This window comes from Benincasa hispida, chromosome 1 (genome assembly GCF_027475165.1).
Source record: "Benincasa hispida cultivar pf3 chromosome 1, pf3_genome.v1.1, whole genome shotgun sequence".
NCBI classification, from domain to species: Eukaryota; Viridiplantae; Streptophyta; class Magnoliopsida; order Cucurbitales; family Cucurbitaceae; genus Benincasa; species Benincasa hispida.
The window spans coordinates 20,152,121-20,224,209 of NC_143478.1; the positions used below are offsets into that span (position 1 = coordinate 20,152,121).

General features: G+C 34.8%; 3 protein-coding genes, 1 long non-coding RNA gene and 1 pseudogene across 11 annotated transcripts; 2 read left to right on the forward strand and 3 right to left on the reverse strand.

The window, feature by feature from the left end:
- The first annotated feature begins 6,844 nt into the window (after positions 1-6,844).
- Positions 6,845-19,547, forward strand: NSH3 (inosine-uridine preferring nucleoside hydrolase family protein). Of its 8 annotated transcripts, none has more exons than XR_005479838.2 (16): positions 6,845-7,015; positions 7,119-7,328; positions 8,907-9,086; positions 9,329-9,439; positions 10,037-10,372; positions 10,453-10,629; positions 10,785-11,069; positions 11,177-11,299; positions 11,448-11,645; positions 12,040-12,293; positions 12,517-12,721; positions 13,150-13,455; positions 13,648-13,913; positions 16,520-16,793; positions 16,878-17,021; positions 17,840-19,547. XR_005479838.2 is itself a non-coding variant. In XM_039022177.2 (15 exons), the coding sequence occupies exons 2-15, from the start codon at positions 7,149-7,151 to the stop codon at positions 16,920-16,922; spliced, it is 2,940 nt and encodes a 979-aa protein (XP_038878105.1). In that variant the 5' UTR covers positions 6,845-7,015; positions 7,119-7,148; the 3' UTR covers positions 16,923-17,378. The 8 variants fall into 8 exon arrangements, 4 of the variants coding, with proteins under 4 accessions (XP_038878105.1, XP_038878106.1, XP_090168285.1 ...); XR_005479841.2 differs by lacking the exon at positions 17,840-19,547 and adding an exon at positions 14,907-15,001 and having other exon boundaries at positions 16,509-16,793; positions 16,878-17,378; XR_016528564.1 differs by lacking the exon at positions 17,840-19,547 and adding an exon at positions 14,907-15,001 and having other exon boundaries at positions 16,878-17,378.
- Positions 12,810-15,020, reverse strand: LOC120070280 (uncharacterized). The gene is made up of 4 exons (XR_005479843.2): positions 14,883-15,020; positions 14,681-14,752; positions 14,437-14,563; positions 12,810-12,922 (listed from the first exon to the last, which is right to left on the reverse strand). It is a non-coding gene; the product is annotated as an uncharacterized LOC120070280 (long non-coding RNA).
- Positions 15,595-16,390, forward strand: LOC150038312 (nucleoside hydrolase 3 pseudogene; annotated as a pseudogene).
- Positions 19,548-20,526: 979 nt separating the features above from the next.
- LOC120070278 (histidine-containing phosphotransfer protein 1-like) lies at positions 20,527-22,557 on the reverse strand. Its single transcript, XM_039022194.2, has 6 exons — positions 22,161-22,557; positions 21,859-21,989; positions 21,646-21,714; positions 21,092-21,163; positions 20,893-20,965; positions 20,527-20,775 (listed from the first exon to the last, which is right to left on the reverse strand). The coding sequence occupies exons 1-6, from the start codon at positions 22,218-22,220 to the stop codon at positions 20,719-20,721; spliced, it is 462 nt and encodes a 153-aa protein (XP_038878122.1). The 5' UTR covers positions 22,221-22,557; the 3' UTR covers positions 20,527-20,718.
- A 3,702-nt stretch (positions 22,558-26,259) lies between these two features.
- LOC120089738 (putative prolyl 4-hydroxylase 4) lies at positions 26,260-29,507 on the reverse strand. The gene is made up of 7 exons (XM_039047155.2): positions 29,194-29,507; positions 29,022-29,079; positions 28,835-28,939; positions 28,133-28,190; positions 27,287-27,462; positions 26,903-26,972; positions 26,260-26,789 (listed from the first exon to the last, which is right to left on the reverse strand). The coding sequence occupies exons 1-7, from the start codon at positions 29,337-29,339 to the stop codon at positions 26,491-26,493; spliced, it is 912 nt and encodes a 303-aa protein (XP_038903083.1). The 5' UTR covers positions 29,340-29,507; the 3' UTR covers positions 26,260-26,490.
- Positions 29,508-72,089: the final 42,582 nt, after the last annotated feature.

Here is a 72,089-nt window from a genome sequence, read left to right on the forward strand (position 1 = left end):
TGTATCAATCTTCATGTTGTCCATGTTTCTTGTAGTTATTCATGTTTGGTATCCATATAAGACCACACCCTACTTGTCACTTTGTCTATAAATAGTGACATTTGGTCGATCTTAAAATCATACACATTGGTGAGAAATTCACTTCAAATTTCCACTAAATTTTCATATTATTAAATTTTTCATAATTTTAATTATTTTATTTTATTATGATATTATATTTATTTATTTATTTATTATTATATTTATATTTTATTATAATTTATTTTCTTCATATCCGCACAACATATAAATATTTTAAAAATAAATGAGGAAGTTTAGGAATTTACTATTATTATTATTTTGAAGGGAAATTTTCGTATAAGACATGTCTGCCCATTGTTCACATTTGTTGGTCACAGATTCGATTGTCCAAAAGGACGATTCCTTGCCACGTGGGCGAGTTGTCCTCTGTCTTCTCATTTGTCCCACTCATGTTTTTAGTTTTTCCATTTCTTCCCTCCCTTTTCTTACTAATTAACTTTTTTAGCTTTTCTTTTTGGTAAAAAAATTCTTAAAAATCTCAATTAACACTAATAAACTTTTAATTTCCAAATAATGTTTTAGAACTATTCTTTCATATTATATTAAATTGATATGTGTTAGATGATATATAATTAAATTTTCATTCATTCACTAATTTAAACTTTTTGGTCAATTGGTGATTTAAAAATATATCAAGAAAAAAATAACTATCATTTTCAAAAACAAAAACAAAAAAGAAAAAAAAAAAAAGAAAGAAAACTACAAACAAGGTTAAAATGTTGATGTTGATGTCGATGGAAATTGAGGTAAGAAATATCATCAAAATGTCAATTTCGATAGATATTTATGGAAAAATTATAAAAAAATTTCAAAAAATAAATATAATTTAGCAAATAAAAATTTTATAAGTTTTAAACAAGTTGATAGGTATATCATTTATATTATATTTACATTAGTAACATTTTGTTGTTTAATTTTTATGTTTCACGGTCTTTTATAGGATATAATAGAAATATCGATTTACCCCTCAAGTCAATATTGAACCTATAGAAATGTGAAAATATCGACATGTCGACGAAAATTTAATACTACAAATACAATTACCTATTAAAAAATTTTCAAGATACAAATGACACATTAAAATTAGTAAAAAAAATTTAGACGTATATTTCTAAATGAGTAATAAACACATATTATAAAATTTAACTAACTAACTTTTGCATTTTCTTTGTATAGTTAGGAATTTCATATAATCATAATGATTATTGAATAGATAAAATCAAAGTCAAAAGTAAAAGTCTAGGAGAAAGATCAATACACATTCATTAATGTCTCCATGTTCATAATGTTAAAATGGAGATGGTGAGGGAATTTCAGACTCTAAATAGCTAACGTATGATTCAAATAACTCCTATTTATCTTATTTTCCATTATTTTAACTTTTAAGTATTCTAATTCGATATTTTCCTCCTCAAATTTATATTGTAATCCTAAAAATGTAATTTTGATAAGAGCAATAATCAGATATAGTCATGTGTTCTCCTCCATTTTACCATACAAACAAAAATTTAAAAAAATAAAATTTAATTATTACATGATAATTTTTATTGGGTACAATTTAGACTATATAGAAGATAGTGCAGGCTAAAATTTTCCCTTTTGATAATTTGACAGCATGATTTGCCAAAAAAGAAAAATAATAATAAAAATAATGATCTTGTTTTTCCTTTTGAGGGAATAAAAATCTTGTTATAAGCTATAATGGATAAGTAGTGTCTTTTTGTGGCCACACATTTGTTAAATTCGAAGAGATAATCATTAGAGAGAATTTAAAAATTTGATCCAAAATACAAAACAATGATAATGTTTTTATTCTTATTTTTTCTCTTTTGGGTAATGAAATAAAAGTACAAAACAAAACAAAATAAATTCACAGCCAACAATCTCAAAATCTCAAACATGAGAGAGAGAAACAAAAAGCATCTGCCTTTTCAAAGTGCATTATAAAATTTTAAAACCAAAATAATTTTTTTTTATAAGCATTTGAATTTTAGTTTTTTAATTTTTAGAAATTAAATGCATTAAGATGCCAAATTGTAACTTATGCTCTAAGATATGAAATTATATTCTAGAAACGTTAGGGATGGTTTTTTTAATGATATATCTTCAGTTAATTATTGAGTTAGATAGTGAAAGAGTCATTCGATTAATGAATAAAAAGGACGAGAATCTATTGTTCATAAAATCCAGAAGGAGCAAAGTTTTCTATTGGCATTCCTTGTGAATATTCTATGCTTCATGTATACCAAACGTTTGCATAATGACGTTAATGCTTTAACAAATTGGGTGTTTCTGGAGTTTAGAATCTACATTTGGATTTTTCTAACTTTTGATTTGGTTAATGGCTCTAGTGGGTTAGGATAAACATTCTTGATTCGTTTTCCTAAGTTCATATCTCTTACAAAAAGAGAAGAAAGTGAAAATTATGATGAGAAAACTGGGAGGAAATAACAAAGATAAATTTAAAAAATATAATAGAAACAAAATTATTATCAAACAAGACATATGGTTATGAACTTTTAGTTTGTCTACTACTTTAAGCGTTTCAATTTTGGAAATCTATCTTTCGATTTTCTTCTTCTCTATTGACTTGAATCACTTTCGTTGTTTTAATGATTTATAGTACAGTTCAAATATGTACCTTTTGTAAAAAAAAATACTTTTTAAATAAAAATAATTTTTCTATAAGCTTTTTTTTTTTTTTTTTTTAAGTGCATCAATATAGCTTAGATAGTAATTTTAGATTATCTTAAAAAAACTTAATAAATAAAAAGTGCTTCAAAAAAATTGGATATTAATTTAAATTTTTTATTTTTTTAAAAAACACATGAGAATGGATTATTCAAAATTAATGTCAAACTGATTAACATAATAAATCCTCCAAATTTTGTGGTATGAAATAAGAAACAACAATAAATTATAGAACCAACTTTTGGAAGATAGTGCATCCAAACAGAATTTATTATTTAAAATACTTTAGAAAAATATTTATATCAATTCAAAATAAATATTTTTTTCAAAGCAATCATAATTCACTGACATATCAAATATGTTAACGACAAGAGCTTTACAGTTCACATCCTCCACCCTTATCATACTTAAAAGGTATTTTTTAAAAATTATTTAAAATATAAAATATTCTAAATGAACCTTTCAATTATTTATTTCTTGATGGTAGGACGTATTATCCATCACAAAGAAAAATGGTTTAAAATAGAAAATATTCTAAATGAACCCTTAAATTATCCCTTCTCGATGCTAGAAAATATTAGCCATCACAAAGGAACTTGTTCTCTCTAGTCTACTATAAGGTATATGGTGTAAGATATAATGTATGAATATATTTTAGTAGACCATTTCAATAAAAATTGTTCATATATTATATAAAGCTAGAATTTATATTTTTAAAATATTTTGAACAAAATTGAAAAAATGACGATCAAAACGAGTATAGTTCAACTAACATATAACATGCATATAGATTATTGGTCAAGTAAGTAATGGTTCAATATAACTTAACTGTCATAATATTTGTATTATTAATCTTGAAGTTAAAGATTTGATTCTTTCACCCGTTAAAAAAAAATAGTTAAATTACATAAATGGGAAAAAAATTGGATTCTAATTTCTAAATTATGAAAAAGAATTAATACTTCAAGGAAGAAAAGCAAAATTTTGATGTGGCAAGTGGCAAGTCAAACCATTCCCCATATTCTCTTCTTCCTCTTTTTGCTAGCCTTTGCAAGTGGGCATTTGTACCCACTTCTTTTTCCTTCTTATTTTCCTAAGGACAAAAGAAAGAAAGAAAGATCAATTAAAAATTGATGTTTAAATTGTGCAAAATATAAACTTAGAAAATGAAAAGCAAAATGTAGTGTCACAATTTGAAAACATGAAGGCATGGATGGAGCTTACAATAATGCTTTATTAAGAATCTAAGATAGCTCTCTAAAAAGTATTAGTAAGGTTAATTATATGTGTTTGCTTCTTTTTCCTCTCAATTTAATCGCTCTTGTTTTATAAATTTCAATTTAATCTTTCATATTTTAACAATTGAACTCTTTTGATGGTGATGAATAAATAAATTTATCTTCAAATTTGAGGATTAATGAAATATAGTTAAAAGATACTTAAACATAAGGAACTAAATTTAATAGTTTAAACCATAGGGAATAAGTTGATTCTTTTAAGGTTAAAATAGGAAAATTATCATAAATAATACCATCAAATTTTCACTTTTCAAAACTAACACACTTTTTAAAAATTAGTTAAATTAGTTTTTTTCGGTCCATCTCAGACAAGATCGAACATCGAAATTTAGTTAAAAAATTAACTTTTCCTAACTTATTGAATGTTTTAGGTCTTCTTGGCGAAATCTTGGGCACTGATATTCTACTAATTTTACCATATATTATATAATCTTTCTAAATCTTATAACAAATTTTTACATAATTTTTCAACTCTTTACCTTAATTTTTGTTTATGCACTTATATGAATTTCCAAATTTACAAATGAATTTACTAATTATGATTTTTTTAGATGGATCTAAGTGCATTGTGATTTTTAATTTTGGTAAATGATCAAATTTGGCAAATAAAAAATTAAGATTTAGAAAAATATAAAGAATCTCTCGATTAATTTGTCCTGAGATTTCAGTGAGTCCAAATATAGTGAATCTCGGTGTTAGTTTTGCATGAGATACATCAAGATTCTTTATATCTCCATAATCTTACTTAGTTTTTTTTAGCAAAATTTGATCTTTTGGCTAAAAGATTTGAAAAATTAGGTAAGATTTGATATAAAATTGGAAATGTTACTTAATATTTAGAAAAATTGATAAAATCTCAGTGTTAATCGTTTGATATTTGACTGAGAAAGCCCAAAACAATTGTTAAATTAGAAAAAAAAGAATTAAATTTTTAGGTAAATCTCAATGGTCGATAAATGGACCGAGAAAAACTATTGTAACAAAATCTTAAAAAAAGAATGTTATTTTGAAAGATGAAAACTTGAGGAGGTTATTTTTGTCAATTTTTCGTTAATATTATTTTGACCCCTATACTTTTAAGTTTGTTTAATTTAGTCCTTATACTTTCAAATGTCCAATTTTATTTACTTTAAATAAATCTTAATTTTAGTGCCCATTATTTGTTTATTGTTAATTTTTTTAAAACTTTTTTTTTGTTATCTACTAGGTTTTTTATTATAAATTTTGAAAACATAATCACATATCATATTTTCTTGTATAAAAGTTATTAATATTATGGTTGATTTTCAAAAATAGAAAAATAAAGTAAACTATTTACACAAAATAACAAAATTTTAATCTTCTTAGATAGAGGTTAATAGATGTTGATAGAAGTCTATCGATATCTAACCGTGATAGAAAAAGTCTATTAGTGCTATTTCTAAAAATAGTTTAACATTTTCTCTATCTTCTAATATTATTTAGTCAATTTCGATAAAAAATAATAATAATTTTGAGAGGGTAAATTTAAAATTTATTGAAAGCATAAGAAATAAAATTGAACAAACTTCGCAATACAATAATCAAAATGATATTTTTAACTTTTTATTTTTTATTTTATATTTATTAAACTATAGCTCAATTCGTCAATGAATAAATTGATTTTCTGAGTTCATATCTCCCCTGTTTTTTTCCTTTTTTTCCTTTTTTTTTTTTTTTTTTTTTTCTTTTTTTCTTTGTGCATCTTGAAGTTGTTGAACTTAAAACAAAAGGTGAAAAAAAGAGAGTTGATAATTGATATTTGATATAAAGTGGACATTGAATTAAAAAAAATGGAATCAATCTTGTCGTTTACTCCCTGTCTCTATTCACAGCAGTAATTTTCTTAAGAAAAAAAAATCCATAAATTCCCTTTTATTTATTTAGATTAAAATATCATTTTAATTCCTATATTTTAAATTTAATTTCACTTTGATTTTTGTACATTCAAATATCTAATTTTAATCTTGTATTTTCGATAAATCTTAAAAGTTGTTTATTGAATTAGTTTCTACTCTCTACGAATATCTTCTTTATTAAATGTGAAAATATATTTACATTGTATCTTGTATTACATGAAAATTATTATTATTATTTAATTAGTTTTGATTAGAAAAAGGTTTAAAGATCATACTCTACTTTCAATGATACAATTTTAGTCTCTAAAATTTTAATAAATCTTAAATTTAATTCTTCAATAGATTAAATAATAAGTATAATTTTCAGGTAAGAAAAAAACATAATATGAATATCCTTTCACTTCCTTTAAAATGTTAATGGAGACTACAAATTTTTTTAGAGAAATCTACCATAAACTAACTACACTGAATTTAAGATTAATCGAAAAAATAAAGATTAAAATTAAAAATATCTTTAAAAATACATAACCAAAATAGAATATACAATCCAATGCACAAAATTAAAATGAGATTAATTTGAGATTTATTAAAAATAAATAGATTAAAATAAAATCAAGATCATATATATCTATGGATACATTTTTTAGAGATAATAATTGAATATAACAACATTTAAAAAAAATTACAAATATAACAAAATCTGTTAGTGGGGACTAAATAACTTGGTCTATACTAATAGACTTCAAAATAAAATATAAATTTTATTATACCTATAAATTCTTTTATATTGCCCTATATCTTTCAATATTTTAGATTTCACTATTATATATGTAATTATTTTTTTAGTTGAAATTAAAATGATATTTTAAGCTTTATTTATTTATTCTTTTGCGAATATCTCTCTCCAATGCTTTCCGAAATTCAGTTTCTTTCTCTTTCATCACAGCGATTTCTTACAGTTGCATCCCAGAAAGGAAACCGCCATTCACTCAACTCCACCGCCGCTTTCATTTCATTTCTTCCGCTTGTTTTCTTTTTGATCGTTGTTTTGTAGCTTCATAACCAAAGGTTTGGTTTCGTTTTTGGGTTTCTTCTAATGTCCCCCTTCTTTTGTAGCTTCAAACTTCGCAAGTAATTTCAGGGAGCGAACAATTCGTATTTTCTTCTGTAGATTTTTTGAGGTGTGACGAAAGCAGAGGACATGTTGCTGCGGAGGAATTTCTGGGTTGTTTTAATGTTGATTGCAGTGGTTTTCGGAGCCAATTTGATGGTTGTTAAGGCATTGCCACGACGAATTCTCTTGGATACAGATGTGGATACAGATGATTTATTTGCTCTTTTGTACCTCTTGAAGCTTAATCGGTCAGAATTTGAGTTGGAGGTAATCATTTAGATCTCTTTGTTAGTTCGTTGTTTCAAGTTGTTGTGAGTTTAACTGATTGGGAGTTTATTATATCCTTCATTTTGTTCTGGTTTTAAATCTGTATGCATTTTAAAATGTTACCTAATGTTGCTGTTTTTAAACGAATTAAGTAATTCTATAAGACAAGATTTTGAAGGCTCTTCCATCCTCCTGCACAAACCTACACAAAAGTGGCAGTAGGATTGATTGACCCTTTTTGCTTTGAAGCTTTTAATTGAAGTTAATGTTAATGGAGCTAAACCAAATGGGGCTTTCCACGCTGAAAGACAAACTCCAGTGTTGGAATGTTCATTTGTACGAACTTAATTTTAATCTTCAGATCAATGTGGAATAATTCAATGATCTACCTCTCACACACTGGTCCTTGGGATGGATTTCACCAGCAATTCAATCTTGTGTACTGTTGCAGAATTATCTTAAGCTCAGGCTTTGCATTAAAATGGACATTTTCACCGTAGAAGCTAGCTTGAGAAGTGAGGTTTTCTTTGTACGTTTGAACAAATGCTTAACCCCTTAACATTAGTTCAGAATTCCTCTGGTCCTTCTAGACAAAGTAAAATAACCTCAACTAGTTATTTGATTGTTTTATTATCACTTAATTTCTTCAACGCGTCATTGCTGAAGCAAATTCATGAAACAACTGTTGTTACATGATGTAGTAGTCGAATGTCCAAAACCTGTGCGTGTGTGGGTTTTTAGGGAGGATCGTAATTCCAAGATGTTGGTACGGGATTTTGAGGAATAGCGATTTTCAAGAGAAACCCATAAGTCATGAGCAGTGGAAATAGAGGTAACATGGGAAATGGCCAAGGGAGATAGAGTAGCGTTTGTGGGGGTGATGATAATTTGGTCACAGTAAGTCCACTGTGGATATTCAGGATTAACTTCTATTGGTTGGTTAGTTGAGGAAGAGGCAGTGGGTGTTTGAGTTTCAGGGGTAGGTTGAAGGTATTGGCTTGGTTGGGGAATGGTTTTGTCGATATAGCCAAAGAGGGCATGAACTTTCAGAGTGGTGGAAACTCGAACTTTCCACTGGACATAATTGGAGGAATGAAGCCTAACTGGGACAAGGTTGCATATATTGGAAAGAAGATATTGAGGTGTGGAGGCTGCAGTGGTTAAGGGTGAGGTTGAAGAAGAAGATCCAGCCATTGAGAAAGGACAAGAAAAAATGTGAGCCAAAAAACCTGCTCTGATACCAAGATGAAGATTGAGAAATTCTATTGATTCACTGTATATTTTCTGAAATACAAAGAGCCTATTTATAACAAGGCTAAGTAGTTGCAAGAGAGATTTAAGGAGAAAGGTTACAACAACTAAACTACACTTCACAAGAGAGATTCATGGAAAGTGTTACAACAAATTGAATTGACTAAATCCTAACATCTTTTAGCTGTGTCGTTATTAAGTATACCTTCACCTCTAGTTTGATGGAACCTGTCACCAACGCTATGATTCAGAAATAGGAAACACATGTATATAGTTTGTAGGCCGGTTGCTATTATTGTCTTCAGGATCTCTATTACATTGCTACAGGCAGTCACTATTAGCACAAATGCTTGGACGAGTGCTGGACATGCAGTGAACCAAATTTATGACATTCTTTACATGATGGGCCGCGACGATATTGCTGTTGGAGTTGGAGGAGAAGGTGGAATACTCGATGATGGAACAATTCAACCTAACGTTGGTGGATATCTTCCCATAATTGAGCAGGTTAGATTGTTAGAATACATTTCAATTCTTTCATTTGAACAAGGTATTGCCTTTGTTTACTGATGTTTACTGACATAAATGACTGCTAGGCTCATTGGTAAGAACTGTGCTATCATGTCTTATGACAGTTAAATATAAGTTTTTTATGAACAATAAATCGGCAGATTCAGCAAAGTCTTATTACATACACAAAATATATAGTCCATATGTTGCAGGAGAAAAGTGAATGTTTATGATATCAGGGATTGACGACTACAGGTGGATGCAGATATAGACAAGCCATTCCTGTTGGTATTAGAGGGCAATTAGATGCTGATACCAACTATGGGCTTCGCAAAGCATTCCTCCCTCAGGTATGTCATAGAATCCAGTCTATTAATTCATAATCAGAATGATACAAGCTAAAGAAGTGTTCAAAGCTCCCATTTCTTCCAAAACCAAGCTAAAAAATAAGACAAAAGATAGCTCCCCGTTGTCATTCACTAGGATATATACTTCTATTCCCCTACTGCCAATGCTTTTTACACCAACTAACCCACATGCACATCACATAAGAGACAGACTCGCATGTAGACATAGTTTTACTCATCTATTTCATCCCTTACATCCACTTCCTACAGTTAAACATTTATACTAGGGGCCTACAGTGATTATAATCAATCTTTGATTCCAACCTTCACAGAGAGTGTTTGTTGTTCTTGATATGGCACTGATGACATGTACTTTCACAATATACATTTTCCTAGCAAGTATACTTTACCAAAGCCAGCTGAATTCAAATCTGTTTCTTGTATCTTTAGCTTGACTTTCATAGTAATCTTCTCGATGTTCAAGATATGCAAATGCTGTTATAGTTGGGCTCATACTTTTTGGTTTGACCTTTAGATTTCATTGTTCAAGTTATGCAAATGCTGTTATAGTTGAGCTCATACTTTTTGCTATTAACTTAGGGAAGCCGGAAGTATAATCCTTTGCAACAATCAACAGCACAGCAGGTGATGATAGACAAAATATCCGAAGGCCCCATTAATATATTCCTTATAGGACCACACACAAATTTTGCTATTTTCCTTATGAGTAATCCACACCTAAAGAAGAATGTTGAGCATATTTATGTAATGGGTGGTGGTATAAGATCAGAGAACCCAACTGACTGCTGTCCAAAAAATGCCAGCCAATCTTGCACTCCTCAACAATGTGGTGATCCTGGTAACATATTCACAGATTACTCTAGTAATCCTTATGCAGAATTCAATATCTTCGGAGATCCTTTCGCAGCATACCAGGTGCTGCAGTCTGCTGGGTTGTCCAATTTAACACTCCCACCTGAATGTGAATTACCATAGGATTGATATGTTGGCTGCAGGTGATTCATTCTGGAATTCCACTCACCATTGTTCCACTGGATGCTACAAACACCATTCCCGTAACTAAGAATTTTTTTGAAGCATTTGAGCAGAATCATGATACAGTTGAGGCACAATATGCATTCCAATCATTAAAAATAGCTCGTGATTTTCGACTTGGCAAGCAATTCTATACAGTAATTTCTGAAATGCACTTCTCTCTCCAATGCCCTATATGGAATTTTAGGATTTTTCATTTTTAAAAAAGATCAAATGCTGTTAGTTATTATTGCTTGATTTTGATGTGAAGGGAGATAAATAAAAGATCACAAAAGAGCTGAAGTTTTTGCAGAATTATTTCATGTGGGATTCTTTCGCATCTGGTGTGGCAACATCTATCATGCTTAACTCGCATAATGATGATGGTCAAAATGATTTTGCTATCATGCAGTACATGAATATAACTGTAGTAACTTCAAATAAACCATATGGTATATCTGATGGATCAAATCCATTCTTTTATGGACGTCAAATTCCAAAATTTAGTCTTGAAAAAGGTGGGGTGCACAGTGGCCATGTTCAAACAGGTCTTCGAGACCCCTTTTGCATTGTGGATAATGGAGAAGGCAAATGTCAGGTAAATTTTTTCCCTAATACTTCTTAAGTGTCTTTTGTTTTTCTTCTCTCATCCTCTTCAACCTTCTACAATGTAAATGTACACCTTTACCAAATGCTATCCATCAGGATGGTTATACAGCAGAGGTAATGGGTCCAGAGGGAGTGCAAGTTTTGGTTGCTACAAGAGCAAAGCCCAACCGGAACATCACCAGTCCTCTTGACAGAGAATTTTACATAGGCTTCTTAGATGTGAGTCTCTCATCTGTTTTACGGTTTGACATCACAGTCACACTCTTTTTAAAAGTTTCAATTACCTCATGATTGATTGCTACATTCAATGAAAGCTTAACATTCAATGGAAGCTTAGATAACAATATGTTTTTCCTGCTGATTACAGGTTATTAACAGTCCTATAAACACAGGAAGGTTCAATTTTACCACACAATTCCCATATTACGAGCAAGTTATGTACATACCAGATTTAAAAAACATTAAACGAGGGAAACCTGTTGTGATTGATATGGATATGAGTGTTGGAGATTTTCTAGCATTGTTCTATCTTTTGAAAGTACCTGTGGAAGTTATTGACATTAAGGTAGAGGTTTTCTTCTGCCTTTCTCCTTTCACCTTTTAGATACTACTGCATTGTTTGACAGCCATTCTAAGATTCCAATTATGCCATTATAAAATTTTGAGGCATGGCTGCCATTCATGACTCAAATTTATCCTTTTATATTCCGAGTGGGGAAAAAAGTTGAGAGAGAGAGAGTTCTTTTAGGAGTTTCTTGGTTGAAAGTTGTACCTTTACCTACCTATAAGACTCTACCTCTTTAATCAACAACCTTCATTATTTTGATTGTATGATAAAGAGAATTTTAGCCTAGGGCATCTTGAACGCTCCATTGCTTTACTTTCTCAAAAGTGGCTCATGGTTGACCTTCCCTCTTTAGTTTCTCTAGACAATTTATATCGTCTCTACTTTTTTGCAGGCAATAATAGCTAGTCCAACAGGATGGGCAAATGCTGCAACAATAGATGTTATCTATGACCTACTGCATATGATGGGTCGAGATGACATACCAGTAGGTCTTGGAGATTTTTTTGCGGTAAACCAATCAGATTCAATTTTGCCTATTGTTGGGGACTGTAAGTATGCTAAAGCCATTCCAAATGGGTGTGGTGGATATTTAGACTCTGACACTCTCTATGGTCTTGCTCGTAATTTGCCCAGAAGCCCAAGAAGGTACTCAAAGTTACCTGTTTAGTCTCTCTTAGAGTTTCCATATTGAATCTGACTTTATCTGTACATATCAGAGAATTCTCCAATCCACATGTTGCATAATGAAACCAACTGTTTGTAACTCTGAATCTGAAGTGTGAACCAACATGGCGCTTTGGCTTACATAATCTTACTCATCCTCTTTGGCCTTTAAATTGATTGGCACCTATCTCGATCACGTTTCCAGGTACACAGTAGAACACCCAGTAAGACATGAAGCTCCTCACAACTCTCAGCATCCTGAACTGAGACAACCTCTAGCCATGGAAATTTGGGAATCCATATTGACAACATTGGAACCAGGATCCCAGATTTCAGTGCTTACCAATGGACCATTGACTAATTTAGCAAAGCTTATAACATCAAACAAAAACGCAAGTTCCCTTATACAGGTTTGTGGATTTGGGTAGTCTTGCCAGTATCTTATCTAAAACACGTGCTACAGATACTCAAAAAGCTAGAGAACAACGTGCATGATAATCTCTATGAGAATTGTTGTTTTCCTTGAGAGGTTAAAATAGTTTGCTATTTAACTCATGAATGTTTCAGCTAGTTCTCTTTGTGGCCTGGAAGGTTTACTTCTTGTGGTCCTCCTGCAAATCAAAGGAAAGTTGTTTATATTGATGGCTCTAATACAACATAAAATAGAGAACAAAAACCTCGGAATCTCTAATGTACATACATTATCGCAAAAAGAAGAGTTTATAAGCTAATGAACTTGAATTACATGCAACATTTGTTGGACTTTCATATTGGTAGAAAGCAGGCTCTTGGATATGCTACATATATTACATACTTCTGAAGTGCTGACTCACTGCAGGAAGTTTATATAGTTGGGGGACACATCAAGGATGATGATATGGATAAAGGAAATGTCTTCACTGTTCCTTCAAATATATATGCAGAATTCAATTTTTTTCTTGATCCATTAGGAGCAAAGATTGTGTTCGAGTCGACAGTTAATATCAAGTTAGTTCCCCTCGGCATCCAGCGATATGTCAGCTCATTTGAAAATGTATTAGAAATTCTCCGCAAAAAAAAGAGGACGCCCGAGCTACTCTTTGCTAATCGTTTGTTGTCAAGACTCTTCAGCTTGAAGCAATCAGACATCTGTTATAAGCATGTGGTAAGAAATTGCCTAACTTGAATTCTCACCTATTCTTAATAACTCATGGCTTTAGTGAAGTATAAAACTGTACACATTATAATATACCGGTTCAAATTCTTGTATCTAGGTTTCTATTGGCTCAGAACCTTCGGAATTCTTATGAAAGTCGACGTTTATTTGCTGTAATAACAGCTTATTGTTCGGTTGTAGGAAACTTTCTTGGGTGAAATTCTTGGCGCTGTAGTTCTGGCTGAAGATCTTGTCAAACCAGTTTTTCAATTCAAGCCTGTAAAAATCTTGGCAGATGGTGTTGAATCTCAAGATGGCCAAACAATCATCTATGAGAAGGGTGGGAAATTAATCCAAATACTGCAGAATTTGAACCAAACAGCCTACTTTGATCTATTTGCAAACCGGCTAAGTGATAAGAAACAATCTGCGGTGATCAAAAGCTTTAACGACCAGAAAAGAATGTGGTATATACTGCACAACTGCACCTGTAATTATTGTCATGGTTCATGTGTGAACTGATATTCAACAAAGATGAAAACTATAGGGGCATTTGTATTAGAAAAGTGACCATTTCATGGTACGTAGAAAGCAACAAACAATAGATTGGAACTATCCCTGTATCAATTTATCTCATCATCTAAGCTTCATGTTGTTCTTAATCCATTGCACTGCCTACTCTGTCCATTGGTTGCATTTGCTTGTTCCAAATAGAGTGAAAATCCAAGATAAGTTCAAATTAAACCCACAATGTTATCAGGCATGATTTGATTAGCAGAATACGAAGGGAACAAAGATATATAAGAGAGTATTTGCTTCTTTGAAAGCACCCAGAAAATCTTCTAGGACTCCATGCAATACAAACAGTTAGGCTTAAACAGACACGAAGAATCGAAAGTCGAAATCAGCTGTAGAAAACAATGACATTCTGAGTGAAAAGGGAAAAGGTTTTGAATTTGTACAAGCACAAGTAACAGTCAATTTACGAACCTAGAGAACAAGTGAAAGGAGACTCCACAAGAACGAATGGAAAATCTTGGTTTCCATGGATTCTGTCAGTTTAGAAGCCCAAGTCGACAGGAATGGATCCACCAGCATTCAAAATCCGTTTTTCCAGCTATAATAAACAATGTTTCAAGTCAATTTATCCATTTTTGTCACAAACATCGAAGAGAGTAAATATGAGATGACAAGAAGAAAAACCCTTAAGTAGCAGATATATAGCTCTACTCACTGCATATAATAACTGAGTTTCTCCTTCACACCCTAAAATTCTTGCTTTACTTGTTGCAGGAATCGTGAATACCTGAAAACAATAGTTTACTTACTAAACACTTGGCTCATGTCACTTACTACTTAGTTCTTTCTCAAAGCTGACTGCTGATTGAGAAGAGAAATTTTAAAAGATTAATCAAATAATGAACAAAAAAACTCACCAGTCAGGACTCTGTTGCTCGCAGGCTCTCCAGAAGTTAAGGCAGGCATTTTTCACTCTTAGTGCACCTATGCTGCATTGCTCACAGAGGAGTCAAAACAACAATCAAAACAACACAAGGTCAGCGTTCTCTCCATGACTTTTAGATTTTGAGATGGATCATAAATATCCTGACCGTTGATTAACATGGTTAAAATCCTCTCCCCTCCCACCCTCCCTTCCCTTGTTTGCTCCCATTTCAAAATTCAAATGATTAGTTCACATCAGTCGAGCACCTCATCCTCGAGAGTTTATTCAAGTTCAACATCATCTGGAGGTGGAGAGATTTCAACCTTTGACCTATACACGAATGGTATATCCCTTAATCATATCCTCAGGTAAGCAGTCCCAAAAGTTTTTCAAAACACAGTGTGTTAAGTTTGAACTCTGTGTAATAGAGGGAAGGGCAAACTTAAATAAGTTGTTTCTATCCCATCTTAAGGCTTAAAACCTAAAGCTCTCAAAGGCCTCTCTCTCCTCCCATATCCATTCATATATAAAGATGAAAATTTGTATCTGGAGGCTGGAACTACTACCCTTCAGTGTGTGTACATGATCATCAATCTTTTTAAAGTCCACAGATGGCTGTGATCTAACAAAGACAAAGCAAAAACAAAGACAAATATAAAACAATTTGTCCAAGAAAAACATGCCATCAGAAAGGATCTGTACTAATGGATGATGAAGTTGGTATTGATGAGTTGAGACAGAGAGCGTGAGTCCTTACATAGCAATTCTCAGTTTATTGAGAAGCTCCACGGTATCTTCAAAGAAAAGATATGCAAATGCTGTTATAGCTGAGCTCAAACTTTTTGCTATGAACTTAGGGAAGTAGGAAATATAATACTTTGCAACAATCAACTGCTCAGCAGGTGATGATAGACAAAATATCTTAAGGCCCCATTAATGAATTCCTTATAGAGTTATAGGATCACACACAAATTTTGCTATTTTCCTCATGAGTAATCGAAACCTAAAGAAGAATGTTGAACATATTTATGTAATTAGTGGCTGTATAAGATCAGAGAACCCAACTGGCTGCTGTCCAGAAAATTCCGGCTGATCTTCCACTCCTTGACATTGTGGTGATTCGGGTAACATATTCACAGATAACACTAGTAATCCTTATGCAGAGTTCAATATCTTCGGAGATTCTTTTGCAGTATGTCAGGTACTGCAGTCTGCTGGACTTTCCAACTTAACATAGTCACACCTGAATGTAAATATCATAGGATTGATATGTTAGCTGTAGGTGGTTCATTCTGGAATTCCACTCACGATTGTTCCACTGGATGCTACATGCACCATTCCCCTAAGTAAGAATTTCTGCGAAGTATTTGAGCAGGATAATGATACATTTATGGCACAATATGTGTGTTCCAATCCTTGAAAATAGCTCGTGATTCTCGGCTTTGGCAAGCAATTGTATACAGTAATTTCTTAAATTCACTACTCTCTCTAATTCCCTGAATGGAATTTTAGATTATTTCTTTATTTTTAGAAAAAGATCAAAACGCTGTTAGTTATTATTACTTGATTTTAATGTGAATGGAGATAAAAGATCACAAAAGAACTGAAGTTTTTGCAGAACTATTTCAGGTGGGATTCCTTCGCATCTGGTATGGCAACGTCTATCATGGTTAACTCACATAACGATGATGATCACAATGATTTTGCTATGATGGAGTACATGAATATAACTGTAGTTACTTCAAATAAACCTTATGGTATATCTGATGGGTCAAATCCATTTTTTTATGGACATCGAATTCCAAAATTTGGTCTAAAAAAAGGTGGGGTGCACAGTGGCCATGTTCAAACAAGACTTCGAGATCCCTTTTGCATTGTGAATAATGGACAAGGGAAATGTCAGGTAAAATTTTTCCCACTTATTTTTTAAGTGCCTTTTGTTTTGCTTCTCTCATCCTCTTCATGCCTCTATAATATAAATGTGCAGATTCACAAAATGTTATCCATCAGGATGGTTATACCGCAGAGGTAATGGGTCTAGAGAGAGTGCACATCTTGGTTGTTACAAGAGCAAAGACCGATCAGAACATCACTTCCTCTTGACAGAGAATTTTACATAGGCTTCTTAGATGTGAGTCTCATCTGCTTTACATTTCGACATCACAGTCAAACTCTTTCTAAAAGTTTCAACTACCTCGTGATTGATTGCTACATTCAATGAAAGCTTGGATAACAATATGTTTTTCCTGTTGATTACATATTATTAATAGTCCTATAAACACAGGAAGATTCAATTTTACTACACAATTCCCATCTTACAAGCAAGTTATGTACATAGCAGATTTCAAAATTATGGAACTGGGGAAACCTGTTGTGAATGACATGGATATGAGCGCTGTAGTTTTTCTAGCTTTGTTATTTCTTTTCAAAGTACCTGTGGAAGATATTGACATTAAGGTGAAGTTTTTCTTTTGCCTTTCCCCTTTTAGATTCTACTGTATTGTTTGACAGTCATTCTAAGATTCCAGCTTGATGCCATTATAAAAGGCTTGGCTGCCATTCAGTATTTGGAATGAATCCTACATCATAACTTATCCTTGTGGCACTTGTTAAGTGTGAGATATTTGAAATGTTAGCAACTAAGAGACTCAATTTGTTGATCTGAATAACTTTTGTATTACAAGTGAGGAAAAAAGTTAAGAGAGGGAGCTCTTTGGGAGTTTCTTAGTTGAAAGGAGTAGCCTTACCTACTTTAAGGTTCTACCTCTTTAATCAACAACCTTCATTATTTTGATTGTATGCTAATGAGAATTTTAGCCCAGGGCATATTTAACGTACCATTGCTTTACTTTCTCAAAAGTGGCCCATGACTGACCTTCACACTTTACTTTCTCCAGACGATATATATTGCCTCTACTTTTTTGCATGCACTAATAGCCAGTGCAACAGGATGGGCAAATGCTGCAACGATATACGTTAACTATGACCTACTGCATATGATGGGTCGAGATGACATACCCGTAGTTCTTGGAGACATATTTGCAGTAAACTAATCAGATTAATTTTGCCTATTATTGGAGACTGTAAGTATTCTAAATCCATTCCAAATGGGTGTGGTGGATATTTCGACTCTGACACTCTCTATGATCTTGCTCGTAATTTTCCCAGGAGCCCAAGAAGGTACTGAATTACCTGTTTAGTCTCTCAGAGATTCCATATTAAATCTATCTTTATCTGTACATTTCAGAGAATTATCCAATCCACATATTACAAAATGAAACCAATTAAATATAACTTGAATCTGAAGTGTGAACCAACATAGCACTTTAGATTATGTAATTTTATTCATCCTCTTTGGCCTTTAAATTGATTGGCACCCATCTCGATTATGTTTCTAGTTACACAGTAGAACACCCAGTAAAACATGAAGCTCCTCAGAACTTTCAGCTTCCTAAAATGAGACAACCTCTAGCCATGGAAATTTGGGAATCCATATTGACAACATTGGAACCGGGATCCAAGATCTCAGTGCTTAACCAATGGACCATTGACTAATTTAGCAAATCTTATAACATCAAACAAAAACGCAAGTTCCCTTATTCAGGTTTGTGGATTTGGATAGTCTTGCCATTATCTTATCTAAAACATGTGTTGCAGATACTCAAAAAGCTAGAGTACAAAATGCCATGATAATCTCTATAAGAATTGTTGCTTTCCATGAGAGGTTATCTCTTGGACGTTTCAGCTAGTTCTCTTTGTGGTCTAGAAGGTTTACTTTCTTGTGGGGGCTTTTGCAAATGGGAGAAAAGTTGTTTATATTATTGGCTCGCATATAACACATAAACACTATGAAATAAGGAACAAAGATCTTGGAATCTCTTATGTGCCTACATTATTACAAAAAGAAGAGTTTCTTAAGCTGGTGAACTTGAATTACAAGCAACATTTGTTAAGACTTTCATATTAGCAGAAACCGGGCTTTGATGTGCTGCATATGTTACATAGTTCTGACAATATAGCAAGTGTTGACTCACTGCAGGAAGTTTATATAGTCAGGGGCACATCAAGGATGATGATACGGATAAAGGAAATGTCTTCACTATTCCTTAAAATACGTATGCAGAATTCAATATTTTTCTTGACCCCTAGGTGCAAAGACTATGTTGGAGTCGACAGTTAATATCACATTAGTTCCCATTGGCACCCAACGATCTGTCAGCTCGTTTGAAAACGTATTAGAAACTCTCCGGAAGAAAAAGAGGACACCGGAGCGTCTCTTTACCAATGGTTTGATGTCAAGACTCTTTCGCTTTAAGCAATAAGACGTCTGTTATAAGCAAGTGGTAAGAAATTGCCTCACTTCAATTCCCACCTGTCCTAGTTAATTTTTGTATGGTTAATTTCTCTCATAGCTTTAATGAAGTATAAAATTGTACACTATATTATACCGGTTCAATTTCTTGTATCTATGTTTTTATTGACTTGGAATCTTTGGAATTCTTATGAAGGGTTTAGTCCATAATTTGTTTCTTCCCAACAACGAACTTCTTCCTCAGACTATCGATGATTATATGTTTCACAATTGTGGCAGGGGAACATGTCTTCCCAAGTTCACTAACTTATACGGAAGTTGGAATAAAATTCTGTTGATAGAATTATACCATCGCCTGGAGAAAATGAGAACTAGAACTTATCTGACGCACAACATTTCATTATCTGTCTTTTTCCATATTAGAGTTCAATATAATTAGCCTAAGATATCTCTTTATGGCTTCAGTCGCAAGAATAGATAGAACCTTGAGAGTCCAAAATTCAGAATTCAACTGCAAAAGCCTATATCCGGTTAAAATCCAGAGTTGTCATAAGAAAGATCTCAAGTTCATACTCAGTTGTCAGTTGATTCAATCTTTAGTTTACGAAAGCAGTTTGCAATCTAGGATAAGTTGCTAAAGACTATGGGATTTGACAAGAAAATTTTGTGTGCTTCTGCTAGTGGTATTATATCTTTTGGCATAAATGTCCATGTTGCAATTTTGTCTTCTATACCAGATACAATAGGATCCTACATCAGATATAGAATAATAAGTTTACACCGAGGGAGATAGAGAGTGCCTCATCAGGTTAGATGTTTATAAGTTAAATTGGCTCCCTATCTACACTCAGAAAGATCAATGATAGCATTAACATTGTCCAGCTACAATAGTCAACTATGCCGGGAAAATTTGAAATTTCAATCAGCTAAGGCTGCTAAACACATCCTTCAGAGATTTGTCATTCAAGATACCAATCATCCAAACTAGTGCAGAATGAAGCAGTAATAACAGCTGTTTCTTTCAAATCAACGAATAGATTCACTGATGAAAGTTACTTCGAACTCAATGGGTCAAACTTTTTCTTAGGCTTCCAATATCTCAGAATCTAAATTACAGCATCATCACAAACTCATCACTCATTTCATTTGAAGATAGACTCCATAAATCAAACCAATATTCAATAGATGGATATATGAACATGAACCAAACTAATGTTTGAACCCATGAGGAAATCTCAAAAATGTATCCAACAAATACATTTCAAGAGAAGAGTTCAAGAATTAGATTTGATGGTGATTCAAGCTAAAAGTTGAAGCAGAAATATATCATAATCAAACCACAACGGTTCTCTATTGAAATCAGCTGTAGAAAACACTGACGTTCTGAGTGAAAAGGGCAAAGGTTTTGAATTTGTACAAGCACAAGTAACAATCTATTTAAGAACCTAGAGAACAAGACGGAGGAGACTCCACAGGAACAAATGGAAAAACCTTGGTTTCCATGGATTCTGTCAGTTTAGAAACCCAAGTCCTCAGGAATTGATCCACCAGCATTCAAAATTCGTTTTTCCAGCTGCAGTAAACAATGTTTCAAATCAATTTATCCGTTTTTGTCATAGATACTGAACAGTGTAAATATGATATGACAAGAAGAGAAACCCATAACTAGCAGACAAACAACTCTACTCACTGCATATAGATAACTGAGCTTCTCCTTCACACCATAGAATTCTTGCTCTACTTGTTGCAGGCATCTTGAACACCTGAAGACAATAGTTTACTTACTAAACACTTGATTCATGTCACTTACTACTTGGTTCTTTCTTAGGGCTGACTATTGGTTGAGAAGAGAACTTTTGAAAGATCAATCAACTAAAAAAAAAACTCACCAGTCAGGACTCTGTTGCTCGCAGGCACTCCGGAAGTCAATGCATGCATTTTTCACTCTAAGTGCACCTATGCTGCATTTCCAACAAAGGAGTCAAAACAAAAATCGAAACAACACAAGGGAAGCATTTTCTCCACTTTTAGATTTGAGACGCATCATGAATATCCTGACCATTGATTTACATTGTTAAAAATCTCTCCTCTTCCACCCTCCCATCCCTTTATTGCTCCAATTTCAAAATTCTAATGATTGATTTACATCATCAGTTGAGCACCTCAGCCTCAAAAGTTTATTCAATTTTGACATCATGGGGGGGAGAGATTTGAACTTCTAACCTATAGATCAATGTATACCCCTTAGCATTATCCTCAGATAAGCAGTCCCAAAAGTTTTTCAAAACAGTATGATAAGTTTGAACACTGTGTAATAGAGTGAAGAACAAACTGACATAACTTGTTTCTGTCACATCTCAAGGCTTAGAACCTAAAGTTCTCAAAGCCCTCTCTCTCTCCCTCTCGCATATCCATCCATAGAGAGTGACTTGAAAATTTGTACCTGGAACTGCTGCCCTTCAGCTGGTGTACATGATCATCAATCTTTTTGAAGTCCACAGATGGCTGTGATCTAACAAAGACAAAGCAAAAACACAGAGAAATATAAAACGATTTTGTACAAGAAAAACATGCCATCATCAGAAAGGATCTGTAACTAATGGATGATTGATGAAATTGGTATTGATGAGTTGAGACAGAGAGCATGAGTCCTTACATAGCGATTCTCAGTTTATTGAGAAGCTCCTCAGTATCTTCAAAGAAAAGAGTCACCACTTCAGAAACAAAAGTTGGATTACTCTCATCTTGAAGTTGCAAAAGCTGCAAATACTGACTATCTAGAGAACCCTTCTCTCATAAAAACAAAAAACAAATAGATCCACGGAAACCAAAACCCACAAAAACAGAAACAAAGATAAGATTCACAATCATCACAAAAAGAAAACATGTATCATCAGAGAGGAAAGAAACAGATCAGGACAAAAGAAAGCAAAACCCACTTCAGATTTGAAGTTTTACCTCACCAATTAAGCCTTTAATATACTGAACCCACTGTCTCTGCATCAATACCACCTCCATTTTTAGAAGCAAACTAGAGATAGGGATTTGTGAAGAATGGAATTGAGAAAGAGGGTTTTGAAGGGATTTGTGAATAATGGAGAAATTAGAATGGCCGAGCGCCTGCAGAGGAGGCGAAGTGGAAGCAGAGTGGATTGGATTTGAGGATCTTCTTGTTCTTACAGGATTATCAAAGCCTCCACCTTCTTGTCGTTTTTTCTTTTAGTTGATTTGCATTCTGTAACTATACTTGTTTTATATTGTCCAAAAAACTTCATTGGTCATCTTCTTTTTCCTTTTTTTTTTCTTTTCCTTTTTTAGAATTTTCATTGGCCACCCTTTAAATTATGTTATCAATGTTTTTTTTTATTATTATTTTTTTGGCATATATTGATTTTTGAAAAACCTTGTAGAAGCTCGTGGGAATTGGGAAAGTAATAATAAAAATATTAAATTATAAATATTTGGTATTTAAATTTTCATAACTAAAAATTTAGTCCTTGAACTTCTTTAATGTTAAAAATTTATTGATCTAGTAAACACGAAGTTGAATGTTTAGGGTTACAGTAGACCTAAAATAACCCTAAACGTTCAAATTTATATCTTATTGATCAATAAATTTTTAAAAATTTTGAATTTGTCAAAAACTTATTAGACATGAAATTAAAAATTTAAGCATTAGAAGACAAACTTCAAAGTAAAAAAATAAATAAAAATCAAAGATTGTTTGTAGCATCATTTTTCAAATTTTTTTTTTTTTTTTTTTTAAAGTAGTAAAATTTAGAGGTTCAACTCATACAAAAGAAGACAAAAATTCAATATAAATTTAATGAACATGAAGACAAAACAATGATGTATTTTATGTGTAAATGATATACTTGACTAGTTATACCATTGATATTTCTGATTTGAAATACCATAGATACATGATTCGATATACACATACTACTGACATACCTAATTATGGGTGTTAATATATGAATGATATAGTTTAGACGAGTTTTGATATTCCTTGTATTCAGTTTCTTTTATTTAATTGAGTTATTTTTTTATAAATTTAGATAAAATGTATGTCTTTTATAACCTAAATGTCTATATTGTATACCTAACATGAATGCTAATATACCATTTGTATACATAATTTGTTTTATTACTAAAAGAAAGTTAGCATTAATACATCTGATTATAAGTGTCGATATATCAACTATATATCCAATATGAATGTCGTATGAGAATGATATATATGATTTGATATACCATTTTCATAACTTCAACATTCTTAAACCCTCTTTTTATTTTTAAAGAAAAAAAACTTAGACATTCTTAATTACCCTTATATAAGGTAAGTTCGAATATTGATGATTGTACTTGGTGATGATTCCTTCTTTTATAAAATGCTTTTGGAATACTTTCCCTTTTTTTTAAAAAAAATAGAAAAAGAAAAAAAAAACTTAGGCCAATAATAATAATCTAAGTGCTTTCCACATAGTACTAATTTTTCTAAATTCTAACACCTGTCTTTTCAAAAAATATGTATTCTTGTCCCTTATAACTTTTAACATCGTTCCACTCCAATCTCTAAATTTTCAAAATATTTAATTTACTCTTTGAATATTTAAAGTTAACTATTCAATGGTAAACAGTAATAGCAGTAATATTTTATTATATTTAAAAATATTTCACGTATTTTGCCATTTAAAACAACCATCCTTATTGTTATAGTATATATATCTGTCTTTGACAAAATCCATCTTTAGTGTTTTTGAGATTTGAGTTTGATGTTTATTTCAATATTTTGTTTTTAAAGTTTTAAAAATAACATTTTAGTCCCCTAAATTTGAAAAATATTTAAAAATGATTCCTTGGTTAATTTGACCATAAATGATATGTCATATTGAGGTGCTAAATTTTAAATGATCCAACCCATTTAAAACTTTAATATATATATTTATTTATAATTACATGGCATTTCTATTTTTATACTTTTTTTCTTCTCTTCCTCAAATCTTTCTCTCTCTTCCCAAAATCCACATTTTTATTTTTTTTTTTTTTCCATCTCCAATCCCCGACACAAATCTTCATTGAGCCTTGGCACTTGAATTCATCCATAGTCTCTAAGGTGCATTCTAGACTACATTTATATTTTACATCTCATTTAGTTGTTCAGTTATAATTTGTAACGTGTCAAACTCTTTTAATTTTTTTTTCAAATTTTTTTTTTTTATATGAGTAAGAGGAAGATATATATATTTTAGAATGCACTAAAATATTACTCTTTGATAAAAGGAAAAAAAGGAAAAGGATGAGAGAAAGGAAAAGATTACTAAGGAGAAAATGGAAATATCATCTAATTAAAAAGAAACAATATTAAAATTATTAAATTGGTCATCTCATTTAAATTTTAACACCTTAACATGACATCTCATTTTTTCAATAATTACATGACGGTCAAATTAATTTGAAAATTATTTAAAATTAATTTTCAAATGGTCACTTTTGAAACTTATTTTATCCTAAAGAAAAAAAAAAGGAGTTGACTGCTACTGCTCTGTGTATTTTGTTTTTCTTCAACAAAATCTCTAATTTGAGACAAAACAGCAACCATTTTCCGACCGTCTGATCTGTGGGATACTTCTTTCCTATGATTTGATTTGTTAATTGATAGAAAATTATTTGATATTGAAAAATGGTACAACAAATCCTACAGCTGTTTTCTTTTTAATTTAATAGAGTGGAACAGTTGGAAATAACATGCTTTGTGAGAAAATCAAAATGCAAGAGAGAATCAGAATCCCTTTTTTCATGTATTTATTTCCTTAATTTAATGTTGTATTTGATTGGTTCATAATTTTACAAATTTTTTAATGTTGCGTTTGGTTGAAATCTTTCTCACTTGTTTAATCTTCTTCGTTTGGTCGAAAATTCTCTCATTTCAAACTTCATCAACTTTTTCTCTCCAAAATAATAATATTAAGTTTTGAACTTTCTTAATTACTTGATTTATTGATTGTGGAGGTTTCAGTTCTATTCGAATAAATTGAGTTTTTGTTTGTTGATGATTTGGTTTGGTTCAAAAAAATATAAACAAAACTTTTTTGCTGTCATTACTTTTATTTTGAATTTATTTATATTTTTTTATTGAGGAGTTTTCTTTGGAGTGAGAGGTCGTATATATAATATAATATAGTTTTTATTTTTTTAAAAAATTAAACGTATAAATAATACTTTCATCTATAAGGTTTTTTTTTTGTCTCGTTATCCACTTTCTACTGATATTTTAAAGAACAAAGCCATGTTTTAAGAAGTGAGATGTTTCTTTAACAAATGTGAAACCATAATGAGAACATTACTAGATAAGAATCATAAATTTCAAAAACATAAAACTAAAAACAATATTGTTATCAAATAGCAAGACCTATAATTCTTTTTCATAAGTATTTGTTTCTTTTCAAAAGTTTTTAATACTTTGTCTAATTAATGAATAGTCTGAGGATAAATAAATGGAGGAGATAATGACAATGTTCAATGTTCAAGTGAAAAACGACAATGTCATTTCGAGTCTGTGTTCAATAATTATTAGGGAGCATTCAGACTCAAATCTTCATCCAATAGTTATTGGTAAATGGTTGTTAAAGTGTCCTCATTGGTTAAATCAAATAGTGAGTACTTGAAGTATTTTTTTAAGTATCTTATTGTTTCTAATTATTGTTATTTTTCACCTTTTTTTTCTTTCCATGGATGAAGATTCAAAATTATAATAGATATATCAACCTTTAATCAACTTTAGCTCCTCCTCACATTAGTGAGTCTCTAAATAATCCATTTATGTTTGAGTTCAATAGACCCAATTGTTATATTTTGTAAAAGTAATAGTTGCATGCTACATTTAGAGTACGTTTATGTCACTTTTTTAAGTGCTTAAAAAGCGTGTCTAAATATATATATTGCACTTAAAGTCAATCAAAGTGGGTTATAATTTTGTGTTGACTTATGACATTGCAAATAATCATATACCTAAACCATATGCCCACATTTTATAATCATCTTTCCAAAAGATGTATGAACTCAAAAACAATCGGATGATCTATAAAAACCAAAATAACTTTCCAAACTACATTATTGTTCAAATAATGTTACATGATTGAGTAATCAATACACATGCTAACTTTCACAAAACGTTGCAATGAAAATGCTCTCGAAAAACTATCATTTGTGTTTCTGGATAAATTCTGCAAAATATTGAGAACAGGTACAAAAAGGCATGGAGTACGCACAAAGAATGGACCCAAGTTTATGCACACGCCTTGCAACTTTTCCTGCAGTAGCCAGGAAGCTCGGGAGATCCGACCATATACTCCGGGTTATTCGTGCACTCGCTGAGTTCAGCCCATCTCTCGCAACTTGGATTTTCATCAGCGCAGTCCGTATGGTCTCTTATGATCTTGTCGAAAGAATCGACATGAATCCACTTCGTTGCTGACCATTTCTCACCTTCAATCACAGGGCACCCACCATGTAGACTACTTATGTCTGGAATAGCATTTGGATGGAGACTGAAGAAGAGAAGAGCGTCGCCTTTTCGTGGTTTTACTGAATATTTTAAACATGGAGATTAAAGAGAGGAATCTTGACAAGTTCGGACGATAGTCACAAATAGGACAGGAGTTAGAAAACTGATTTCTACTATTGGTTAAAACACTAACCTGCTATCCCTTTCTTTGCACAGTCTGAGAGATCATCGTTTGTTTCAGAAGCCTGGCGTCTTTGAGACTCCTGAACTCATATGGATGAACAAAAATACTCAATATTGAAATTTTGATTAAAAACATCATCAATTACTGACAGCACACGTTACCAAGGCAGGAAACTTTTACGATTCCAATTAGTTTTTAAAAAACAAGTGTATTTGATGAAGTAAGTCAACAAGTAGAAACTGATATATCTTCCTGCAGTAGGTAACTTGAGAGAAATAGTTTGCAAAGAATATTGTACTATGAAAAGGTACTTGAATATGGCCACAGTAGTTTAAAAAAAATAAAGAAAAGAAGTTGCAATTAATTGGATTGAAGGGAAATGTAAGGATGGACCTCTGCAGAAGGAAACACAGTTTCACCGCCTTTTTCCACGTCGGAAAGATACATGAGAACGGTTGCCATTCTATGTCCACCTCGGGCAATATTAACCTTGTCAGCAAAGTAATCGAAGTGTGCATCATACTTCTGCCCATATTCATATCTCAACACTTGAATGTCTTCTCCATTTTCTGAAACCAAGCAGATTCAAGTTCCCATTTACCAGTAATATCAATACACAAACAAGCTATCAATGCATGAGTCAAATGTTCCACACCTTATATAAATAGAGTTTCACATTCATAGTTTTTTTAAAAAAGAAAAACAAAAAACAAAAGAGAAGGGCTTAGTCCAAACTCTGTTTGATTCCAGCTGCAAAATTCTTGCACAGACTATTGATCGATTATTTATTTCACAATTATGACAGGGATCATGTGTTCCTAAGTTCACTAGTTTATATTGAAATTGCAAAAAAATCGGCACATGGAACTATACCATTGCATGGAGAAAATAAGAACTAGAACTTGTCCGACACACAGCATTTCATTATCCCTTTTTTTTTTTTTTTTTTTTTTTTTCCATATTAGAGTTCAATATAACTAGCCCAATATTTCTCTTTATGGTTTCACTCATAAGCATAGATAGAACTTGAGAACCCAACATTCAGAATTCAATTGCACAAGCCCATATCCTGTTAAAATCCATAGTTGTCATAATAAAGATCTTACAATTCACACTCAATTGTCAGTCAATTCAATCTTTAGTTTACGATAACGGAGAGCAGTTTGTAATCTAGGATAAATTGCTATAGATTATGGGATTTGACAAGAAATTTGCGTGCTTCTACTAATGGTATTATACCTTTTGGCAGAAATGTCCATGCTGCAATTTTGTCTTCAATACCAGAAACAATAGGATCCTACATCAGATGTAGAACAATAAGTACACAGAGGGAGATAGAGACTGCCTCATCAGGTTTGGTGTTTATAAGAAAAACGGGCTCCCTATCTATATACTCGATCAAGGATAGCATTAATGTTTTCCAGCTACAATAGTCAACTAAGACAGGAAAATTTGAACTTTCAATCAGCTAAGGCTGCTAGATACATCCTTCAAAAAGTTGTCATTCAAGATACCAATGTTCTAAACAGCCGTCCCTTTGATGAACAGATTAACTAATAAAAGTTGCTCCAACCCAACAGTTCAAACTTCTTTTTTCTTTTGCTTTTCACAAATGGTGATTTATACCAGTATCTTGGAATGGATGATCTCAAGATCAAATTACTGCAATGTCATATACTCATCACTCATTTCATTGATGATAGAGTTCATAAATCAGACCAATATTCAATAGATGGATCTCATGAACATGAACCAAACTAATCTTTGAACCCATGAGGAAATCTCAAAAGTATATCCAACCAATACATATCAAGCTAAGAGTTTAAGATTTAGGTTTGATGGTGATTCAAACTAAAAGTTGAAGCATAATATATCAAAATCAAACCACTATACTTCTCAATGGGAAAGTTAAGAATTATAATTAGCAAACTCTGCACAAACCTTGGCTTTATGAATAAACGCCCCAGAGCTAGTTCGGACCTCGCTGACTTTGCTCTCTCCGGACAAATTATCCGCAACGGAAGATCTCTTCAACTCCGCTTTAGCCTAATTTAAACAAGACAAAAATTAAACAAAACAAAAATCGCGTATCAGAAAAGGAAAATGAATCGATTCTAATTCGACTCACGAGGGAGATGAGATGATCGCATTCTAAGTCCGTGAGAAAACCTTCATACACAAAAGCCCTGTAGAATCATTCAAATTGAAACAGGAACATCGGACCGTGAACAAATCGATTATCAAAACTTTGAAACTACCACAACAAGAAGAGGGAGCAGAAGGGTGAGAAATTTAAGTACCGAGGATTCCATGAAATTTGTTTGACTTTCGCAGGATTGACGATTGAGCTAGCGGAACCTGCATAGGAACTTGAAGCTCGCCGAAGAAGACATGAGATCGATAATGAGAAGAAAAACAGTAGATTGAAACAGTAAAATTTCGCCATGAACTGAATCGGATCACTGGAGAAAGAGAACGAAGAAGAAGAAGAAAATAGCAAAAAAATTTCCTGTTCTCAAAATTTTCAGATTTCCAGTTCTCCGAGCTGTTTAACTGCCAAACATTCTAAGGCTGCTCACGCACTTGGCACGTGGTGAGAAATTAAAATTTCCTCAAGCAAATAATTGTTTTTGGTTATTTTTTTAAATGACTTTTAAAAATAAATATAGATTTTTGGCTTATAAACGATAATTGTTTTAAATAAAAAAAATTGCTCAATTTTTCTCCACGTATAGCAAAATGTCATTATAATAAACAGTAAGGCACTAATATATATCTATTAATATCTACTACGGATAAACAGTAATATTTTGTTATATTTGTAAATAAGTTAACTCATATTTTTATATTTCAAAAGAGTCTTTTTATATTCAACTTTAATTTATTTTGATCAATGTACTTTCAAATTTTGTCTTTATATGTTAAAAATGTACATTTTAGACTTAGTTCGTGTACTTCTAAAAAATATCAATTTTGGTCCCTTGATTTTCACTTTTACTTTTATTTTTAATAAATCAAAATGGTCACTTTTAAAAGTATAAGGACCAAAATGAATTAAAGATGAAATTATAATGAACAAAATGAATATTTTGAAAGTACAGATACCAAAATAAACAAAATTTGAAAGCACAATGACCAAAATAAAAAGAAAATCAAAAGTACATGAATCAAAATAGTATCTAAATCTAGATTTTTTTTAAGAAAAAAATATAAAGTTTCAACTTTGTATTAATATGTACCCTAAACTTTTAATTTATGTGCTACAAAAGTTGATACCAATAAGTTTCAAAAGAAAAGCCACACTATAGTTGTGTTGTTTTTTTCTCTCATAAAATCTGTCAGTTTGGGTTAATTATTCAAAGCTTGGTTTTATTTGAAATTAATAAAAATTTTGAGATTTTTATATCATTTTTAAAAAATTGAATAGAGGTTAAATTTTGCAATAGTCGAATTTTAGGATTCAGTTTGAGATATTAAAAAATTAGGGTGAAATTTTGAAGGTAAGAATTGATTTGTTTAAAAAAAATCTTTACTGAATTAATTAGATAAATTGTTGTTTAGAGAGAGAATTTTTAAATAGAAGAGGACTAATTAAAGAAATTATTTCACCAAGCTGACCTGAGACAACATGAGGTCTAAATTTTTTTTTTTAACATTTAACATTGTCATTTTCATTTTTTTTAATAAAATTTTAAAAAAAATGAAAATAATATAGCAAAATGGTTATTGAATGAAAAATTTCGATTAATCACAAATTGTCATGTCATCAAGGAAAACCCGGGCCTATTGTGAAAATAATAAGTTGGATCGAGCTAAGTAATTAAAGTCACTCAGGCCCAACCCAATTCAAGTCCATGTGAAATTTTGGACCAAATTAAAGATTTGGCTCAAGCCTAATATTTGGGTCCAACAACAAATGAGTTTAAGCCAACTTAAAGTCCGTGGAAATCCTCTATAAATAGAGATCTTGCCCTTTCATTTGAGAGGGAGGTTGGAAGCATTGACAATGAAGTGATAAAACTTTGAAGACTTGAAGCTCTGAAAATTTCAAGACTCTAAAGCTCAAATCGACCTCAAGATTATAACCTTCTAAAGATTGAAGACTTGGAAGAATAAATTTTTCTTGAATTCCAGAAAATTAAAACTCCTATCGAACTCATGTTTACAACTTTCTGGAGGTTGGAAGAACTAAAAGTCAAAACTCTCTAAAGATTTGAAGTACCAAATACTGAAGTTCTAAAGACTTGAAGGATATAACTCCTTCAAGCTATGAAGATCTAAAAGAATATAACTCATCTCAAGTTCTGAAGACTGAAGCCATGAAGCTCTCAAATTTTGAAGGCGAAAACTCTCAAGCTTAAAGACTAGAAGTTTGAAGCTCCAAAGGCTGATCTAAGATGATCAATAAGCTAGAAGCTAATACAAGTTGATCAACAAGTCAACTCTAGGAATATCATCGAGCCACAAGCCCAATCATCTAAGAAAATCAACAAGCTTGAAGATTAAAGTTTATTTTTTTAGAGAAAGCATTAAAGGATCATATATTAGAGATTGTACTCGCTATATTGAAGAAATTAATACAAATACAAAGTTCAAATTTCATGAATCAAATTTCTCCAAAAATCTCATTGAAATAGGACTAACATTAAAATTTGTGAGCATGTAATAGGACTAATTATAAAAATTTGTAATAGTTATGAAAATTTAATGATTAGCAACCATTAACATATAACAAAGAGTTGCATGCAAATATAGGATCTTAGGAAAAATATATTAATTTTAAATTATTTAAAATTAATTAGAAAAATCACATTTCTAATTAGATTATAATAATTACTTAGTTTCTTTTAAAATAGGTTTAAAATTGACTAAGTAGGACAAATAGGATTAAGGTTATAAAAGAACTCAACCTATACAGTTCTATTGAAGGTATTTAAGTTGACGGTTTACGTAACACCTCCTAACTGAGAACTGGATCGGAACCTGAGTTGAATTAACCAAGATCCTATTAGCATGCAATATCATTAGGTAAATTAAATGGTTTAATACACCTAGAATTTTAGTATAAAGATCTTATTATAAAAGTTATAATAGGCATAAACTTAGATAGATTCATTAGTCGAAATTTAGCTAAGTATAACAAAATCCTAAAATAATTAGAACAATTTAGTGGGAGAAAAATGGTATATAATATATACCATTTTTACGCTCTCACATCCCTAAGAGTTCATACCGTGAGATCTTTGCTCGACTTCGTGTTGCCCTGGGTGCAGCCTCCCTTCGGAAAGTTTTTGCATGGGTCAATATCAAGGTGAATATAGGAAATGTTCAGAGTAAGTGGGAGAAGGTCACGTGTCAACATATCCTACAGTCTCCTTCATTAGGTTGTACCATGATATTCTTATGATCTGCCTGCGTGTCGTCCTAGAGCAACCATCCCTTCGAAGAGCCTAATCATAGGTTTTGGAACAATGCAAACTCCAGAAATGGATAGGATTCCTTAGGTTAATTTTCAACAGTTGTCTTTTCTAACAGTAGCTTGTTGAAGCATACCTCTTAAAATCGAAAATGAAAGAGTCACATTTACAGGATGAATTAAACGAGTTAATGAATCCTTGACCAAATTAATGGTAGCTAAGATCTATTGAAAAAAAAGTTATTATGAAATTAGTAATTAGCTGAGATAGTCTCAATTTGGGAAGAGGGGGTGGGGGGGGGGGGGGGGGGGGAATAGTTGATCACTCTTCGGTGGTTGTTGTTTCAAACCTCTGAAGTATCGTTGCAAAATCAAATCAATAGTTTATTTAGGGTTCTATGATTGTTTGGTTTTGCTAAATTGATTGGATATTTTGTGTGATGAGTTAAGGCAAACATAACGAAAACAACCATTTGTTTGTTTGTTTTTTAGCATGTCTTCCTCAATTATCGCTTTACTTAAAAAAGAGAAATTAACCGACGAAACTTATGTGATGTAGAAATCGAACTTAAATATGATTTTTGTTATCGATGATCAACGGTTTGTCTTAACTGAGGAGTGTCCTCAGGTCCCCACTCGAAATGCACCCTTAAATGTTAGGGATGCATATGATCGTTGGACAAAGACCAATGAAAAGGCCCGAGTCTATATCTTGGTGAGTCTATCTGATGTACTAAAAAAGAAGCATAAGGCCATGCGCACTGCGCGTGAGATCATGGAGTCTCTTCAGGGTATGTTTGGGCGTCTATTTAGATCCGGCACAAGGCCCTCAAATACGTTTATAATGCACGAATGAAAGAAGGCCAATCAGTTAGAGAAAATGTTCTCAACCTGATGGTCCAGTTCAACGTGGCTAAAATGAATGAAGCAGTCATTGACGAGCAAAGTCAGGTGTCTTTTATTCTAGAATCTCTTTTGAAGAGCTTTCTTCAATTCCGCAGCAACGCGGTTATGAATAAAATCCAGTACATCATAACGACTCTCCTGAATGAGTTGCAGACCAGTCACTTATGAAAGGTAAGGGACCAGTAGAAGGAGAGGAAAATGTTGCCCATTCCAGAAAGTTCCATAAGGGTTTATCCTCAGGAACTAAACATATAACCTCACCTTCTGGTCTTAAGAAGGTATAAAAGAAGAAAGGAGGAAAGGGAAAGGCTCCCTCTGCTGGAAAGAGTAAGGGAAAGGCCAAGGTGGCCGAAAAGGACAAGTGCTTCCATGGCAATGTGGAAGGTCACTGGAAGTGAAACTGCCCAAACTTCCTTGCTGAGGAAAAGAAGGAAAAGGAAGGTAAATGTGATTTACTTATTTTAGAAACATGTTTAGTGGAAAATGACCACAATACCTAGATACTTGATTCAAAAGCCACTGATCATGTTTGTTCTTCTTTACAGGGAACTAGTTCCTTCCAGCAGCTTGTTGAGGGTGAAATGATGCTCAAGGTTGGAACTGGAGACGCCATTTCAGCTCATGTAGTGGGAGTTGCAAAGTTATTTTTTGGAAATAGATTTATTTTCGTAGAAAGTCTGTATATTGTTCCTAAAATGAAAAGGAACTTAGTATCTATTTCCTGCTTAATCGAACATATGTATTCAATATGTTTTACAAGTAATGAAATGTCCATTTCAAAAAATGGGGTATATATTTGTTCGGCAAAATTAGAAAACAACTTGTTGTGTTAAGATCAACCGAAACAAAAGCACTTATAAATTATGAGATGTTTAAAACTGCTAATACTCAAACTAAATGGCAAATAATTTCTCCAAGAAACTACAATACTTATCTTTGGCATTTAAGATTAGGTCACATTAATCTTGATAGGATCGAGAGATTGGTAAAGAATGGACTTCTAAGTGAGTTAAAAGATAATTCTTTACCTCCATGTGAATATTGCTTTGAGGGTAAAATGACTAAAAGAAATTTTAGTGGAAAAAATTATGAAGCCAAAGGGCCCTTAGAGCTCATACATTCGAATCTTTGTGGTCCAATGAATGTAAAAGCTCGAGGAGAGTATGATTACTTCATCTCTTTTATAAATGATTATTCGAGGTATGGTTACTTATACCTAATGGAACATAAGTTTGAAGTCCTTGAAAAGTTCAAGGAGTATAAGACAGAAATTGAAAATTTGTTAGGTAAGACTATTAAAACACTTTGATCTGATCGAGGTGGAGAGTATATAGATTTAAGATTCCAAGACTATATGATAGTGTTGGGGTTGATGCCCTAAATCTCATAGGGTCCTATAGTTTGTAAACTTTGTATGAACAAACTTTTCTGTGATTAATAAAATATATGATATTTTATTCACTTTGTCTATAAAATATGTGATATTTTAGTTGCATTAACCATAAACCAAGAAACTAACATCCAAGATTGTCGTTGTAACTTAAACATGTATGTGGAGACATACAGGTGGATCATGTTTAAGTGATAACCTAAATAGTCTATAGTAGATGGATAAGGCTGGGTACCCTATCCTGGTGACACTACGAGTATGACCTGCTTTGTAGGTGTTACAATTGTTTTAAAGTGTTACAAATGATCTGATCCTGATCATTCACGTATTAGACATATGAGCGGGGATATTATATATAAAGGAATTTGTATAAGACTAGACCACGAAATGTGTAGTCTCATTATATAACACCGTTCATAATAAAGACTTTCATTTCACCAGGATGACCATAGGTAATATGACCTTAATTCTGAGTGAGTTGTGAACTCCTACGAGGGCGGTCCTTTGACTTGTATGGATGAGAGTGGCTAGATCACCTACTCAACAAGCCTACCATTTTGAAGATTCGTCTGATTGTGGAGCTGGGAACACAGCTACACAAGATGGAATCCATTCCTTCCCCGAAGCAAGGGTAAGTAGATAAATTGCTCCCTTAAGAGCTAGGTATAGGTCTTGAACAATGTGGCACCACATCCTCTCCTGGCCCGAGAGGAGTTTAGTCATAGTGGGACTATGATTTATTGTTCATTAGAAGGACCAGTGGTACTTAAGGAGTTAGATGTAACTACAGGGGCAAAACGGTAATTTGGCCTAGCTGTACTTACGAGCAATTTGTGAAGGGTCATCATACTGTTTATTGGTTATATCCAATGGACACGAAAATATATCTGTAGTGCAAAGAGTGTAGCTGCCGATCTTTAGTGAAATGCCCAACAGTTAACGAACGCCTAAAAGGCAACAATAAAAACGGACAACACCAAGAGCTCTTCCCTATTATTCTCAAGATAGAGAATCGTTGAGAGTATGTGGGCTTCAAAAGATTAATTTTAAATGAGGGAGAAGTTTGATTTTTTAGAGTAAACGATCACAAAAAAACTTCTCTTTTTTCTTTTCTTTTTACAGGCCTTAAAGAATGTAGGGAGAAGAAGAAAAGTAAAATATCTTTTTATACGTTAAACCAATTTCACATTGGTTATTAGAGAGAGTGAGTTGAGGGAGTTACAATAATTCCCTCCCCAATTATTTGAATTTCAAAAAATTCAAAAAGGAATTTTAATTTCAAATTAAAAATTTTTGAATTTTAATTAATACTTAATATATATTATATAGGGGTCTTTTTAAATATAAAAAAAAATATTTAGAAATATTTACATTTTTTCTATAAAGTGTAAATATTTTTTGGAATTTTCTATTTATAAGAATTTTCTATATATATATATATATATGTTATATCTAATATAACACATAAACTATAGTTTATATTATATCATATATAATATAACCTATAATTTATTATTCTCTCATTTAACCTATAGTATTTAATATGAATCATATTCATATTAATTTTAACCTATAGTATGTATATGAATCTCATCTATATAATTAATATTTGAATCATATTCAAATATTTAGTTCTCTCAAATAGAACTTTATATTATAATGCACCACAAACATTATATTAATTATATTTTATATACTTAATTCCCTTTATTAATTTGAAGAATTCAAATTAATGAAAAATTAATTTGATTCTCATTAATCCCAATTGAGCTAATGAGGGACCTTATGGACCTATAAATTGTAGCTTCAATGGTATTTGATTAATTAATTAAACTCTTTAACTAAATTAATCAACTTTCATTAACTGTTAATCACTCTACTAAAGGTCGACAGCTGCACTATTCGTACTATAGATATATTTCTATGTCCATTAGATATAACCAATTAACAGCACGTTGACCATTCACAAATTGTTCATAAGTACAGCTAGGTCAAAATTACCATTTTACCCCTATAGTTACATCTAACTTCTTAAGTATCATTGATCCCTCTAATGAATTATTAGTTATAGCTCAATTATAACCGAACCCCTCTTGGGCCAGGAGAGGGTGTGGCGCCACATTGTTTAAGCCTCGAAGTTAGCCCTTAAGGGAGAAATTTATCTATTTACCCGAACAGTAGGGAAAGAGTGAGTTCCTTCTTATGTTACTATGTTCCCAATTCCCCAATCAGACGAATCCCTAAAATGGTAGGCATATTGAGTCGACAAAATATGCCACTCTCACCCATGCAGATCAAAGGATAGCCTTCATAGGCAAGAGTTCACAACTCACTCAGGATTCATGTCAAGTCACTTATGGTCATCCATGTGAAATGTAAGTCGCTTCTAGCAACAGTGTTATATAAAGAGACAATTCATTTCGTGGTTCGATCTTATACGAACTCTTTGTATAGAATACTCCCGCTCACATGTCTTCTCATGAATGATCAGGATCAAATCATTTTTAGCACTTTTAACAGTTGTAACAACTACAAAGCGGATTGTATTTGTAGTGCCACCAGGATAAAGTACCCAGCATCATCCATCTACTACAAATTATAGATTAAAACAATTGAAAATGAAACTACTCATAATTCACAAGCAAGGATTCCTCTTTCTCCAAGCCTCCTTAGCTTTCTAGTCTCTTCTTGGATTCCTAATTTCCTCCAAACACCAACTTTCCCAACACCAAGAAAACATTAATTATACTTAGCCCTTAGGGATTGATAGCTTGTAGAAATACAATTTATTGTAGCCTTTTACTTAGAATTATGAGGGTTGTTGAGCAGAATATGCATTGATGTTGATAAGAATTCATGTGGAAAAGTGAGCTTGCGTCGATCAGCACTGAAAATCCCTGCTAACCCTATATCATCCGTTATTTTGCGTCAGTCTATTTTTGTAGTTATCGCAGGAATCGATCGCATGCGTTGATCCCAGGCCATCACAAAGTTGATCGCATGTGTTGAACTTCATGAAGACCAGTTCGTCGCATGAAATGCTACAGCCACAGAGTGATAACCGTGATAGAAGGTCGATCACAAAGTAGGTGGAATGCATTGGTACTTCAGAACAAACAATCATGAACGCATACCTTGGGAGTATCAAAGAGATATGATGATGTTGACATTTCACCTACCGCATCAGAAATGGAAATGATTTAGAATGGGACTACCAATGTTGTCGGCATTTGAGCTTTATAAATAGAGCCTTGGAGCCCAAATTCAAAGTATCTGAGTCTCGACCTTAGGCAGATTCTTGTGATCATAGATGAGAGCGTGAGCAAACAAACTTTGAGAGTTTTTCATTCTCACAACCCTTTCCGAGTGACGACTGGAGCTTCGTCGAAGATAGAGATCGAGAAAGACTACTCCATCATTCATCCATGGTACCACCGACAACCTTGACATACTTCTGATGGAAGCAAGAGATTACCTACATCTAGCCCTCCACCTCTCGTCTTACCTCTGTATTATATTACATTTTGGCTTAAGACATTAACACATTTTGTAATCAATGCATCTCTTTAGTTTCTTCAACGCCATTTTCATTATCTTCTTATTCTTTATCATCTTTTACTTTCATCGCAATGAGTTAAGTGTAGTTTGTAAGAGCTATCGCATACTCAATCTTGCGGATCGAGAGGTGTGCATTGCGCGAGTATAATGAGTCAATACTCTTTGCTTAGTGTGAGGCTATCGCAATGCTTGTCTAAGAGCTGAGTAGCTATAACCAACTGCCCGAGAGGGTAAGTGGAACTCACTAAGAAAAGTAAGCAGTGTTCTTAGAGATAGGAATAATCTTATGTTCAACGCAACCATGCGTTATAGAGATATAAGCATGTGGTTGGCCACCGAGAGGTGTGCGATGCATTAGTGTGGCGAGCTGGGATTACCCTTGCGACCAAACTTAATGACTCGGTGAATTTCTCTCCTCCATAACTCTACTTCTCCATGCATCTTATTATGCGTTAACAGTTGCCGCATTTCTACCAATTCTCGTAGTCAAACTTCCATTGCACAGTCTGTTTAGCTAGAAGTAGGAGTAGCGCATAGCAATTAACTTCTTTCTTTTTATTCTTATTACTCGCCGCAAACACATTACTTTACAAACATCATTTAGTTACAAGTCCCTGTGTTCAACCTCGAATCATCTCGAGAAACTTGTATTCTCGTTATACTTGGCAAGAGAGCAAGAAAACTTATGACATGAACACATGGTCATCGCATACACGATTAACGAATATTGAATATTCTTCAGTTTAACGCATGACCATAATGCATAGAAATCAACCCATATCAAGAGATTGCATTTTCCTCTCACCAAGTTTTTGGCGCCATTGCCGGGGACTAAGCAGCTAATAGTTTACTTAAGTTGTGTGTTTTCGCAAGCATCCTTTTTGTTTTAGGCGTATTGTGGCTTGTGCGACCAAGTTGCAAATGATATTTGAGTGAAGGTGATGTGCCAGAATTCAATATTGACCCTGAGATTGAAAGATTAATTGTCGCATGAGCTAAAAGCAGTCTTAGTAGCATGGTAACCGTCATGCGACCAATAAATGCTGGAAGCTTTGGTGGTCGGGACAATGAGTTCCCTGACCCAAGCAGGCGAGTTCGATCCCCTGCATGGAAGAGTCCTTGCGGTGACTTCACTCCAATTTCTCCAGGGACGTCTTCAACTCTATCTTTACTTTGCTTTCCTAGTTAACTTATTTAGTTTATTCATTTGATTGATATTGTTTTAGATTTGCAATTGCCTTTCTTAGATGTGCTGTTGCATTTGCTCCTCTTGGGTGCGATAATAATTTCCTTTTTGGTGTGTTGTTTCGAAAGAAGAATTCTCTCATTCAACGCATGACTATTTCTTCTGCATGCACGCCAAATTATTAACGCAATCGATATTCTGCTCGCATCTTTCTTTTCTTGTTATTTTTCATACGTTATTCTTTTAAAATCCCTTTTTTCTTGCTTGCCTTCTTTTGCGTTGTCAAATTAACATCATCATGATACTTATGTAAATTCACTTCATCCACTACTAAATGTCGCATGGCTCACCTCACTTTAGTAGCTTCTTCAAAGTTTGACAGTCTTAAGTTTTATTATGTGCAAACCTCTGCTCAAACCTCTTTTACTGCATATTGGAATAATTTTGTCTTTAGCTTTTTGGCAAGGACCCTGCCACTCTCTAAATTTGGGGGTGGGAGTGGTCCTGCAAATGTGTCCATTTTAAACATTGCGGTAGCTAAAAACAAAGTTTTCTGCAATGAGTAGAAAGTTTTGAGCGGAGGCTTGGCAGAATTAAACTTTGAAAATATCTCTTCGAAGAAGTGGCTAAGTTTGAAGAGAGTGATGCCACCATGGTTAGAAGTGCAAGTAAATTATATTTTGAGAAACTGGTCAACACAAAGGAAGAGTCAGAGGGCAAGTTTTGAATTTTTTTAGTATAAGACATGCTTGAGGACAAGCATGATTCTAAATTTGGAGGTGTGATAGCTTGTCGAAATACAAACTATTGTAGCCTTTTACTTAGAATTATGAGGGTTATTGAGAATATGCGTTGATGTTGATAAGAATTCATGTGGGAAAGTGAGCTTGCATTGATCAGCACTGAAAATCCCCGTTAACCCTTTATCATGCGTTATTCTGCGTCAAAATGTCTATTTTTGTAGCTATCACAGGAATCGATCGCATGCGCTGATCCCATACCATTGCAAAGTTGATCGCATGTTTTGAACTTCATGAAGACCAGTTCGTCGCATGAAATGCTGCAGCCACAGAGTGATAACCGTGATAAAAGGTCGACCGTAAAGTGGGTGGGATGCGTTGATACTTCAGAAGAAACAATCACGAATGCCTACCTTGGGAGTATCCAAGAATATGATGATGCTAACATTTCACCTACCGCGTCAGAAATGGCAGTGATTTAGAGTGGGATTGAAGGAACTCTTATTCAAGAGTACCTACGAGCGGAAGCGGATCTTTCCAATTTATTGTGACAGAATTACCGTATATACATTCAAACATACTTTCATAATGCTAAAGGGATCAAGAAATCATACCAGATGAAGATTTCTTTTTCACAACGAGTCCGAAGCCCAACCGTCTACCTCGAACAGTCACCACATGGATAGAAGGAAACAGAGAAGACAACACCACTTAGAGCCCTCAGTATTCTTGGAGTGAGAATTCAAAGTGTGAGCTTTATTTGGATTTGGTAGAGGGAAGAAGGAATAGTGACCGTACACAACGATCAAGCAAGTGGGAGATGTGGTCGTCTATCGCATATACAATATGCTTGATCGTTTAGGTAAAGTATACGATCGTGTAGTAAAAGTAAGCGATCGTCTAAATGATCGTGTAAGAAAAGGTAAACGATTGTCTATACGATCGTTGATGCGTGTTGCTATGCAATGAAATAATGGTAAGTAATGCGATAGTGGAAAATACGTTATGCATGCAAGTTTTCTCAGTAAGATCCAAGTATAAATCCTACTGAGTTGCCTAGTAAGCCTAGGGTCGAACACAGGGACTAAGAAAAATAGTATGCGATGGTAATTTTTAGATCACTTTGCGGTAATAAACAAAATAATGCGTTGGTTGGTTGGTTGTTTACAATATAAAGTATATGCGGCGGAGTTAAGAAAAGAGTTAATAATATGAAAGATGCGATAAGTATGCAGGGGAACGGGTTGAGAAGGGATTTAGCTAACACTTCCTAGGAATGTGTTCATGTTATGCGATCATGCTACACATATATAACAACAAGTCATCTCTCAATGTAAATTCTATGGCTTCTGGTTTTAGAACGCATGCGATGTATGCAATGGTGTCTATAGGACCTACGTTTAAGCCTCTATTCTTGTCTATGTGATGACGAATGATGCACATATACACAAGGTGACCGCATACTATTCTCACCTATCTCTAGGGTACATGCGATGCATGATTGCAAACAGAGCTTATCTCTGAGTCCCTATCTCTTCCTTATGCAGATCTAATCTTGCTCTCTCGAGTTTGGATTCTAACCTAGCTCTCTAAAAACTTAGGTTCTTTCTTTAGACTCTCTCTCGAGTAGCTCTAAAGGGTGATGGGCGTAACATAAGACAAGATGATCGCATGCAATGAAGATCCTAGGTCATGTTAGCTAAGTGCTTCTCAACCCATTCGACAGTTTTAGCTACTCATGTGTAGTTTACAGAGAGTGAACAGATGTAGAAATGCAAGTTCCTTTCTCTATAAATATAATCGAAGTATAGAATGACAATGCGAATTAAGAATAAAGAGCCTGGTAGCAATTTCTTGCTTCCCAAGGCTTTTTACACTGTTCTTCTCTACTCAGCTAAAAAAATATTATTGCTCTCGCAAGAGTCGACCCTCTCTCTGTTTTCCACGCTCCCTGGCACTCTCACGAGCTGACCAGGACGATCTTCCGGCTTCTTTTCCTTTCTCTTGCTTCCGCCTTCTAAGTATATGAAAACTAAGAACGAGGCTAACTATTGTCAATATGGTGAACTCTGTAAACTGGGCGAACTGAACGAACTTAAAAAACTCATTCTATGAAGATGGCTTTCGGTATTTATAGAGCTTCAAGGTGAAAAGCTATTTCTCTCTTATGATTGCACTGATGGGATGTCATTAATTCTCTGTCTGATGCGTCGAATAATTGTCAGCGAAAAGTTGAGTGTACTTGCTATAGTATGTCGTTAACGGCTTGTCAAGTTAATTCGAAATCGATCATCATCAACTTTCTGTCCCATCGTGATTTATTAAGCTTTCACCTAGATGCGCTGACTCTATACGGCCACCTTCTTGAGCTGATTTTCGCGAGCGCAAATAATCACATAGCCTTGCGGTCACAATCTCTTAATGCGCTCGGACGTTAATTTCTTCGGATCACATTTCCACCTTGTTCCAACACATTTTCTGCACAAAAATACATAAGCTAGTTGTTTTAATGCGATGAACGCATGCGATCACAATGTTGTGAACTTAATGCTTTTGGACGTAATATTGTATATTTTTACCATCACAATCCTGCATTGTTTTATAACTTTGTGCTGTAATAATGTGCATTTCTGCTCATTATCAATCATGTAGGAAAAAGGTTGAGCGATCGTCTAATCGATCGCATAGGAAAAACTAAGTGATCGTTTATACGATCGTTTAGTAAATATCGGGAGCTAAACGATCGCTTAGGAAAAAGGTAAACAATCGTTTAGATAATAGTGTGCTACGGTGTAATCGGTATGCGATCGTTTAGAAATATCATATATGTAAGCGATCGTGCAGTCACTATCGTATAGGCACTAATTTTCTAAACGATGACAATACTTTTTCACAATATCCGCGCACACTAAGATCAACACACCGTCTGCTATTTATAATGCATTCATCCATTATTTAGAACGAAGAAGCGCCTTCCCATTTCCTTTATAACCGTCCAATGAATGTGATCTTATCACATTCATAACTTATAAATTAATATCATATACTAATTATAATATTTTTCTCTACTAGATATAGATCATATTTATATCCAATTTTCTCCAAATTAATATATCTCATACATAAAGTTAATTATATCATATTTAATTAACTCGTTCAATTATATCATATATAATCAAACTCCCTCTTGTCAATTTGAACATTTAAAATTGACCAAAAAACTGACTCTCAACTTGTATCCAAGCTATCAAGAGGACCTTATAGACCTATGGCTCGAAGCTTCAACGGTACGTGAATAGCTTACTAAACTCTTTAGTCATGATATTCACAATCTGTTAACTGTCAGGCATTCCACTAAAGACTAGTGATCTCTTCTTGCCATAGATATAATTCTATGTCCATTGGATATAACTAATCATCAGTACGATGACCCTTCACAGATGCTTGTAATTACAGCAAGCCAATTTACTGTTTTGCCCTTGTAATTACATTTTTATTCTTAAGTACCACTGATCCCTCTAATGAATAATACAACATAGTCCTATTATGTGTGAACACCTCTCAGACCATGAGAAGGTGCGTGGCGCCACATCGTTCAAGCCCTGGAATCAGCCCTTAAAGGAGCTATTTATCTACTTATCTCTGCCTTGAGGAAGAAGTAAATTCCATCTTGTGTAGCTGAGTTCCCAGCACCAAAATCAAACGAATCTCCAAAATGGTAGGTTTGAGTTGGCATTCTGGGCACTCACACCCATGTAAATCAAAGGACTGCCCTCAATGGCAGGAGTTCCCAACTCACTCAGGATTGAGGTCATGTTACCTACAGTCATACTAGTGAAGTGAAGTCTCAGTTATGAACGGTGTTATATAACGAGATGTTAACACTTCGTGGTCAGGTCTTATACAAACTCTTTGTATAGGATACCCCCGCTTGCATGTCCCCTACACGAATGATCAGGATCAGACCATCTGTGACAAGTCACAACACTTGTGACCATTCCACAAAGCGAGCCATATTCGTAGCGTTACCAGGATAAAGTTTCCCTCCTATATCCATATACTACAGACCATTTTGGTTATCACTCAAGACATGATCCACTTGTCTGTCACCACATACATGTTTAAGTTACATACAGATAACCAGGAATATTAAGTTTATTGGTTTGTGGTAAAATCTAAATGTGCAAAGTCAAGTAGTGAAGTAAATATCATTTATATTATACATCACAAGTGTTCATACAAAATTGTTTACAAACTACTGGACACAAGACTTTAGAGCACAAACCCCAACAATCTCCCACTTGTCCTAAAGCGAAGTAGGGAGTACAAGTAATTAGGCACAAAATAATAAACTAGGGCATAAAAACTCAGTGCAACAAAATCTCCCACTTGCCCTAGTCCAGCCGCGGGCGGTCCTATAGACCCATGCTCTGAAGGTGACCCTCAAACACTGTAGTCGTGAGAGCCTTCGTAAACGGATCAACAACATTTTGCTCCGAGGCGATCTTCGTGACGATCACGTCTCCTTGATGAACTATCTTGCGGATTAGATTATACTTTCGCTCTATATGTTTGCCGCGACTATGACTCCTGGGCTCCTTGGAGTTCGCCACAGCACCACTATTGTCACCATAGAGGGTGATGGGCCTAGACATATCTAAAACAACTTCCAGCTCTGTAAAGAACTTTCTGAGCCAAACGATCTCTTTAGAAGCTTCACAAGCCACTACGTACTCGGGCTTCATCGTGGAGTCGGCAATGCACCCCTGCTTAGTGTTCCGCCATACTACGGCTCCTACATTAAGAGTAAATACTGACCCTGAAGTGGACTTTCAAGAGTCCTTATCAGTCTGAAAGCCAGAATCCATGTATTCAGTAAGGATCAAATCCCGAGATCCATACACGAGTATGTAGTCCCTCATTCTTTGAAGATACTTGAGGATGTTCTTAACTACGGTCCAGTGACCCTGGCCTAGGTTAGACTGATATCCACTAACTATTCCCACAACATAGCAGATGTCTGGCCTAGTGCAAAGCATCGCATATATTAAATTGCCAACGGTAGATGCATATGGGAGCTGTCTCATGTCCTCAACCTCTTGAGGCGTCTTAGAACACATGTCCTTAGACAAAGTGACTCCATTCCTGAATGGTAGTAGGCCCTTTTTGGAGTTCTGCATCGAGTACTTGAGCAAGATTTTGTCAATACACGATGCCTGAGACAACACTAGCACTTTGTTCTTACGATCCCAAAAGATCTGTATACCCAGAACAAACCGAGCCTCTCCCAAATCTTTCATTTGGAATTGGGTCATTAGCCAGTTCTTAACTGTAGTCAGTAGACCTACATCATTCCTAATGAGTAGTATATCATCTACATACAATACTATTTTCTTGTAAACATAATACTCATCAACGTTTTGATCAAAGTCATATGATTTGATCGCAGCATCAAACCGAATATTCCAAGATCGAGATGCCTGCTTCAGCCCATAAATGGACCGATTCAGTTTGCAAACTTTTTACTCTTGATCTTGGGCAATGAATCCTTCGGGTGGCACCATGTAAATGGTCTCCTCAAGATTTCCATTCAGAAAAGCCGTTTTGACGTCCATTTATCAAATCTCATAATTATAATAAGCTGCAATGGACAGGAGGATGTGGATCGACTTTAACATGACAACAGGTGAGAAAGTCTCCTCATAGTCGACTCCCTCCACCTGGGTATAACCCTTTGCCACAAGTCGAGGCTTGAAGGTTTGCACCTTCCCTTCAACACCCCGTTTGTGCTTGTAGATCCATTTACAACCTATAGGTCTTACCCCATCAGGCTAATCTACAAGATCCCATATCGAGTTGAAGTACATTGACTCTATCTCGAGATTCATGGCTTTGACCCATTCATCCTGGTCAACATCCTCCATTTCCTTTTTATAGGACAATGAATCCTCAACGTCACCATCTGTCACCATAGCTAGGATTTTCATGAAACCTAGATAGCAATCAGGTGGGTTCGTAACCCTCCCACTGCGTCGAGGTTCCCTCAACTTTTGAGGTGGAACCGACCTACCAGATGAACTATCATCAATAATTCCGGTTGATGAATCAGGTTCTTCAACAACTCTTGTTGAAGTTTCAGTAGTTTCTTTGGAAAGCTCACTTAACACGACTTTACTACGTGGACTGTACTCCCTAATATGATCTTCCTCCAGGAAAGTAGCGTTCTTGGAAACAAACACCTTGTTTTCGGATGGATCATAAAAGTAACCTCCTCATGTACCTTTAGGGTAGCCTACAAAGAGGCATAACCTCGATCGTCATTCAAACTTCTTGGGATTTGCCTCAAACACATATGCTGGGCAACCCTATATGCAGAAGTGACGTAAATTACACCTGTTCCACAACTCTAGAGGTGTTCTTGAAACACTCTTAGAAGGAACATAGTTGAGAATGTATACTACAGTCTCCACTACGAAACCCCAAAACGAATCCGGTAAGGAATAAACCATGTCCAACAAGGTTCTATTTCTCCTCTCTGCTACACCATTTTGCTGAGGTGTACCCAGTGCCAAGAGTTAGGGAATGATTCCATGTTCTAATAAATAGTCTTGGAACTTAGAATCCAAAAACTCTCCACCTCAATCTGATCGAAGCTTTTTTATTTATCTATCCAAAGCATTTTCAACTTCGGCCTTAAACAATTTGAACTTTTCAAAAGATTCAGACTTTTGTTGCATCAGATAGACATACCCATATCTCGAGTAATCATCAGTAAAACTGATAAAGTAGTCATAGCCTCATCGAGCTCGCACATTCATAGGACCATAAAGGTCAGAATGTACTAATTCAAGAGGCTCTTTGGCTCGATAACCTTTTTCAGTAAAAGGTCATTTAATCATCTTACCTTCAAGGCAAGATTCGCATATTGGTTAAGAATTTTCCTCTAACTCGCTTAGAAGGCTATTCTTCACCAATCTCCCAATCCTATTGAGATTGATGTGCCCTAATCGAAGTATCTGAGTCTCAGCCTTAGTCAGATTCTTGTGATCACAGATGAGAGCGTGAGCAGACAGACTTTGAGATTTCTTCATTCTCATAACCCTTTCCGAGTGACAACCAGAGCTTCGCCGGAGATAGAGCTCGAGCGAGACTACTCCACTATCCATCCATGGCACCACCAATAATCTTAACAGACTTCTGATGGAAGCAAGAGATTGCTTACATCTAACCCTCCTCCTCTTGTCTTACCTATGTATTGTATTACATTTTGGCTTAAGACATTAACACATTTTATAATCGATGCATGTCTTTAGTTCCTCCAATGCCATTTTCATTATCTTCTTCTTCTTTATCATCTTTTACTTTCATCGCAATGAGTTAAGTGCAGTTTGTAAGACTTATTGCATACTCAATCATGCGACATAGAGATATGATGCATGTAGCAAATCACCGAGGGGTGTGCATTGCGCGAGTATAGTGAGACAATCCTCTTTGCTTAGTGCGAGGCCATTGCGATGCTTGTCTATGAGCTAAACAGCTATAACCAACTGCCTGAGAGGGTAAGTAGTGGAACTCACTAAGCAAAGTAAGCAGTGTTCCTAGAGATAAGAATAATCTTATGCTCAACGCAACCATGCATTATAGAGATATAAGCATGTGGCTGACCACCGAGAGGTGTGCGATGCGTTAATGTAGCGAGCTGAGATTACCTTTGCAACCAAACTTAATGACTCAGTGAATTTCTCTCCTCCACAACTCTACTTCTCCATGCATCTTATTACACATTAACAGTTGCCGCATCTTTACCAATTCTCATAGTCAAACTTCCTTTGCTCAGTCTGTTTAGCTAGGAGTAGGAGTAGTGCATAGCAATTAACTTTTTTCTTTTTATTCTTATTACCCACGGCAAACGCATTACTTTACAAACATCATTTAGTTACAAGTCCCTATGTTCGACCTCGGATCATCTCGAGAAATTTTTAATCTCGTTATACTTGGCGAGAGAGCAAGAAAACTTATGACATGAATGCATGGTCATCGCATACACGATTAATGCATATTGAATATTCTTCAGTTTAACGCATGACCATCAATGCATAGAAATCACGCATACCAAGAGATTACATTTTCCTCTCATCAGGGATGCCTGGGACGTATGCTGCATTTTGGAGGGAAAATTTTGGTTAAATTTTCAAACTACGCATTGAACGAAGTAGTGGTACTTAACTAGGAAAATTTCGAAGTGTTGGGACCATAGGAAAATTTTGAAGTGTTGGGACCATGTGGTTGAATTGAGGAGTGAAGTATGTAATTGGACTAAAGGAGAAAGAGGAGAAAATTTTCGTTAAGTGTCAGTAGAAGAAGATTAGAGGGGAAGGGTTGAATACATAGTCCATTTGAGAAGTGGAAATATGACTAAGTGTTAATAAGAGAAGAGTAGAAGTCAACATGTTGGGGTTGATGCCCTAAATCTCGTGGGTCCTGTAGTTTGTAATTGTAATGTACACAAATTTTATTTATTTAATAAAATATAAGACGTTTTATTCGACATTTAGTAGTATTAATCCACAAACCAATAAACTAACATCCAAGGTTATTATCTGTAGCTTAAACATGTATGTAGAAATTGATGTATTGTTCATTAGGGAGATCAGTGGTACTTAAGAAGTTAGATGTAACTATAGGGGCAAAATGGTAAATTGATCCAACTGTACTTACAAGCGATCTGTGAAGGGTTATCGTATTGTTGACTGGTTATATCCGATGGTCACAGAAATATATCTGTAGTGAAAAGAGTGCAGTTTTCAGTCTTTAGTGGAGTGTCCAGCAGTTAACGAATGGTGGATCTCGTGACTAAAGAGTTTAGTCAGCTATTCATGTACCGTTAGAGCTTCAAGCTACAGGTCCATAAAGTCCCCTTGGTAGCTCAATTGATTCAAGTTGAGAATCATTTTTTGGGTCAATTTGAAGTGTTTAAATTGACAAAAGGGAGTTTGATTATATATGATATGATTAAACTGATTCAATTATATGTAATATAATTGATAGATGTATGAGATACATAAATTGGAGGAAAATGATATAAATATGGTTTATATCAAGTAAAGGAGAAAAGGACTATGGTTTAAATAGTACATATGATGTGATATTAAAACTATAGGTTATAAATATAATATGATAAGTTAGTTATTTTATTTATATATAATTAAAACAATTATACGATAATTGTAGGCGGTTTCTCCTTTAACCGCGCGTGAAGTGGGAGGTTATGTTCAGTTTTCATAATTGAAGGATAAAATGAAAAATGTTTTCATTTTGTAAAGAATCGCTTCATTTAGAGCATTACTAATCGTTTAGCTGAAGAGAGACTATGCGATAGCCTTCTAAGCGACAACTTAAATGATTATGTAAGCGCTTTTATCTAAACGATCGTGTAAAGTTTTACTAAACGTTCACGTGCCTAGCGAGACTTTTTAAACGATCGTGTAAACAATCACGCCTATTTTTATCTCCAACGTGTCCTAAAGCAAGTGGGTTACAAGATAACAACAAGTACAAAACAATAAATTAGGGCACTAAGGCCCAGTACAAAAATTTCCCACTTGCCCTAGTCCAGCCGCGAGTGGTCCTATAGACCCATGCTCTGAAGGTGACCCTAAAAAACTATAGCCGTTAAAGCCTTCATAAACGGGTCAGCAATGTTGTGCTCTGAAACGATCTTCGTGACTATCACGTCCCCTCGATGCACTATCTTACGAATGAGATGATACTTCGGCTCTATATGTTTACTGCGCTTGTGACTTCTAGGCTCCCTGGAGTTCGCCACAACACCATTATTATCATAATAAAGGGTGATTAGCCTAGACATGTCTGGAATAACTTTCAGATCAGTCAGGAACTTCCTGAGCCAAACGACCTAATTAATAGCTTCACAAGCCGCTACATACTCGTACTCCATCGTGGAGTTGGCGATGCACCCCTTCTTATTGCTTCGCCATATTACAGCTCCTCCGTTAAGATTGAACACTGAGCCGGAAATGGATTCTCGAGAATCCTTATCAATTTGAAAGTCAGAGTCTGTGTATTCAGTAAGGATCAAATCCTTAGATTCATACACGAACATGTAGTCTTCGTTCTTCGAAGATACTTGAGGATGTTTTTTACGGCGATCTAGTGAACCTGTCTTGGATTAGACTGAGATCTACTGACTATCCCCATAATGTAGCAGATGTCCGGTCTAATACATAACATTGCATACATTAAACTGCCAATGACAGATGCATAGGGGACCCGTTTCATCTCCTCCACCTCTTGAGGTGTCTTAGGGCACATTTCCTTAGACAACGTAATTCCATGCTGAAAAGGCTGTAGGCCCCTTTTTGTTAGGAATGTCCTAGAACTTGAGTTCATGTTAAACATTTTATTTTATCAATAATAATGACTTGTTGATTTTGCATCTTATTATGAAAATCCAAAAAACACATCCTTAGCTATAGTTTGAATGGTGTAACTTTATGTAGTGACATAAATAGGATCAAGTTGACAGTATATAGCCTAAATGGTCTAATAAGTATATGGATGAAATTTGGTATCTCATCCTGGTAATACAATTGGATGCGACCCACTCTGTAGTTGTTACAAGAAATTGTAAGGTGCTATAAACGATGTGATCCACAAATCGTTCATGTTAAGACATGAGAGTGGAGGCATCCAATGCAATGAGTTTGCATATAAACTTGACCACGAAAATAGTCACTTTTCTTTATAACGATAGTTTACTATTAAAACTGACTATTTCATTTATTATATAACCTAGGTTAACTCGATCTTAATCCTGAGCTAGCTATGAACTCCTGTTTGTTCGGGATTATCCTTTGATCTGCAAACGGTGAGAGTAGTCCAACAACACTGCTCAATAAGTTTACCATTTTGGGATAAAACTGGATGAATAGCTGGGGACATAGCCTTGCAAAATGGAATTCACTCCTACCCTATTTGGAATTAGCAGATAGGTTGTTCTCTTAAGTATTGACTCTAGGTCTTGAATAATCGGGGCCCCGCCTTCTCATGATAGAGAAAGAATTTGATTTATAGAGATTATGAATCAGAATTGTTCATTAGAGGATCAGTAGGAACTTAAGGAACAAGATGTATTCACAGGGGTAAAATGGTATTTTTTACATAGCTGTGATTACGAACAACCTATGAAGGATCGACTTACTGATTATGGTTATTAAGTGGACATAATATGTCTATAGTGAGAAGAGTTCAACTATGGGTTATCGTGGAATGTCCCATTAGTTAACGAACGAGGGTTAGATCGGACTAATGGGGTCCCCCTACTACCTGGTAAATGAATAAGCTTTAGAGTAGCTTGAGAAATTAATTTGAAACGTTCAAATTAAACAGAATAAGATAATGTATATTTAAATATGATTTAAATATATGAAGATGATTATTGTGCAAAAATTAATTTAATATTTGATATTAAATTAATTTATGAAATTAATTTAAGAAAATAATTTTTGAATTAAAATGATTTAGAAATCATTTTATGTCTTAAAAAAGGAAAATGAAAATTCGGTTTATGCATGTCGCACAAAATGGAGATTGAATTTTTTCCATTACCTTCATCTTCATGCTCATACAAAGATCATTATCTTCTCTTTATTGATTCTCCAAGCATGTGCTGCAAGTCATGCACTCCACCTTTTTGTATGTTCATCTACAATATATAAAGTAGATTGGAGTCAGTTGAGAAGAAGGAATGCATATTTTTTTAGAGAAATATTTATATGAGAAGAGACTGTCCTCTTTGTCTGGCTACTGTGAGTTCTTCTTGGTTCTTCACTTCTTCAAGTTGTTCTTATGTCCCACAACTTTTCCTAAAGCTCCAAGAGGATAGTTGGAAGGCTTTGAGGCAGTTCACGGTAATATCAAATGAAGACTGCTGCTGTACACTCGTTTTCTTAGAGAGTTCTTCAAAGGTATGATCTTAAAATCCACTTTTTAGAAAGGCATGCTTTAGTTTCTGCTAAAATTAGTGAATTTGAATTCTTATGGATCCTTGATACTTCCGCTGCATGTTATTTAACTCTTTCACTTTTGGAGTTCTGCATCGAGTACTTGAGCAACATCTTGTTACTGTACGATGCCTGAGATAGAGCTAGCACTTTGTTCTTCCAATACCGAAAGATCTGAATACCAAGAACAAACTGAGCCTCTCCCAAATATTTCATTTGGAATTGGGTCGCTAGCCAGTTCTTAACTAAAGTCGGTAAACCTACATCATTTTCAATGAGTAGGATATCGTCTACATACAATACTAGGAAAACTACTAAACTGTTTATGATTTTCTTGTAGACACAAGGCTCATCAACGTTTTGGTCAAAGTCGTACAATTTAATCGCAGTATCAAACCAAATGTTCCAAGATCGAGTAGCCTGTTTCAACCCATAAATGGACCGATTCAGTTTGCAAACTTTTTGCTCTTAACCTTGGGCTATGAATCCCTAGGCTGCATCATATAAATGGTCCTCAAGATTACCATTCAGGAAGGCAGTCTTAACGTCCATTTGCCATATCTCATAATCATAATATGAGGCAATGAACATGAGGATGCGGATAGACTTCAACATGGCAACAGGCGAGAAAGTCTCCTCATAATTGACTCCTTCCACTTCGGTATAACCCTTTGGCACAAGTCTAGCCTTGAAGGTTTGTACCTTCCCATCGGCACCCTGTTTCCTCTTGTAGATCCATTTACAACCTATAGGTTTTACCCCATCAGGTTGATCTACAAGATCCTATACTGAGTTGAAGTACATAGATTCCATGTTGAGGTCCATGGCTTTGACCCATTCATCCCGGTCAACATCCTCCATTGCCTTCTGATAAGACAACGGATCCTCAACCTCGCCATTGGCTACCATAGCCAGGATTTTTGTGAAACCCATATAGTGAACAGGTGGGTTCGCAACCCTCCCACTACGTCGAGGTTCCCTCAACTCTTGAGGTGGTTCTGACTTACCAGAGGAACTTCCATCAACAACTCTTATTGATGTAGCAAGCCCTTCAACAACTCTTGTTAATGCTTCCGTAGTTTCGTTGGAAAGTTCACGCAACACGATCTTACTACGTGGACTGTGCTCCCTCATATGATCCTCCTCCAGGAATGTAGCGTTTATCGACACAAACACTTTATTTTACTTAGAATCATAAAAGTAACCCCCTCGTGTACCTTTAGGATAGCCTACAAATAGGCACAACCTTGAACGTGGTTCCAGTTTCTTTGGATTAGCCTCAAGCACTTGTGTTGGGCAACCCCATATGCAGAAGTGACGCAAACTAGCTTTACGCCCGTTCCACAACTCCAAAGGTTTCTGGTAACAATCTTGGAAGGAACACAGTTGAGGATATAAGCTGCAGTATCTACTACAAAACCCCAAAACGAGTTCGATAAGGAAACGTAACTCATCATCGACCGAACCATGTCCAACATGGTTCTATTTCTCCTCTTCGATACATCGTTCTACTAAGGTGTACTAGGCGCTAAGAGTTAGGAAATGATTCCATGTTCAATCATATAGTTTTGGAACTCAGAATTCAAAAACTCTCCAGCACGATCTGATCGAAGTGTTTTAATCCGTCTATCTAATGCATTTTCAACTTCAGCCTTGAACGCTCTAAACTTTTCAAAGGATTCAGACTTTTGTTGCATCAAATAAACATACCCATACTGAGAGTAATCATCAGTAAAAGTGATGAAATACTTATAGCCTCTCTTGGCTCACATATTCATCGGACCACAAAGGTTTGAATGCACCAACTTCACAGGCTCTTTAGCTTGATAACCTTTTCTAGGTAAAGACCTTTTAGTCATTTTTCCTTCAAGGCATGACTCACACACAGGTAAAGAATTTTCCTCTAACTCGCTTATAAGGCCATTCTTCACCAACCTCTCAATCTTATTGAGATTGATATGCCCTAATTGAACGTGCCAAAGTTGGGAATTTTCCTTAGGAGAAACCTTAAGTAATTTATTTTGAGTTACGACAATTTTAAACATCTCTATGTTATGGAGGGAATTTGTTGCTAACGGCCTTAGCACATACAAATTGTTTTCCCATTTTGCTGAACAAATCTCAACACCATCTTTCAGAATAAACACTTTATTCAATGAAAAGTGAAGAGTACATTTACATTCAACCAGACACTTCATAGAAATTAAGTTCCGCTTTAACTTAGGAACAACATAAACATCATTTAAAATGATAAATTTCTTTTGTAAAGTCAACTGAATCCTCTCATTGCCACAGTTGAGACGACGTGCCCAGTGCCTACTCGCATCGTCATCTTTCCAGCCTCAAACTGCCACAAGGATCTAATCCCCTGAAAAGAAGAACAAACATGATTAGTGGCCCCAGAGTCAATAATCCAGACAGAATCGTCATTCTCCACTAAACAAGTTTCCAAAACTAGTAAATCATATTTACCTTGTTTTGCCTTGGCCTTGGCCTTCTTCATCTCCTTTATCCAGCGAGGACAGTTACGCTTCCACTGCCCATCTTGGCTGCAATGGAAACTCTTTCCTTTGTCAACGGGTGCTTGTCACCTTCCTTGCTGAAAGACAAGCTGTGGGTTAGTAGGTGCCTTCCCCTTCCCTTTACCACCCTTCTTTTCTTCCACTTAGAAGTGTTAGAAGTAAAAGGTGCAAACTTCGTTCCTGAGGTCGAACCTCTATGGAACTTCTTTGATGATGAAACAACATTTCTTCACCAACCTTCTTCTCCTTACTTTTCAGCAAGGATTGGAATGTCTGCAACTAGTTGAGGAGAGTTGTAAGGGTATAGTCAACTTTGTTCAGTATAGCATTACTGACAAAGTGCAGGAAGCTATCTGGCAACAAGTGCAGAATGATGCTAACCTGACTACCCTCATAGATGCGTGACCAATTCATCTTCTCCACATTGAAGTGGACCATCATGTTTAGAACATGTTCATGAATAGATGTGCCTCCATTTTGAAGTTGAAGATACATTTGAGAGCTTAGTGCTTGAGCTGTCCAGACGGTTATTCGGACATTCCCCACAGGGACTCCATGATATCACGCGCTGAGACCATAAGCTCATGCTTCTTGGCAAAAACATCGTTTAGACTGGCCAAGATGTAAGCTCGGGTCTTCTCGCTCACACGTATCCATCTCTTATAAGCCTCTCGAACATTTCAAGTGGCGCTCTGAGTAGGAATAGTAGAACACTACTCCGTAAGGACGAACCTCAGGTCATCGATGATTAATATTGTAGTTATCGTGTGTTTCCAACTAGCGTAATTCTCGCCAGTCAACTTATCGGCACTTAAAAGAGCTAATGTGGTTGTAGCCATTTTTACATTGCTGAAAAATGAACAAACTTAATAAGTCTATGCATTACCACTTTTAACACCAATTTTAGTTTTAAAAATAGTTTCCATGTACCCTAAGTGAAAAGATATCTATTTCGCAATGATGCTCTAGCGAGGTAGGACAAAAGTACCGGTGGGGTGATTAAATGCCCCTTCACTGGGATAAGACATTCTCAACCATTAGGCAAAAACAACTCTTGTAACTGACACTAATAGTCACCATTTTTTAGTCAAGAACTGCTAACCTTTAACAATTTCACGTAAATATAACCCCTCATTTTTGGCCCTAGAGTCTCGCCCTAATGTGCCCACCGTAGAGAAAAAGCATATTAGGACAAGAGACTAAAGTGACCTTATCCTATACAGGAGATCAGATAAAGAGTCATGCAAAACTGCCATCCTATAGGGGGACACTCTCAGGGTGCCTCGAGGCGATGCACAAAAACGTTATCCAACCTTCGTGGGATATGTTGTCACACGTCTCGCTCCCACTTACTATGAACATTCTCTATATTCACCTTGGTATTGACCTACCTAAACACCATCCTTTAGGGGGACACTCCTAAGGTGCCTCAAGGTCGAGGATAGATCTCACGGTGTGAACATAAAGGGAGAAACGTGAAGAGGTTTAAGTGAAGTATCATATACCCCAAGTACCTCCCACTGAATGTTCTACCTAGGGATTCATTAACTTAGATCATCCGGCTATTGATTTTATCTAAGTGTGTTTAATTTTCTCAAAAACAACTTTTGACTTTGATATTAAACAAGTTCAAGTCAAGTCCCATTAAACTCTTTAACGGACTATCCTCAAATTTGCATACATGCATCAAATCTTTCTAATTCACCTTTCTAGGTAGGTTCCCAGGTAGGGATGTTCTGTTTCCATCAGCTTAAGTACCCCAGCCTAGACAAAACCCGCCTTAGACAAAAGGTCCGTTATAGATAGATTTACTACATATTTAATATTTTATTAGTCAATTTAATTCTATTAAACTGATTAAAAGATTAAACCTTAGGTTTTTAATCTCATTAGAATCGTGATTTTAGGTCTATCTCCATCAAAATTTAAAACTCTTTTAAAACATGATTCAACCTAAGTTCGCATGCATGTCTTTCTTATTGATTTTACTTCTAATTTCCCTTATAACACTTATAAAAGAGACAACCAAAACCATTCCCATTGTTAAGCAAAACTAGGTATTTATAACACTTATAAATTTAACCTATGTTTCATGCTTCATGCAATGTCCATTCATTACTATATACAACTCTCATATACTTGGTAATGAACTAAGCATACATGCTTCCATACACCCTTATACTATAACACTTATAATGTAAAGATGATGCATGAATATGCTTAATGCATGCATAAATATAACTCTTATATTATATGATGCATGAGCATGCTCTTGAAGTAATTTTAATCATGCAAACTACTATATCATAACTCTTACAATATAGAGATGATGCATGACCAATGCATAACCTAAGGTGGGATTTCAACTATATGACATACTATACGACATATAATACAACATACATCTTATGTACATTCACAAAATGAATGGACCGGTATGATTAGCCTCAAAATCCAAAAATAAATTCTATCTATTACATAAAACCATCGAGCAAACCAGTTCACAAGCGAACCGGGTCTTGAACTGCTCGGGCGAAGTCTTCCCTGATCGTTTAGTAAATTGGGCAAGTAACCACGATCGCTTAGCTATGATCAAGTACCATTTACAATGTGATGAAGCATGAGGCCACCCAATCATTTAGCGCACTAATATTAAGTCTAAGCGATCGTATAGACGACTACTATGAGATGAGGCATGATTGTCTGACAATAGAATAACAAGTGCTAAGTAACATTTACCCCGCGATCGTGTAGTCAGTGACTAAGCAATGAAGTTGGTTGAGCTACACGATCGACTAATATTAAACACAAGTCTAAGCGATCGTATAGACGACTACTATGCTATGAGGCATGATCGTCTAGACAATAGAATAACAAGTGCTAAGTAACATTTATCCCGCGATCGTGTAGTCAGTGACTAAACGATGAAGTTGGCAGAGCTACACAATCGTTTAATGCGCGCGCATCTACCTTACAGCTGAGTATCCCATACTCTACGATCTCTTACCCCCATCGTTTACACGATCTGACCAATGCTTGGTCTTCTTCTTCTTTGAAGTAATGCACATCACCATGCCTTGAAGCTTCATCACGAGTGACTCACACTGACTCAAACACTTTGAATTACAGACTCGATAACAAGTTAATATGCCCAAAAACGCAGGGGCCCTTACAATTAACTCTTAAATGTAAAAGAATTCAATAACCAGAGGCAACCATCTCAGAGACTCCATTAATCCACATCCATAAACATATTTAACACTTAAACAAAATACAGACATGCTTACATCCACCAAGAATGTAAATGCTATTCTATACATCAATGGATTTAGAATATAGTAACTTGGCTCTGATACCAATTGAAGGAACTCTTATTAAAGAGAACGCATGAACGGAAGCATGATCGATCCAAATTCATTGTGACAGAATTACAAGCATTTGCAAACATACAAACTAGTTATGCATTTCCTAACAAATTACAACATGCTTTAGTAACTAATAACAAAAGGGACGAGAGACAAACCTTTGAAGAACTTTTCTTCTACAGATCTCTCGCTCTCGTGAAGAACTTTTCTTCTACAGTTCTCTCGCTCTCGTGAAGAACTTGGACAACAATACCTCGCTCTCGCCCAGATCGCCTACCCAATCGAACAGTAGTCACGAACAAACTTCTCCACGAAAAAGCAACCTCTCGGATACCACCACTCGACAACCTCGGTATTCTCGGAGTGAGAATCCAGAAGGTGTGAGCTCTGTTGGATTTGGTAAAGGGTTGGAAGAAAGACCGATCAAACTATACGACCAAGCAAGTGGGAGAGTGAACTGTCTATCGTATAGACTTTGTGCTTGATCATTTAGTAAAACTCAGCAGGTACACGATCGTTTAGAAAAACAGGCGTGATCGTTTAGAGAATCTCACTAGGCACGCGATCGTTAGTAAAACTTTACATGATTGTTTAGATAAAAGTACTTACACGATCATTTAGGCTGTCGCTTAGAAGGTTATCGTATAGTCTCTCTTCAGCTAAACGATTAGTAATGCTCTTAATGAAGCGATTCTTTACAAAATGAAAACATTTTTCATTTTATACTTCAGTTATGAAAACTGAACATAACCTCCCATTTCACGCATGGTTAAAGGAGAACCCGCCTACAATTATCGTATAATTGTTTTAATTATATATAAAAATAACAACTAACTTATCATATTATATTTATAACCTACAGTTTTAATATCACATCATATGTAACATTTAAACCATAGTCCTTTTCTCCTTTACTTGATATAAATCATATTTATATCAATTTCCTCCAATTAATGTATCTCATACATCATATCAATTATATCACGTATAATTGAATCAGTTTAATTATATCATATATAATCAAATTCCCTCTTGTCAATTTAAACACTTCAAACTGACCCAAAAACTTATTCTCACCTTAAATCTATTGAGCTACCAATGGGACCTTATGAACCTGTAGCTTGAAGCTCTAACGGCATGTGAATAGCTGACTAAGCTCTTTAATCACGAGATCCACCATTCGGTAACTGTCGGGCACTCTACTAAAGACCGATAGTTACACTCTTCTCACTACAGATATATTTCTGTGTCCATCGGATATAACCAGTCAACAGTACGATAACCCTTCACAGATCGCATGTAAGTACATGCTAGGCCAATTTACCATTTTTCCCCTGTAGTTACATCTAACTCCCTAAGTACCACTGATCCCTCTAATGAACAATACATCATACTTCTACTATGAGTGGACACCTCTTGAGCCATGAGAAGGTGTGTGGCGTCACATCGTTCAAGCCTTGGAATCAACCCTTAAGGGAGCAATCTATCTACTTACCCCTGCTTCAGGGAATGAGTGAATTCCATCCTGTGTAGCTGAGTTCCCAGCTCCCCAATCAGACGAATCCCCAAAGTGGTAGGTTTGAGTCTGCAATCTGGCCATTCACACCCATGTAAATCAAAGGACTGCCCTCATAGCCAGAAGTTCCCAACTCACTCATGATTAAAGTCATGTTACCTATGGTCATCCTAAGTGAAATGAAAGTATCTGTCATGAACGGTGTTATCTAATGAGACTAAACACTTTGTGGTCCAGTTTTATGCAAACTCCTTTGTATAGGATACCCTCGCTCGCATGTCTCCACATGAATGGTCAGGATTAGACTATCTGTAGCACTTCACAACACTTGTAACTATTTATAAAGCGGCCCGTATCTATAGTATCACCAGGATAAGGTTTCCCTCCTATATCCATATACTACAGACCACTTAGGTTATCACTTAAGGCATGATCCACTTGTATGTCTCTATATACATGCTTAACTTACAACGAACATCAGGGATCAAATTAACAACAGAAAATTCAATTATATGTGATATAATTGGTTGAATTCATACACCACACCAATTATATCGCATATAATTGAATTTCCTCTTGTTAATTTGAACACTTCAAACTAACCCAAAATCTGATTCTCAACTTGAACCCATTGAGCTACCAAGGGGATCTTATGAATCTATAGTTTGAAGCTCTAACGGTACGTGAATAACTGACTAAACTCTTTAGTCATGATATCCACCATCCATTAACTGTCGGACACTCCACTAAAGACTGACAACTGTATTCTTCTCACTACATATATATTTATGTGTCCATATGACCAATCAACAGTGCGATAACTCTTCACAAATTGCTCGTAAGTATAGCTGGGCCAATTATTGTTTTTCCCCTATAGTTACATTTAACTCCTTAAGTACCACTGATTCATCTAATGAACAATAAGTCATAGTCCTACTATGACTGAGTTCTCTCTTCCAAAGAGAGGGTGTGGCCACTATGTTTGAGACCCAAAATCAGTCCTTAAGGGAGCAACTTATCTACTTACCCCTGCTTTGGGGAAGGAGTGAATTCCATCTTGTGTAACTGAATTCCTAGCTCCCCAATCAGAAAAATCCCCAAAAAGGTGGGCTTGTTGAGTTGGCAATCTGGCCATTCTCACCCATACTAATCAAAGGACCGCCCTTATAGGTAGGAGTTCCCAAAACACTCAGGATTAAGGTCATGTCACCTATGATCATTTTAGTGAGATGTAAGTCTCAATTATCAATGGCGATATATAAAGAGACTATCATCTCGCGGTTCGGTCTTATACAAACTCTTTGTATAGTACACCCCCGCTCACATGTCTCCACATGAATGGTTAGAATCAGACCATCTATAGCACTTTACAACACTTGAAAATATCTACAAAGCGGGTCGTATCCATAGTGTCACCAGGATAAGGTATCCCTCCTTTATTCGTATACTACAGACCATTTAGGTTATTACTCACATACATGCTTAAGTTATATAAAATAACCATGGATCTTAGTTTATTGGATATGAGTAAATGCAAATAAAATAACATTTATTTTATTAATAAAAATGTGCGTACAAACTGTTTACAAACTATGAGACTCCAGAAGAATTAAGACGCCAATTCCAACAATCTCCTACTTGTCCTAATGCCTTGCGAGACTAATGTACAATACATAAAACAGTACAATATACAATAAACTAGAGCATACTCTATACTCTAGTATTAGAGTGCAGCTATTGGTCTTTAGTGGAGTGACCGACAGTTAATAGATATTGAATAATTTAATTAAAAGACTTTAATTAATTATTTAAGTACCATTCGAGCTTCAATCTATAGGTCCATAAGGTCCCTCTGTCACTCAACAGAGATTATTGAGGATTAATTTTGGATTAATTTGAATTGTTCAAATTAATTGAGGAAATTAATTTATATGTGATATAATTAATATAATGTATTTGATACATTACAATATAAAGTTTATTTGGGAGGAAATAAATATTCAAATATGATTCAAATATTAATTATATGGATTAGATTCATATATTTAATTTTAATATAAATATGATTTATATTAAATATCACAAATGATTGAGTGAATTAAAAACTATAGGTTATACTGTATTTATTTTAAATTTAAATTTCAAAATTAAAGGGAACTTCCTCCCCTTAATTCTCTCAATCAGACATGTTGGTGGGGAGTGGTTTTCACGCATAATTTTTTTTTTTTTTTTGTTCCATCTTCTTCTTCACAGAGAAGAAGTGTGTGAAAGCTTCTGGTCTTTTTCCTAAAGAAAGTCCCCTCTCTCAAATTCTCTTCCTCTTTCAAAATCTCAAAGTCTACACACTCCTGAGAAATTCTCATCCCAAAAGAGAATATAGAGGTCTCAATTGTGGTGTTGCTCCTTGGATTTACTGTTCTTTGGATTGTGACTGGAAGAGGATTCATGAAGAAATTTTTTGTCTTCAAGGGTATGTATTCTTGTCTCTTTTTTCCTCTTAATGCATGCTTTAAATCTTTTTTGAAGTAATGCATATTTTGTTCTGCAATTTTGTATTCTATGAAATTAAAATTGGGTCAATCCCTACTTCTGCTACGGAACTTCGCAGTTCCTTCACAACACTGGTAGCGTAATTGAGAAGATTCAACTCATTATCCTAAGGTTGGAAGCATAGTTGAGAAGATTTAACTCATCATCCTAAGGTTGGAAGCGTAATTGAGAAGATTCAACTCATCATCCTAAGAAATCTGTTCATTCACTATGATGGTTGTACAGTAAGATGTTGTTTCTAGTCCTAGGTGAGGAAGTGTTGGTATCTTTCCAGTGTCTGTAGTATTAGATAGAGACTCGAGGTTTACTTTAAAGTTTTAACTTAGTTTGCAAGAAGCTCTTGGAACTAAACTCCAGTTTAGCATAGCTTTTCACCCTTAAATAGATGGCTGGTCAGAAAGGACCATCTAGAAATTGGAAGACATGTTACAAATACGTGTGCTATAATTCAAAGGAAGTTAGGATGCACACTTTCCTTTAATGGAGTTCGCCTAATACAATAGTTATCATTCTAGTATTGGGATGACACCTTATAAAGCTTTGTATGGAAGACCGTGTAGAACTTTTGTATGCTGGAATGAAATAGAAGAAAGAAAGTTGATCAGACCAGAGCTAATTCAAGTGACCTCAGAGCATGTTAAGTTAATCAGGTAAAATTTGAAGATAATTCGAGAATGTCGGAAAAGTTATGTAGACAAGAGACAAAGAGAATTAGAGTTTAATGTTGGAGATTAGGTCATCCTCAAGCTATCTCCATGGAAGGGGGTGTTACGTTTAAATAGAAAAAGGAAAGCTAAGTACGAAGTATACTGAACCCTATGAGATTATAGAATGAATCAGATCGAAAACTTACAGAGTAGCATTGTTTATGAAGTTGTCCAAGATACATGATGTTTTCCATTTATCCACATTGAGAAAGTATGTACTCGATCCATTCCATATTCTTCAAGCATGACCATTCTAGTTAAAGGAGAACCAGACATATGAAGAGGAATCAATTCAAGTCTTGAGGTTTGAAAAACCCTAAGTACAGTGTTCCGGATGTAGTAGAAAAAAAAGCAGTACGTGAAATGGTACTTAGACAAAAGTGTTATTTCTTGGCCATTAGATCAACAAGGTTGTGATTTAGATGGATCAAGAGAAGATTAGGTCTGTTGTGGACTCGGAAGTTCCAAAGAAGGAGAGAGAATAAAGAAAAAGCCCTTAGAATAATTTCTATTTACACTAGATTGTAACTGTAATTTAGATGTTATTGCCACTTGTAAGTAACTTACATTGAGCACTAGAATAAGTTATTAACACTTACATTCACATATCTCTATTATAAAAAGTGCTTTCTCAACATGGTAGTCATTTTAATTCGATCTTTCCACACATAATCGAAGAATGGAAAAGATTCTTCAAGGGTTTCGGGTCCCAGAAATGCATGATAAATACTGCCAAATCTTAATACCACGGAGGAAATTCAGTAAAGTAGTCCATACACAAAGTACAGTAAAGGTGTCTATAACTTCCTCACTAGAACCTAACCCTTATCCGTTAGTAGCTAGGGGAGGAAGTTAAATTAATCCTTTTTCATACATGGGCTTCTCCAGTACGAAATGAACCACTTCAAATAGGTTCATTGATTTAGCCCATAATACGATTAATCCAGCATGGGCTACATGAGCCTCTAGTAGTTTATCAGATAAATTGAGTTTTCAGGCATTCCCGCCCCACCAAGTGAAACCAATACAGGAAAGAAGAGCTGTTGAGAAACGAGACTATTCCTCTAGTGAAGGTCTTGTGGAAGAACCATGGAGAAGAGGCCACTCAGGAGACAAGGACTAGATGAAGAGTACACTTGAGGATATACAATGAAATTTTGAGAACGAAATTCTTTTAAATAGGAGGTAAATTGTAAACCCTAGAACTTAAGTACCTAAGAATCTTTAATTTGAAGTTAACTTGGATGCTTGAATGTCTTAAGATACTTAGTAAATTTAACAATTGTTGTGTACATGTAGAAGTTTAGTAAAGTAAGGAAACAATAAGGAATTTTCTAAGTGTTAAGTCTGAAAAGGCCTAAGTGAAATCATGTGTAGGAAGTTCTCGGAGATTAAGTGTTTAAAATATTTAGTGGGAAGCTAAGCATGGAACTTGATAAGAGTAGAGGAAGGTATAGCATAAGTGTGGGACTAGGCGATGGTTATAAGAACATGTGAGGGAAATAAATGTGGCTAGAAGAAATATACGAGAAGGCCACGGGAGGCCTTGAATGAGAGTCTAACATGAGGCGACGAGGGAAAGAGAGGCACTAGCTGATGATGGAAAGTCAGGCACTAGGTGATGAGGAGGTGAGGCATGAGGCAATGAGATATGGTTAGCCTTGTGCGATGAGAAGAGTCCTATGGTTGAGAGAGGCATGTAAGTGAAGGCCACTTCCCTTATGCTTTATTTGTTGAATTAATTAGGAAGAACAATTTTTTAATCTTTATTAGTGAGCTAAATGGCAGAATATTAGACTTAACACAAGGGTTAGTGGCATGAGATATCATTTTATTATGCAAATAAAGCATGCAAGGGGTAATATAAATAATAGATGTGAAGAGGAAGTCGGTTTTAGCCATTTTACTATTGTAAAGGAAAATATTTTATAGGCAATTTGAAGCTTAATCAGTGAAGAAGAAGACCTAGGGCTATAGTGGATGAATTCAAATGTATTGATGCTAAAAACTTAAGAAAATTCAAGGTTAGTCAAAATTTTAGGCTTAGTCGGGCAACCTATGAAATTTGGTGAATTTTGAGCTAATTAAAGGAATTAGAAGCTCCAATTTTGAGGCAAGTAAGTTTAAAGATTATTTAAGAGAATTATAGGAAGAAAAATCAAATTAGAATGGTTGAAATTGGTGTTTTGAGTACTGAAAGTAAGATATGAAAATTAGGTGTTAAAAAAGCAAACAGTTGGCTGAAGGTTAAAAAAGGCACGCGAGAAGTTGGGTTGTCGGTGAGGTGCCTCACGTGCATCCATCTCAGCAGCATGCCCATTATGTGGGCAACAACACCCAACTAGGCGATAAAGGCTACAGTTACTCACCCACGCTCAAGCCCGGTTGCTTGCCACGCTCAATGCCCAGATGCGTACTAACTCAGCGCCCCACGCACATTCATTGCCCAACCAACATGCGTTCGTTGCCCAGTCCGCATGCCCTCAATGCCTAACACATGCATGTGCGTGCTACTAGTCTTATCGCTCATCTAAAGCCTTGTGTGTGCGCCCAAGCACCCGTGTGCGTGTTCCAGTGCCCACATCTGGCCTAATGGTGTGCCTGTGGGCTTGAGGTTGGCCTAATCTTGAGAATTTGAAGTTGGTGAACAATTGTTAAGTCCTTCAAGAAGTATCAGGGGTTTTAAGCTATAAAGATATTTAAAAATGGACTCTAAGAAGAATGTGGAACTAAGTAAAATTAAGAAAAGAACTTAAAAGGCTAGGTTTATTTGAAGCTAATGAAGTCAAGGGTTAGCTAAAAGATATTGACCAAAGGTTACTAATTTCTACATGCCAAACAGAGGTTGGAAGAGCCTATAAATCCTTGGGAAGCTAACCAGTAACAGTGAGTGACAAATGATTTAAAATGTTTTCCTTAAATGTTTTTAATGCATGATTTTATGTGAAATAAGTTAACTCTTGACAATGTGATTTGTGAGCCATATGTTCAAATGTTTCTAAAGTATGTTAAAGCATGAATTTCTATTACATAAGATATATGCTTCAAAGTTTCCAATGATAGGTTAAGGCAAGAATTTCTCTTAAATGAGCTTTAAATGCTATCTTTCTCATGATATGTTTTAAGCATGATTTCAATGATGACAAGCATTCCTAATATGTTTCTTAAGGCCTCATGTTTATGATTATCTATTTAAAATGTTGAGTTATTTATGGAGTGCTAAATGAATTCATATTCAAGCATGATTTATAAAGGAATGTTTCATGTACCTTAATTCCTAATACTCAAGGAGATAGGTATCCAGGGAATTTATTATTTATATACATATGAAGGTCTTTGAGACCTATTTTAGCACAACTATAGGCTTTGGGTCGTGTGGCCGGTGATTAGCCTTTTGGAGGCATTTTTACGTGTACGTATGAGAGTTTTTGATGTTAAGAGTATTGAGCTTACTCTACTTCAACTAAGGTGCAAGGATACAAGTTAGAATATCTTATGAGATTTGAATAAGTTATACTAATCATAACTTGAGTTTAGTTAATTATGCTGACCCTATAAGAAAAGTTGTTAAGACGGGTCAGACGCATCTTTCTCAAAGAGTTGAGGGTGCCTCGACATACTAGAAGAGTTGTTTGACAGCCTAATCATAACTTAAGTCTAGTTGAAACTCAAACCACCAATATCTGGTGTTGGCATCGAGAAGCAAGAAGTTGTGGGTATAAGATGCCTTCCCTATTAATTGACAGTTAAGAAGCCCACTGTATATTGATATGTTTACAGTGATCCTCTTAGCTAAAGTATTTGGGGGTTACTTAGTGAGACTAAGACTACGAGTTATATAATCTAGGACAAGTGAGAGAAAAATCCATAGGTATATGATACTTAGTGGGAGACAAACTATGGGTATATGATACCCTAGTTTATTGTATTTCTCTAAAAACTAAACATTATGTTTACATATGTATGTCGCCATTGGAGTTTTAGTCAAAGTGGGAGTTTGTTGGGTTTTATGTCATAAACTCGTCGTTTGTAATCAATAAACCTATTCTATTAATCAATAAAAATGTTATTGAAGTTTAATTCAATAAAGTTGTTATTGAATATATGAATTACTCATTCCATTTTAGAAGTAATCGAAATCCAATAAACTAAGATCCATGGCTATTACATAAGTACTTGAACTTTATGTGGAGATATAAAAGTGGATCAAGTTTGAATAAATAGCCAAAATAGTCTATGGTATACAGATAAGACTGGGTACTTTATTCTGGGGACACTATCGGATGCAGCCCACTTTGTAAATGTTACAAATGTTGTAAAGTGCTACAAACAAAGTGATACTGATTCGTTCATGTAGAGACATGTGAGTGGGGGCATCCTATGCAAAGAGTTTGTATAAGATCGTACCAAGAAATAAGTCACTCTTACTTTATAATGTTGTTTACTGTTTAAGACCGACTGTTTCAAAACAATGACCTAGGTAACTTAACCTTCATCCTGAGCTAACTATGAACTCTTGTTTATTCAGGATTATCCTTAGATTTGTATGGGTGAGGGTTGGGTCAATAGCGTTGGCTCAATAAGCCTCCCATTTCAAGGGTAAGACCAGGTAGATAGTTGGGGACATAGGGTGCAAGATGAAACTCACTCCTACCCGCTTTTAGGAATAATAAAGAGGTTGTTCCCTTAAGTGCTGACTCTGAGTCTTGAATAAGGGGCTCCACCCTCTCATTGGCCTGATAAAGACTCAGTTTTGATGATTGGATCACAAACCAATTGTTCATAGAGGATCAGTGGGACTTAAGAAACAAAAGGTAATCTCAGGGGTAAAACAACCATTGACCCAGCTGTTATTACGAACAACTTGTGAAGGGTTAGCTTACTAATTATGGTTATATCGAGTGGGTACAATATATCTATAGTGAGGGAAGTGCAACTACTGGGATTTCATAGAGTGACCCAATAGTTAATGAATGGTGGTTAGTTAGGTTAAAGAGTTTAGCTGGTTAATCTCAAATCGTTGGAGCACATGATCTGTAGGTCCATTAGGTCCCCCCTACTAGCTCACAAACGGAATAAGCTTTAGAATAGCATGACGAGTGAATTCGAAACGTTCAAACTTGAATTAAGGGAATTAGTAATTATATGCGATATAATTACACATTTAATTATCAAATTAAACGAATTTGGAGAATCAATATTTAAATTTGATTTAAATATTAATTACATGAATAAGGATTCATGGTTGTGGAATTGGTGTTTGATTAATTTGATATTTGATATTAAATTAACAAAATTAATTAATTTGTTGAATTAATTATTAATTTTAATTAATTGAATTAATTTTGTTAGATAGGGGATCTCTCTATACATATAAAATCGTTTTATGGCATGATATGATCGCATAACTATAGTCGCATATCAGTTGTGCTCAATATGCGGGATTTCTGTTGGATCTGTTCTTTCGAGAAGCTTTTGGACCTAGCGAAAAGGACTTTTAGCCTTTGCACAAGTAAGCAAAGCTAAAGCTTTGCCAGAAGTAAGACGAGGAAGCGGAGTTGTCTTATAAATGGTATCTTCCCTTGACCTACTTTGATTCAAAAGAAAGGCGAAAGGTTTTTTGGCAACAAGCAAACGACTTTCTGTTAGGATTGGTGTCCTAATTCTCCCAGAGTCTCGTTGTTTTGTAAAGATACACATTGTTTGATGAATAAAATAATTGTTATTTAATTCTGGCATTTACTCATTTATAATAAACAAAGCTCCTTGGTTTTCTTATGTGAACTTAAGCATGTATATGTGATATACAAGTGGATCATCCCTTAAATGATAACCTAAATAGATCTGTAGTATAAGGATTAAGGTGGGATACCTGATCCTGGTGACACTACGGATACAACCCACTTTGTATAGGTTTGCAAGTGTTGTAAACTACTACAGATGGTAGATCCTAACTATTCATGTGGAGACGTGCGATGGGGTGTCCTATACAAAGAGTTTGTATAAGACCTGGACCACGAGATGACTAGACTCTATATATAACACCGTTGATACTAGAGACTTACATCTCACCTAAACGACCATAGGTGACATGACCTCAATCCTGAGCATTTTGGAAACTCCTGCCTTTGAGGGCGGTCCTTTGATTAGTATGGGTGAGAGTGGCCAGATTGCCAACTCAACATGCCTACCTTTTTTGGGGACTTGTCTGATCTAGAAACTGGGAACTCAATTCTCAAGATGGAATTCACTCCTTTTCCAAAACAGGGATAAGTGGAGAGATTGGTCCTTTAAGGCTGATTCCAGGGTTTGAACATAGTAGCCACAGTTTCTCTTTAGAAGAGAAGACTTAGTCATAGTAGGACTATAACTTATTTTCATTAGAGGGATCAGTGGTACTTAAGGAGTTAGATGTAACTACAGAGGCATAACGATTATTGGCCGAGCTGTACTTACGAGCGATCTGTAAAGGGTTGTCGCACTTCTAATTGGTTAAGATTGACACATAATATATCTGTGGTAAGGAGAGTTTAGCTGTCAGTCTTTAGTGGAGTGCCTGGCAGTTAACAAATGGTGGATCCCATGACTAAAGAGTTTAGTCAGTTATTCACGTACCATTGGAGCTTCGAGCTATAAGTCCATAAGGTTCCCTTGGTAGCTCAATGGATTCAGTTGAGGATCAGTTCTTGGTGTTGATTTGAAATGTTCAAATTGACAAGAGGTAATTTGATTATATATGATATGATCGGTATGATGTACGAGATACATCTAGTGGAGGATTAATGAAAATGAGATTTACATCAAATACCATGGAATAGAAAAAGAACTATGGTTTATATGTTTCATGAGATGAAATATTACAACTATAGGTATAAATATAGTATGATAAGTTGGTTATCATTTATATTTATAATAATATTAATTATTGGATAATTAAATTTTTTTCTCTAATAACCAATTGAGTGGGAGGTTATTGGTGGTTCATGGTAACCGTGAGATAAAAGGAAAATTTTTTTTCCTAATTTTAGTAAGTTTTTTTTTTAAGTTTTGCAAAAGTAGTATTGAGATTTCTCTCGGAAAAAGAATCTCATGGAACGGAAGTTGTCAAGTAAATACCGATTTACAAAGTGACAGCTTGATTTAGTAAATGATCGTGTAGTATTTTGTAAACGACAGACACTGAGCTAAACGATCGCTTAGCTTTTACTAGACGATCGCTTAGCTTTTGCTAAATAATTAGGCATCGACCTATACGATAGGTCTCAGTCATCTCCCACTTGCCCAATCGTGTACACGATCGGTGTTTCCTCTTTCATCTGCCTCATATCAAGTCCACACATAGCCCACCCGCTGAATTCTCACACCGAGAATACCAAGGTAGCCTTCTTGGTGGTATCATTCTCAACTCGACATCGTCGAGGTTCTGTGGAGGCTATTCATGACCAAGGCGATCGTAGAGGACAAATACGCGATGTTCGTGCTGCAGAGCGGTCATGTTATTCGAGCGTTCGAGGTTGCTATGTTCGAGCGTTTTTTAGCAAGGAGCGTGCAGACGAGTCGACAAACGTTCGTGGCTTTTCTCCTTGATTTCTTGTTGTTCAAGCTGTAATTTCTGTATTGATTGCATAACTATTTGTTTCTGTATACGACTGTAATTGTAATGTTCATACATGATTGTAATTTGAAATGATCTATTCCGCTGCTCATGGAAATCCTCATATTCGATTTTCTTCACTTTCTATCATAGTTTCAAGGTTAATAAAATTTCAGTTTACCTAAAAAATTAAAAACTAAAATTTGGTTTTAGTTTTGAAAAGAATTTCAAAATTAAAACAAAAAAATGGATTTCGGAAAAATCCACTAAAAGTGGGTTTTTCCCACTTCATGAACACCTAGCTTCCACTCAAAATCCACCTAAATTGGTGAAGTGGGTGGTGACTTCATTTGATGAAGGTTCTCAACATGCTGAAGATGAATAAAACTCACAAGATTGAGCTAAGAAATGGGCATGGAAAGGCTGAGTTTTTTTTTTTTAAAAAAAAAAAAAAAAATTAGATATTGAAGAAGGAGTTCTTCAAGTTTCTACAAAAAGTTCTTTCTCCTCTCAATCTCCCTAGATTCAGCTCATTTGGAGTCCCACAACTCAGTCTAAGGTCCAAGAGAATAGTAGGGAAGATCTATTGGTAGTCTACACCTTGTAGCTGAGGAGATTGCAGTTGATTTCATGGATTGAACTCTTCAAAAGGTGAGTTATTATGAAACCCTCTTGATATTCGATGAACATGTTTGATTTAATGCTAAAATTGATGAATTAGAGTACTTAATGATCCTGAATTCTTCCGTTAATTGTTTGCTACTTACAACACTATCCTCAATCTTTTCAACAAGAGAGAATTACGCAAGTTGGTAATACTGCCAATAGAAAACCAACTTGCACCCGCCCATAGTGAAAATAGAAGGTTCGTCCTCGAGGTATCATCCAGTTGAAGTTTTAAGATTAGTGGAACACAAAAGTTTGGAAGCTCTAACCACTTGAGGGGTTTTGCAGGAAGTAGAGAGATGGATATACGAGGATTATCATTGAATTCATCAAGAGACCACCATGTGAGGAATGCAGAGGTGAACATGAAGGGCAGTGCTTGAGGAGGTACAAGTTATGCTATAATTGCCATAAAACTGGGCACATTTGTAAGGAATTCCCTCGACTACTGCAAGAGGATGAAGAAGTCATTCAAAGTGGGATGTTCTCATGTCACTATCCAATAAGAGGAAGGGGTTGCCAAAGAAGTTACTGGTAGTCTGAAAAAGTTTGTTATGAGAAATAGAGAGAAGTTTAGTTGTAATTATACTTTTACCTTTTGGGATCTTGTAAAGTTGGAAGATATGAATAAATACAAAGTTAAGTTTGTTACAACATCTTGACTGCTGCTAATGTCATTAAAAAGAATCTACACATTCTCTCATAAGATTCCAAGACAATTTAGGAATCCTTACTAATCTTAGTTGAATTTTGAGGACGAAATTCTTTTAAGAGGGTGGTAGTTTGTAAGCCCTCGATCTCTAAGCTTAGGTTTTCACTAAAAAAACACTTGAGCCAAGATGTTAAGGTGGGACATATGCTGTGGAGGGTAAGAATTTGGCTAAGTGTTCAAACTATGCTTTAAAGGAAGCAGTGGTACTTAGAAAAATTTTTAAGTGTTGAGACCATGCGATTGAACTTAGGAGTGAAGTACGCATGGGAATAGAGGAGAAAGAGGAGAAAGAGGAGAAAATTTTGGTTAAGTATTAGTAGAAGAAGATTGGAGGGGAAGGGTTGA

Bases quoted from the DNA above. Each gene is read 5' to 3' on its own strand.
- NSH3 (XM_039022177.2), top strand. From the start codon at position 7,149: ATGTTGCTGCGGAGGAATTTCTGGGTTGTTTTAATGTTGATTGCAGTG. The intron at 7,329-8,906 runs GTAATCATTTAG...ACATTGCTACAG, and splicing joins GGTCAGAATTTGAGTTGGAG to GCAGTCACTATTAGCACAAA. The intron at 12,722-13,149 runs GTTTGTGGATTT...GACTCACTGCAG, and splicing joins ACGCAAGTTCCCTTATACAG to GAAGTTTATATAGTTGGGGG.
- LOC120070278 (XM_039022194.2), bottom strand. From the start codon at position 22,220: ATGGAGGTGGTATTGATGCAGAGACAGTGGGTTCAGTATATTAAAGGC. The intron at 21,715-21,858 runs GTAAGGACTCAT...TGTCTTTGTTAG, and splicing joins AATAAACTGAGAATCGCTAT to ATCACAGCCATCTGTGGACT. The intron at 20,966-21,091 runs GTGAGTTTTTTT...TATTGTCTTCAG, and splicing joins GAGCAACAGAGTCCTGACTG to GTGTTCAAGATGCCTGCAAC.
- LOC120089738 (XM_039047155.2), bottom strand. From the start codon at position 29,339: ATGGCGAAATTTTACTGTTTCAATCTACTGTTTTTCTTCTCATTATCG. The intron at 27,463-28,132 runs GTATAATACCAT...GCTTGGTTTCAG, and splicing joins ATGGACATTTCTGCCAAAAG to AAAATGGAGAAGACATTCAA. The intron at 26,790-26,902 runs GTTAGTGTTTTA...TAAAATATTCAG, and splicing joins TGCAAAGAAAGGGATAGCAG to TAAAACCACGAAAAGGCGAC.